Below are 53597 nucleotides of genomic sequence, written 5' to 3' on the forward strand. Positions count from 1 at the left end.
AAAAAAAAACTTTAACCCGCGGAGTGGCTCTTTTTTTCAAAATGGCCTGAGCGGTTTTTGGTCATTTTCTCAAAACCACCGGCCCGATTTCAACCAGACCTTCTGCGTTGGACTCCCCTCGGACCCCCAGATGATATATCTGAGTTTGGAGAAATTTAAATTTTCGGTCAAAAAAAAATTTTAACCCGCGGAGTGGCTCTTTTTTTCAAAATGGCCTGAGCGGTTTTTGGTCATTTTCTCAAAAACCACCGGCCCGATTTCAACCAAACCTTCTGCGTTGGACTCCCCTCGGACCCTCAGATGATATATCCGAGTTTGGAGAAATTTTAATTTTTGGTCAAAAAAAAAAAAAAAATTTGGTCAAAAAAAAAACTTTAACCCGCGGAGTGGCTCTTTTTTTCAAAATGGCCTGAGCGGTTTTTGGTCATTTTCTCCAAAACCACGGGCCCGATTTCAACCAAACCTTCTGCGTTGGACTCCCCTCGGACCCTCAGATGATATATCCGAGTTTGGAGAAATTTAAATTTTTGGTCAAAAAAAAAAAAAAATTTGGTCAAAAAAAAAAACTTTAACCCGCGGAGTGGCTCTTTTTTTCAAAATGGCCTGAGCGGTTTTTTGTCATTTTCTCAAAAACCACCGGCCCGATTTCAACCAGACCTTCTGCGTTGGACTCCCCTCGGACCCCCAGATGATATATCTGAGTTTGGAGAAATTTAAATTTTTGGTCAAAAAAAAAACTTTAACCCGCGGAGTGGCTCTTTTTTTCAAAATGGCCTGAGCGGTTTTTGGTCATTTTCTCCAAAACCACGGGCCCGATTTCAACCAGACCTTCTGCGTTGGACTCCCCTCGGACCCCCAGATGATATATCCGAGTTTGGAGAAATTTTAATTTTTGGTCAAAAAAAAAACTTTAACCCGCGGAGTGGCTCTTTTTTTCAAAATGGCCTGAGCGGTTTTTGGTCATTTTCTCCAAAACCACGGGCCCGATTTCAACCAAACCTTCTGCGTTGGACTCCCCTCGGACCCTCAGATGATATATCCAAGTTTGGAGAAATTTTAATTTTTGGTCAAAAAAAAAAAAAAATTGGTCAAAAAAAAACTTTAACCCGCGGAGTGGCTCTTTTTTTCAAAATGGCCTGAGCGTTTTTTGGTCATTTTCTCCAAAACCACGGGCCCGATTTCAACCAAACCTTCTGCGTTGGACTCCCCTCGGACCCTCAGATGATATATCCGAGTTTGGAGAAATTTTAATTTTTGGTCAAAAAAAAAAAAAAAATTGGTAAAAAAAAAAACTTTAACCCGCGGAGTGGCTCTTTTTTTCAAAATGGCCTGAGCGGTTTTTGGTCATTTTCTCAAAACCACCGGCCCGATTTCAACCAAACCTTCTGCGTTGGACTCCCCTCGGACCCCCAGCTGATATATCCGAGTTTGGAGAAATTTTAATTTTTGGTCAAAAAAAAAAAAATTTTGGTAAAAAAAAAAAAGTTAACCCGCGGAGTGGCTCTTTTTTTCAAAATGGCCTGAGCGGTTTTTGGTCATTTTCTCAAAAACCACCGGCCCGATTTCAACCAAACCTTCTGCGTTGGACTCCCCTCGGACCCCCAGATGATATATCTGAGTTTGGAGAAATTTAAATTTTTGGTAAAAAAAAAAAACTTTAACCCGCGGAGTGGCTCTTTTTTTCAAAATGGCCTGAGCGGTTTTTGGTCATTTTCTCCAAAACCACGGGCCCGATTTCAACAAAACCTTCTGCGTTGGACTCCCCTCGGACCCTCAGATGATATATCCGAGTTTGGAGAAATTTTAATTTTTGGTCAAAAAAAAAAAAAAAAATTGGTCAAAAAAAAAACTTTAACCCGCGGAGTGGCTCTTTTTTTCAAAATGGCCTGAGCGGTTTTTGGTCATTTTCTCCAAAACCACGGCCCGATTTCAACCAGACCTTCTGCGTTGGACTCCCCTCGGACCCCCAGATGATATATCCGAGTTTGGAGAAATTTTAATTTTTGGTCAAAAAAAAAACTTTAACCCGCGGAGTGGCTCTTTTTTTCAAAATGGCCTGAGCGGTTTTTGGTCATTTTCTCCAAAACCACGGGCCCGATTTCAACCAAACCTTCTGCGTTGGACTCCCCTCGGACCCTCAGATGATATATCCGAGTTTGGAGAAATTTTAATTTTTGGTCAAAAAAAAAACTTTAACCCGCGGAGTGGCTCTTTTTTTCAAAATGGCCTGAGCGGTTTTTGGTCATTTTCTCAAAAACCACCGGCCCGATTTCAACCAGACCTTCTGCGTTGGACTCCCCTCGGACCCCCAGATGATATATCCGAGTTTGGAGAAATTTTAATTTTTGGTCAAAAAAAAAACTTTAACCCGCGGAGTGGCTCTTTTTTTCAAAATGGCCAGAGCGGTTTTTGGTCATTTTCTCCAAAACCACCGGCCAGATTTCAACCAAACCTTCTGCGTTGGACTCCCCTCGGACCCTCAGATGATATATCCGAGTTTGGAGAAATTTTAATTTTTGGTCAAAAAAAAAAAAAAAATTGGTCAAAAAAAAACTTTAACCCGCGGAGTGGCTCTTTTTTTCAAAATGGCCTGAGCGTTTTTTGGTCATTTTCTCCAAAACCACGGGCCCGATTTCAACCAAACCTTCTGCGTTGGACTCCCCTCGGACCCTCAGATGATATATCCGAGTTTGGAGAAATTTTAATTTTTGGTCAAAAAAAAAAAAAAAAATTGGTCAAAAAAAAAACTTTATCCCGCGGAGTGGCTCTTTTTTTCAAAATGGCCTGAGCGGTTTTTGGTCATTTTCTCAAAAACCACCGGCCCGATTTCAACCAAACCTTCTGCGTTGGACTCCCCTCGGACCCCCAGATGATATATCTGAGTGTGGAGAAATTTAAATTTTTGGTAAAAAAAAAAACTTTAACCCGCGGAGTGGCTCTTTTTTTCAAAATGGCCTGAGCGGTTTTTGGTCATTTTCTCCAAAACCACGGGCCCGATTTCAACAAAACCTTCTGCGTTGGACTCCCCTCGGACCCTCAGATGATATATCCGAGTTTGGAGAAATTTTAATTTTTGGTCAAAAAAAAAAAAAAAATTGGTCAAAAAAAAAACTTTAACCCGCGGAGTGGCTCTTTTTTTCAAAATGGCCTGAGCGGTTTTTGGTCATTTTCTCCAAAACCACGGTCCCGATTTCAACCAAACCTTCTGCGTTGGACTCCCCTCGGACCCCCAGATGATATATCCGAGTTTGGAGAAATTTTAATTTTTGGTCAAAAAAAAAACTTTAACCCGCGGAGTGGCTCTTTTTTTCAAAATGGCCTGAGCGGTTTTTGGTCATTTTCTCCAAAACCACGGGCCCGATTTCAACCAAACCTTCTGCGTTGGACTCCCCTCGGACCCCCAGCTGATATATCCGAGTTTGGAGAAATTTTAATTTTTGGTCAAAAAAAAAAAAAAAACTTTGGTAAAAAAAAAAAAGTTAACCCGCGGAGTGGCTCTTTTTTTCAAAATGGCCTGAGCGGTTTTTGGTCATTTTCTCAAAAACCACCGGCCCGATTTCAACCAGACCTTCTGCGTTGGACTCCCCTCGGACCCCCAGATGATATATCCGAGTTTGGAGAAATTTAAATTTTTGGTCAAAAAAAAAACTTTAACCCGCGGAGTGGCTCTTTTTTTCAAAATGGCCTGAGCGGTTTTTGGTCATTTTCTCCAAAACCACGGGCCCGATTTCAACAAAACCTTCTGCGTTGGACTCCCCTCGGACCCTCAGATAATATATCCGAGTTTGGAGAAATTTTAATTTTTGGTCAAAAAAAAAAAAAAAAATTGGTCAAAAAAAAAACTTTAACCCGCGGAGTGGCTCTTTTTTTCAAAATGGCCTGAGCGGTTTTTGGTCATTTTCTCCAAAACCACGGGCCCGATTTCAACCAAACCTTCTGCGTTGGACTCCCCTCGGACCCTCAGATGATATATCCGAGTTTGGAGAAATTTAAATTTTTGGTCAAAAAAAAAAAAAATTTGGTCAAAAAAAAAACTTTAACCCGCGGAGTGGCTCTTTTTTTCAAAATGGCCTGAGCGGTTTTTGGTCATTTTCTCCAAAACCACCGGCCAGATTTCAACCAAACCTTCTGCGTTGGACTCCCCTCGGACCCCCAGCTGATATATCCGAGTTTGGAGAAATTTTAATTTTTGGTCAAAAAAAAAAAAAAAATTTGGTAAAAAAAAAAAAGTTAACCCGCGGAGTGGCTCTTTTTTTCAAAATGGCCTGAGCGGTTTTTGGTCATTTTCTCCAAAACCACGGGCCCGATTTCAACCAAACCTTCTACGTTGGACTCCCCTCGGACCCTCAGATGATATATCCGAGTTTGGAGAAATTTAAATTTTTGGTCAAAAAAAAAAAAAAATTTGGTCAAAAAAAAAAACTTTAACCCGCGGAGTGGCTCTTTTTTTCAAAATGGCCTGAGCGGTTTTTGGTCATTTTCTCAAAAACCACCGGCCCGATTTCAACCAAACCTTCTGCGTTGGACTCCCCTCGGACCCCCAGATGATATATCCGAGTTTGGAGAAATTTTAATTTTTGGTCAAAAAAAAAAAAAAAAGTTGTAAAAAAAAAAAAGTTAACCCGCGGAGTGGCTCTTTTTTTCAAAATGGCCTGTGCGGTTTTTGGTCATTTTCTCAAAATCCACCGGCCCGATTTCAACCAGACCTTCTGCGTTGGACTCCCCTCGGACCCCCAGATGATATATCCGAGTTTGGAGAAATTTTAATTTTTGGTCAAAAAAAAAACTTTAACCCGCGGAGTGGCTCTTTTTTTCAAAATGGCCTGAGCGGTTTTTGGTCATTTTCTCCAAAACCACGGGCCCGATTTCAACCAAACCTTCTGCGTTGGACTCCCCTCGGACCCTCAGATGATATATCCGAGTTTGGAGAAATTTTAATTTTTGGTCAAAAAAAAAAAAAAAATTTGGTCAAAAAAAAAACTTTAACCCGCGGAGTGGCTCTTTTTTTCAAAATGGCCTGAGCGGTTTTTGGTCATTTTCTCAAAAACCACGGGCCCGATTTCAACCAAACCTTCTGCGTTGGACTCCCCTCAGACCCTCAGATGATATATCCGAGTTTGGAGAAATTTTAATTTTTGGTCAAAAAAAAAAAAAAAAATTGGTTAAAAAAAAAAAGTTAACCCGCGGAATGGCTCTTTTTTTCAAAATGGCCTGAGCGGTTTTTGGTCATTTTCTCAAAAACCACCGGCCCGATTTCAACCAAACCTTCTGCGTTGGACTCCCCTCGGACCCCCAGATGATATATCCGAGTTTGGAGAAATTTTAATTTTTGGTCAAAAAAAAAACTTTAACCCGCGGAGTGGCTCTTTTTTTCAAAATGGCCTGAGCGGTTTTTGGTCATTTTCTCCAAAACCACGGGCCCGATTTCAACCAAACCTTCTGCGTTGGACTCCCCTCGGACCCTCAGATGATATATCCGAGTTTGGAGAAATTTTAATTTTTGGTCAAAAAAAAAAAAAAATTTGGTCAAAAAAAAAACTTTAACCCGCGGAGTGGCTCTTTTTTTTAAAATGGCCTGAGCGTTTTTTGGTCATTTTCTCCAAAACCACGGGCCCGATTTCAACCAAACCTTCTGCGTTGGACTCCCCTCGGACCCTCAGATGATATATCCGAGTTTGGAGAAATTTTAATTTTTGGTCAAAAAAAAAACTTTAACCCGCGGAGTGGCTCTTTTTTTCAAAATGGCCTGAGCGGTTTTTGGTCATTTTCTCCAAAACCACGGGCCCGATTTCAACCAGACCTTCTGCGTTGGACTCCCCTCGGACCCCCAGATGATATATCCGAGTTTGGAGAAATTTTAATTTTTGGTCAAAAAAAAAACTTTAACCCGCGGAGTGGCTCTTTTTTTCAAAATGGCCTGAGCGGTTTTTGGTCATTTTCTCCAAAACCACGGGCCCGATTTCAACCAAACCTTCTGCGTTGGACTCCCCTCGGACCCTCAGATGATATATCCGAGTTTGGAGAAATTTTAATTTTTGGTCAAAAAAAAAAAAAAAATTTGGTCAAAAAAAAAACTTTAACCCGCGGAGTGGCTCTTTTTTTCAAAATGGCCTGAGCGTTTTTTGGTCATTTTCTCCAAAACCACGGGCCCGATTTCAACCAAACCTTCTGCGTTGGACTCCCCTCGGACCCTCAGATGATATATCCGAGTTTGGAGAAATTTTAATTTTTGGTCAAAAAAAAAAAAAAAATTGGTCAAAAAAAAAACTTTAACCCGCGGAGTGGCTCTTTTTTTCAAAATGGCCTGAGCGTTTTTTGGTCATTTTCTCCAAAACCACGGGCCCGATTTCAACCAGACCTTCTGAGTTGGACTCCCCTCGGACCCCCAGATGATATATCCGAGTTTGGAGAAATTTTAATTTTTGGTCAAAAAAAAAACTTTAACCCGCGGAGTGGCTCTTTTTTTCAAAATGGCCTGAGCGGTTTTTGGTCATTTTCTCCAAAACCACGGGCCCGATTTCAACCAAACCTTCTGCGTTGGACTCCCCTCGGACCCTCAGATGATATATCCGAGTTTGGAGAAATTTTAATTTTTGGTCAAAAAAAAAAAAAAAATTTGGTCAAAAAAAAAACTTTAACCCGCGGAGTGGCTCTTTTTTTCAAAATGGCCTGAGCGGTTTTTGGTCATTTTCTCCAAAACCACCGGCCCGATTTCAACCAAACCTTCTGCGTTGGACTCCCCTCGGACCCCCAGATGATATATCCGAGTTTGGAGAAATTTAAATTTTTCGTCAAAAAAAAAACTTTAACCCGCGGAGTGGCTCTTTTTTTCAAAATGGCCTGAGCGGTTTTTGGTCATTTTCTCAAAAACCACGGGCCCGATTTCAACCAAACCTTCTGCGTTGGACTCCCCTCGGACCCTCAGATGATATATCCGAGTTTGGAGAAATTTAAATTTTTGGTCAAAAAAAAAAAAAAAAATTGGTTAAAAAAAAAAAGTTAACCCGCGGAATGGCTCTTTTTTTCAAAATGGCCTGAGCGGTTTTTGGTCATTTTCTCAAAAACCACCGGCCCGATTTCAACCAAACCTTCTGCGTTGGACTCCCCTCGGACCCCCAGATGATATATCCGAGTTTGGAGAAATTTTAATTTTTGGTCAAAAAAAAAAAAAAAAATTGTAAAAAAAAAAAAAGTTAACCCGCGGAGTGGCTCTTTTTTTCAAAATGGCCTGAGCGGTTTTTGGTCATTTTCTCAAAATCCACCGGCCCGATTTCAACCAGACCTTCTGCGTTGGACTCCCCTCGGACCCCCAGATGATATATCCGAGTTTGGAGAAATTTTAATTTTTGGTCAAAAAAAAAAACTTTAACCCGCGGAGTGGCTCTTTTTTTCAAAATGGCCTGAGCGGTTTTTGGTCATTTTCTCCAAAACCACGGGCCCGATTTCAACCAAACCTTCTGCGTTGGACTCCCCTCGGACCCTCAGATGATATATCCGAGTTTGGAGAAATTTAAATTTTTGGTCAAAAAAAAAAAAAAAATTTGGTCAAAAAAAAACTTTAACCCGCGGAGTGGCTCTTTTTTTCAAAATGGCCTGAGCGGTTTTTGGTCATTTTCTCAAAAACCACCGGCCCGATTTCAACCAGACCTTCTGCGTTGGACTCCCCTCGGACCCCCAGATGATATATCCGAGTTTGGAGAAATTTAAATTTTTCGTCAAAAAAAAAACTTTAACCCGCGGAGTGGCTCTTTTTTTCAAAATGGCCTGAGCGGTTTTTGGTCATTTTCTCAAAAACCACGGGCCCGATTTCAACCAAACCTTCTGCGTTGGACTCCCCTCGGACCCTCAGATGATATATCCGAGTTTGGAGAAATTTTAATTTTTGGTCAAAAAAAAAAAAAAAAATTGGTTAAAAAAAAAAAGTTAACCCGCGGAATGGCTCTTTTTTTCAAAATGGCCTGAGCGGTTTTTGGTCATTTTCTCAAAAACCACCGGCCCGATTTCAACCAAACCTTCTGCGTTGGACTCCCCTCGGACCCCCAGATGATATATCCGAGTTTGGAGAAATTTTAATTTTTGGTCAAAAAAAAAAAAAAAAATTGTAAAAAAAAAAAAAAGTTAACCCGCGGAGTGGCTCTTTTTTTCAAAATGGCCTGAGCGGTTTTTGGTCATTTTCTCAAAATCCACCGGCCCGATTTCAACCAGACCTTCTGCGTTGGACTCCCCTCGGACCCCCAGATGATATATCCGAGTTTGGAGAAATTTTAATTTTTGGTCAAAAAAAAAACTTTAACCCGCGGAGTGGCTCTTTTTTTCAAAATGGCCTGAGCGGTTTTTGGTCATTTTCTCCAAAACCACGGGCCCGATTTCAACCAAACCTTCTGCGTTGGACTCCCCTCGGACCCTCAGATGATATATCCGAGTTTGGAGAAATTTTAATTTTTGGTCAAAAAAAAAAAAAAAATTTGGTCAAAAAAAAAACTTTAACCCGCGGAGTGGCTCTTTTTTTTAAAATGGCCTGAGCGTTTTTTGGTCATTTTCTCCAAAACCACGGGCCCGATTTCAACCAAACCTTCTGCGTTGGACTCCCCTCGGACCCTCAGATGATATATCCGAGTTTGGAGAAATTTTAATTTTTGGTCAAAAAAAAAACTTTAACCCGCGGAGTGGCTCTTTTTTTCAAAATGGCCTGAGCGGTTTTTGGTCATTTTCTCCAAAACCACGGGCCCGATTTCAACCAAACCTTCTGCGTTGGACTCCCCTCGGACCCCCAGCTGATATATCCGAGTTTGGAGAAATTTTAATTTTTGGTAAAAAAAAAAAAAAAAATTTGGTAAAAAAAAAAAAGTTAACCCGCGGAGTGGCTCTTTTTTTCAAAATGGCCTGAGCGGTTTTTGGTCATTTTCTCAAAAACCACCGGCCCGATTTCAACCAGACCTTCTGCGTTGGACTCCCCTCGGACCCCCAGATGATATATCCGAGTTTGGAGAAATTTTAATTTTTGGTCAAAAAAAAAACTTTAACCCGCGGAGTGGCTCTTTTTTTCAAAATGGCCTGAGCGGTTTTTGGTCATTTTCTCCAAAACCACCGGCCCGATTTCAACCAAACCTTCTGCGTTGGACTCCCCTCGGACCCTCAGATGATATATCCGAGTTTGGAGAAATTTTAATTTTTGGTCAAAAAAAAAATAAAAATTTGGTCCAAAAAAAGAACTTTAACCCGCGGAGTGGCTCTTTTTTTCAAAATGGCCTGAGCGGTTTTTGGTCATTTTCTCCAAAACCACCGGCCCGATTTCAACCAAACCTTCTGCGTTGGACTCCCCTCGGACCCCCAGATGATATATCCGAGTTTGGAGAAATTTTAATTTTTGGTCAAAAAAAAAACTTAACCCGCGGAGTGGCTCTTTTTTTCAAAATGGCCTGAGCGGTTTTTGGTCATTTTCTCCAAAACCACGGGCCCGATTTCAACCAGACCTTCTGCGTTGGACTCCCCTCGGACCCCCAGATGATATATCCGAGTTTGGAGAAATTTTAATTTTTGGTCAAATAAAAAAAAATTTGGTAAAAAAAAAAAAACGTTAACCCGCGGAGTGGCTCTTTTTTTCAAAATGGCCTGAGCGGTTTTTGGTCATTTTCTCAAAAACCACCGGCCCGATTTCAACCAGACCTTCTGCGTTGGACTCCCCTCGGACCCCCAGATGATATATCCGAGTTTGGAGAAATTTTAATTTTTGGTCAAAAAAAAAACTTTAACCCGCGGAGTGGCTCTTTTTTTCAAAATGGCCTGAGCGGTTTTTGGTCATTTTCTCCAAAACCACGGGCCCGATTTCAACCAAACCTTCTGCGTTGGACTCCCCTCGGACCCCCAGATGATATATCCGAGTTTGGAGAAATTTTAATTTTTGGTCAAAAAAAAAATAAAAATTTGGTCCAAAAAAAGAACTTTAACCCGCGGAGTGGCTCTTTTTTTCAAAATGGCCTGAGCGGTTTTTGGTCATTTTCTCCAAAACCACCGGCCCGATTTCAACCAAACCTTCTGCGTTGGACTCCCCTCGGACCCCCAGATGATATATCCGAGTTTGGAGAAATTTTAATTTTTGGTCAAAAAAAAAACTTTACCCGCGGAGTGGCTCTTTTTTTCAAAATGGCCTGAGCGGTTTTTGGTCATTTTCTCCAAAACCACGGGCCCGATTTCAACCAGACCTTCTGCGTTGGACTCCCCTCGGACCCCCAGATGATATATCCGAGTTTGGAGAAATTTTAATTTTTGGTCAAAAAAAAAACTTTAACCCGCGGAGTGGCTCTTTTTTTCAAAATGGCCTGAGCGGTTTTTGGTCATTTTCTCCAAAACCACGGGCCCGATTTCAACCAAACCTTCTGCGTTGGACTCCCCTCGGACCCTCAGATGATATATCCGAGTTTGGAGAAATTTTAATTTTTGGTCAAAAAAAAAAAAAAAAATTGGTCAAAAAAAAACTTTAACCCGCGGAGTGGCTCTTTTTTTCAAAATTGCCTGAGCGTTTTTTGGTCATTTTCTCCAAAACCACGGGCCCGATTTCAACCAAACCTTCTGCGTTGGACTCCCCTCGGACCCTCAGATGATATATCCGAGTTTGGAGAAATTTTAATTTTTGGTCAAAAAAAAAAAAAAAAATTGGTTAAAAAAAAAAGTTAACCCGCGGAGTGGCTCTTTTTTTCAAAATGGCCTGAGCGGTTTTTGGTCATTTTCTCAAAAACCACCGGCCCGATTTCAACCAGACCTTCTGCGTTGGACTCCCCTCGGACCCCCAGATGATATATCCGAGTTTGGAGAAATTTTAATTTTTGGTCAAAAAAAAAACTTTAACCCGCGGAGTGGCTCTTTTTTTCAAAATGGCCTGAGCGGTTTTTGGTCATTTTCTCAAAACCACGGGCCCGATTTCAACCAAACCTTCTGCGTTGGACTCCCCTCGGACCCTCAGATGATATATCCGAGTTTGGAGAAATTTTAATTTTTGGTCAAAAAAAAAAAAAAAATTTGGTCCAAAAAAAGAACTTTAACCCGCGGAGTGGCTCTTTTTTTCAAAATGGCCTGAGCGGTTTTTGGTCATTTTCTCCAAAACCACCGGCCCGATTTCAACCAAACCTTCTGCGTTGGACTCCCCTCGGACCCCCAGATGATATATCCGAGTTTGGAGAAATTTTAATTTTTGGTCAAAAAAAAAACTTAACCCGCGGAGTGGCTCTTTTTTTCAAAATGGCCTGAGCGGTTTTTGGTCATTTTCTCCAAAACCACGGGCCCGATTTCAACCAAACCTTCTGCGTTGGACTCCCCTCGGACCCTCAGATGATATATCCGAGTTTGGAGAAATTTTAATTTTTGGTCAAAAAAAAAAAAAAATTTGGTCAAAAAAAAAACTTTAACCCGCGGAGTGGCTCTTTTTTTCAAAATGGCCTGAGCGGTTTTGGTCATTTTCTCCAAAACCACCGGCCCGATTTCAACCAAACCTTCTGCGTTGGACTCCCCTCGGACCCCCAGATGATATATCCGAGTTTGGATAAATTTTAGTTTTTGGTCAAAAAAAAAACTTTAACCCGCGGAGTGGCTCTTTTTTTCAAAATGGCCTGAGCGGTTTTTGGTCATTTTCTCCAAAACCACCGGCCCGATTTCAACCAAACCTTCTGCGTTGGACTCCCCTCGGACCCTCAGATGATATATCCGAGTTTGGAGAAATTTTAATTTTTGGTCCAAAAAAAAAAAAAATTTGGTCAAAAAAAAAAACTTTAACCCGCGGAGTGGCTCTTTTTTTCAAAATGGCCTGAGCGGTTTTTGGTCATTTTCTCCAAAACCACCGGCCCGATTTCAACCAAACCTTCTGCGTTGGACTCCCCTCGGACCCCCAGATGATATATCCGAGTTTGGAGAAATTTTAGTTTTTGGTCAAAAAAAAAACTTTAACCCGCGGAGTGGCTCTTTTTTTCAAAATGGCCTGAGCGGTTTTTGGTCATTTTCTCCAAAACCACGGGCCCGATTTCAACCAAACCTTCTGCGTTGGACTCCCCTCGGACCCTCAGATGATATCTCCGAGTTTGGAGAAATTTTAATTTTTGGTCAAAAAAAAAAAAAAAATTTGGTCAAAAAAAAAACTTTAACCCGCGGAGTGGCTCTTTTTTTCAAAATGGCCTGAGCGGTTTTTGGTCATTTTCTCCAAAACCACGGGCCCGATTTCAACCAAACCTTCTGCGTTGGACTCCCCTCGGACCCTCAGATGATATATCCGAGTTTGGAGAAATTTTAATTTTTGGTAAAAAAAAAAAAAAAAATTGGTCAAAAAAAAAAACTTTAACCCGCGGAGTGGCTCTTTTTTTCAAAATGGCCTGAGCGGTTTTTGGTCATTTTCTCCAAAACCACCGGCCCGATTTCAACCAAACCTTCTGCGTTGGACTCCCCTCGGACCCCCAGATGATATATCCGAGTTTGGAGAAATTTTAGTTTTTGGTCAAAAAAAAAACTTTAACCCGCGGAGTGGCTCTTTTTTTCAAAATGGCCTGAGCGGTTTTTGGTCATTTTCTCCAAAACCACGGGCCCGATTTCAACCAAACCTTCTGCGTTGGACTCCCCTCGGACCCTCAGATGATATATCCGAGTTTGGAGAAATTTTAATTTTTGGTCAAAAAAAAAAAAAAAATTTGGTCAAAAAAAAAAACTTTAACCCGCGGAGTGGCTCTTTTTTTCAAAATGGCCTGAGCGGTTTTTGGTCATTTTCTCCAAAACCACCGGCCCGATTTCAACCAAACCTTCTGCGTTGGACTCCCCTCGGACCCCCAGATGATATATCTGAGTTTGGAGAAATTTAAATTTTTGGTCAAAAAAAAAAAAAAAATTGGTCAAAAAAAAAACTTTAACCCGCGGAGTGGCTCTTTTTTTCAAAATGGCCTGAGCGGTTTTTGGTCATTTTCTCAAAAACCACCGGCCCGATTTCAACCAAACCTTCTGCGTTGGACTCCCCTCGGACCCCCAGCTGATATATCCGAGTTTGGAGAAATTTTAATTTTTGGTCAAAAAAAAAAAAAAATTTGGTAAAAAAAAAAAGAGTTAACCCGCGGAGTGGCTCTTTTTTTCAAAATGGCCTGAGCGGTTTTTGGTCATTTTCTCAAAAACCACCGGCCCGATTTCAACCAGACCTTCTGCGTTGGACTCCCCTCGGACCCCCAGATGATATATCCGAGTTTGGAGAAATTTAAATTTTTGGTCAAAAAAAAAATTTTAACCCGCGGAGTGGCTCTTTTTTTCAAAATGGCCTGAGCTGTTTTTGGTCATTTTCTCCAAAACCACGGGCCCGATTTCAACCAAACCTTCTGCGTTGGACTCCCCTCGGACCCTCAGAGGATATATCCGAGTTTGGAGAAATTGTAATTTTTGGTCAAAAAAAAAAAAAATGTTGGTCAAAAAAAAAACTTTAACCCGCGGAGTGGCTCTTTTTTTCAAAATGGCCTGAGCGGTTTTTGGTCATTTTCTCCAAAACCACGGGCCCGATTTCAACCAAACCTTTTGCGTTGGACTCCCCTCGGACCCTCAGATGTTATATCCAAGTTTGGAGAAATTTAAATTTTTGGTCAAAAAAAAAAAAATTTGGTAAAAAAAAAAAGCGTTAACCCACGGAGTGGCTCTTGTTTTCAAAATGGCCTGAGCGGTTTTTGGTCATTTTCTCAAAAACCACCGGCCCGATTTCAACCAAACCTTCTGCGTTGGACTCCCCTGGGACCCCCAGATGATATATCCGAGTTTGGAGAAATTTTAATTTTTGGTCAAAAAAAAAAAAAAAATTTGGTCAAAAAAAAAACTTTAACCCGCGGAGTGGCTCTTTTTTTCAAAATGGCCTGAGCTGTTTTTGGTCATTTTCTCCAAAACCACGGGCCCGATTTCAACCAAACCTTCTGCGTTGGACTCCCATCGGACCCTCAGATGATATATCCGAGTTTGGAGAAATTAAAAAATTTGGTCAAAAAAAAAACTTTAACCCGCGGAGTGGCTCTTTTTTTCAAAATGGCCTGAGCGGTTTTTGGTCATTTTCTCCAAAACCACCGGCCCGATTTCAACCAAACCTTCTGCGTTGGACTCCCCTCGGACCCCCAGATGATATATCCGAGTTTGGAGAAATTGTAATTTTTGGTCAAAAAAAAAACTTTAACCCGCGGAGTGGCCCTTTTTTTCAAAATGGCCTGAGCGGTTTTTGGTCATTTTCTCCAAAACCACGGGCCCGATTTCAACCAAACCTTTTGCGTTGGACTCCCCTCGGACCCTCAGATGTTATATCCGAGTTTGGAGAAATTTTAATTTTTGGTCAAAAAAAAAAAAAATTGGTCAAAAAAAAACTTTAACCCGCGGAGTGGCTCTTTTTTTCAAAATGGCCTGAGCGGTTTTTGGTCATTTTCTCCAAAACCAACGGCCCGATTTCAACCAAACCTTCTGTGTTGGACTCCCCTCGGACCCCCAGATGATATATCCGAGTTTGGAGAAATTTTAATTTTTGGTCAAAAAAAGAACTTTAACCCGCGGAGTGGCTCTTTTTTTCAAAATGGCCTGAGCGGTTTTTGGTCATTTTCTCCAAAACCACCGGCCCAATTTCAACCAAACCTTCTGCGTTGGACTCCCCTCGGAACCCTCAGATGATATATCCGAGTTTGGAGAAATTTTAATTTTTGGTCAAAAAAAAAAAAAAAATTGGTAAAAAAAAAAACTTTAACCCGCGGAGTGGCTCTTTTTTTCAAAATGGCCTGAGCTGTTTTTGGTCATTTTCTCCAAAACCACGGGCCCGATTTCAACCAAACCTTCTGCGTTGGACTCCCATCGGACCCTCAGATGATATATCCGAGTTTGGAGAAATTTTAATTTTTGGTCAAAAAAAAAAAAAAAATTTGGTCAAAAAAAAAACTTTAACCCGCGGAGTGGCTCTTTTTTTCAAAATGGCCTGAGCGGTTTTTGGTCATTTCCTCCAAAACCACCGGCCCGATTTCAACCAAACCTTCTGCGTTGGACTCCCCTCGGACCCCCAGATGATATATCCGAGTTTGGAGAAATTGTAATTTTTGGTCAAAAAAAAAACTTTAACCCGCGGAGTGGCCCTTTTTTTCAAAATGGCCTGAGCGGTTTTTGGTCATTTTCTCCAAAACCACGGGCCCGATTTCAACCAAACCTTTTGCGTTGGACTCCCCTCGGACCCTCAGATGTTATATCCGAGTTTGGAGAAATTTAAATTTTTGGTCAAAAAAAAAAAAATTTGGTTAAAAAAAAAAAAAACGTTAACCCGCGGAGTGGCTCTTTTTTTCAAAATGGCCTGAGCGGTTTTTGGTCATTTTCTCCAAAACCACCGGCCCGATTTCAACCAAACCTTCTGCGTTGGACTCCCCTCGGACCCCCAGATGATATATCCGAGTTTGGAGAAATTTTAATTTTTGGTAAAAAAAAAAAACTTTAACCCGCGGAGTGGCTCTTTCCCAGCAAACACAAACCGTAATTTCAACGTTGATTTCCGGTTGAAACCAGGTTGATATAAGGTTTGAACGTTTTTCAACCTCTTTTCAACCGTCTAAAAAGCGGTTACAACATCAACGTGGCGCAAAACACATATTTGTTTAATTTTGGTTGATAATCATTTCTGTTGTAGCTCTCAAAAGAGATTGTATTGATTAGATTGGCGTTTTTCGAGGGAGGCGAAATTACGTCTAAACAAAACGCAATTTCAACGCATTTAATGTTTCATAAAATATCATAAATATGGTCATATATGAGCTTTGTGTTGTTAATAGAAAGCTTCCAGTACATCGCAATGGTGATATTTTAATGAATTTATGTAAAATTAGAGGACGCCGTGTACTGCTGTAACGCGCATGCGCAAACACTTAGGCTGAGGACTCAACTTGACCGGCTGCTGCACTGAGCGAGCAGGAGTGCGGCGAACAAGTCGGTCCTACTCACGCTGCCTGAGTCGTCAAATACAGCATTTTTGGTAAGTGCATGTACTACAGTATTTCCTATGTTCCAACAAGAAATTATGACACCATTTGTTTCATTTTACGCTGCTAACGATGCGGACGAGGCCGCTCGTTCGGGCATGCTAACTTAACAGTAAGGTTAGCATGGTAGCTTGTAACGTTTTCATGCTGCGGCCTTGACAAAACTTTCTGCCCGACTACTTTAAGGCGTGTGTTTCTAATGTTGGTTCGCTATTGCATGTAATTCCACAATTGGACTGTCGATGTAGCCTTCTAAATTTAATATTCAGGCCATTTTACATCGAAAATACACAGCTGAAAGCGAGGGGGCTGCAAGCTAGGGAGGGAGTGAATGAGGATGAAATGGCCCAAAACTTTGTTGTTTGTCCTACTACAACAACATATAGGCCTAGAGAAAGTATGACCAGTGGGAAAAGGGCACACCCTACTGAAATGGGCTACTGTATGCAAGTAAAAGTAAAGGGGAAAAACAGGGAAACTGTGGTGTACTATGTGATTAAAGGTAATTTTTGCTAATAATAAAGTTTGTCTATATTACTGAGTGGTTGCACAGTGAAATCCTTGCATCTCTTAATTTCTACTCTTTCCCTAATATTTTAGATGCTGTCATGAGGTTGAATCCCAGCCCCACAGGCAAATGTCAACAGCGCCATGGCAGACCACCTGAAACAGGCTGCAGGGAGGACTAGTGGTGGTGGTGGATTCAGCCCTGCATTCCACAACCTTTGTTATTTAGAGAAGATATTTTTTTTTATTGTTTGCAGGGTTGGGGAGTAATGGAATAGTTAAATATTTAAAATACAGTATTTTAAATAGAAAATGAGTATTGTGTAACAATTTAAATTTGTGTTTCCTGACACTGTTACTGTCTCAAGTAAGATTACTTGAAGGACTTTAATGTGTTATTTGCTCAAGAAGACTTTTTCTGTAGGCTATATTTTGTGACTCTTTTTTCCCTCAAATATTGCTACTTTTTTCTAGAAAAATCCCCCATGTCTGATTGTTAGTGTTGTACTGTATTGTCATATTTCATAGATGTGTCTGTATATAACACTGTTGATTTTCAATATTTGAATAAATTGAAGTTTATTGTAGCCTTTGTCCTTACTGTAAACTGTTGACAAAGTAGATAGGCTGGTGGTTGAATTGGTATCCTATTAGTCAGCAACTATATATTACAGTGAGCATTTTTACGTTTAATAGGCGTTTAAAAAACGTCTATGTTCAAAACTAGTTCAAAATTGGTTGAAAAGTGAAAGTTTTTTCACCGGCTATATGTAGACGTTTAATGAACGTTCATATTTAGACCACATTTAAACGTCTTTTGCAATAGTGCTTTCAAATGAGAAATTTAGACAACATTTACTAGTTATGATCCACCATAACAATATACTGTGTATGCACACTAAATAAGGAGAAAAATTTAAATATAGCATTTCCTGGTGAAATATGGTTTATACGTGAAGGTTGAATAGACGTCCACAAATAGCCGTTGAAAAAACTTTCACTTTTGAACCAATTCTGAATGTCTTTTCAACGGTCGGCATAAACGTTTTTTAAACGTCTTTTCAACCAAAAAATGTTTGCTGGGAGTAGCCCATTTCAGTAGGGTGTGCCCTTTTCCCACTGGTCATACTTTCTCTAGGCCTATATGTTGTTGTAGTAGGACAAACAACAAAGTTTTGGGCCATTTCATCCTCATTCACTCCCTCCCTAGCTTGCAGCCCCCTCGCTTTCAGCTGTGTATTTTCGATGTAAAATGGCCTGAATATTAAATTTAGAAGGCTACATCGACAGTCCAATTGTGGAATTACATGCAATAGCGAACCAACATTAGAAACACACGCCTTAAAGTAGTCGGGCAGAAAGTTTTGTCAAGGCCGCAGCATGAAAACGTTACAAGCTACCATGCCTACCAACCTTACTGCTAAGTTAGCATGCCCGAACGAGCGGCCTCGTCTGCATCGTTAGCAGCGTAAAATGAAACAAATGGTGTCATAATTTCTTGTTGGAACATAGGAAATACTGTAGTACATGCACTTACCAAAAATGCTGTATTTGACGACTCAGGCAGCGTGAGTTGGACCGACTCGTTCGCCGCACTCCTGCTCGCTCAGTGCAGCAGCCGGTCAAGTTGAGTCCTCAGCCTAAGTGTTTGCGCATGCGCGTTACAGCAGTACACGGCGTCCTCTAATTTTACATAAATTCATTAAAATATCACCATTGCGATGTACTGGAAGCTTTCTAATAACAACACAAAGCTCATATATGACCATATTTATGATATTTTATGAAACATTAAATGCGTTGAAATTACGTTTTGTTTAGACGTAATTTCGCCTCCCTCGAAAAACGCCAATCTAATCAATACAATCTCTTTTGAGAGCTACAACAGAAATGATTATCAACCAAAATTAAACAAATATGTGTTTTGCGCCACGTTGATGTTGTAACCGCTTTTTAGACGGTTGAAAAGAGGTTGAAAAACGTTCAAACCTTATATCAACCTGGTTTCAACCGGAAATCAACGTTGAAATTACGGTTTGTGTTTGCTGGGATGTTACGTGTGAATGCTGAAAGCCATTGCTGAACCATGCTGAATAAGTTGACAAAGACATGCGGAATGACACACAAACATGTCCAAGGCAGGAATTGAACCCACAACTTCAGGACTGGTAACCTGACACACTAACCATATGGCCACAGAGGACCTGAGTTACAATGAGCAAAGACCCACTCCCATGAAAATCGTGTTTTTTGTGCTTTTCACATGTTCCTGTGGCATCTTTCTTGTGTTAGAGCACATATTAGCAGAAAAGGAAGTGCAAAATTGCATTTCTGAGTTTTTCTGCCTTCAAATTGCTGTGAACCAATGGCAGACGCAAACTGGCAGTTTCAGGGAGACTGGAGCTGACGTGTCACAGCTCCAGGGGAGGGCACTAGTGCTACAAGCTCCCGCCCCGCTCTGCAGCTGGCTCAGAGGTAAAACGCTTGGCAGCTAGGTGTAGCTGTCAAGGTATAACAGGTATAGCTCACCTGGTAGAGCAGCTTGCACCGTGAGCAAGGACTACATTCCAGTCTGGGATTGAATCCCAGTGTGGAGTTTTACGCTAAACGCGCTGAATCTGTAGGCTAATTGTACAATGTCCAGCTGTCAGCAAGCGGGGGGTGGGTTGCGAGGAGGTGGCTGGGCGGGTGCAGAGCAGCACAGTCTCCGCTGACCTCATGATCACTAAACCTTTACTCTGCTGCTGTTGTCATGTGTAATGTGATGATGTGCTGCAAACGGTGGCACTAGCAATTAATGAGTCTCTTAACAACCACCTGTAACCAATTGAAGGTGGGGGAGGAGAGCAGAATTCAACATAACATAACAAGATTACTCAGCCTGGATTTGAACCAGTGACCTTGGGGTTGGATGGCAGGAACCTAAGGCCGCGTTCAGACTGCAGGCAAATCTGATTCAAATCTGATTCCTTCTCATATCCGATTTTTAGGGCTGACTGTCCACACTGTTTTTAGCAAGTGTCCAAATCGCATTTGGCTCTGTTCAGACTGGGCCACATTATTGACCCATCTGACAGGTTGCTGTAGCAACGATGTCGGAGCGGAGGCTACACCGTATGTGACAGGCGATGCCTCGCGGACGCGGCGGCTGCAGCACCGGGCAGATCAGCTGCAGCCGCCGCGTCCGCGAGGCAGCCCGGTGCTGCAGCCGCACTACCCCACTAGTTTCAACCTCAGCCCGCCTGGTGTGTGTGTGTGAGTGTGTGTACGTGTACGTGTACCAGAGACTGGTGTGCATGGGTGTGTGTGTGTGTGTGCAGCCACAGAGACGGGAAACTCCAGCGCCGTCGCCGTCACTCCTGTCGCTGGCAACACGGTAGTTTGCATAAAAGAAAAGTAACAAGAAGGAAATTGATATTTAACTGGAGCTCACGGGACCGTACGGGACCTGTAACACAATGACAGCGCCGCGGAGAGTGACGTCACGGACAGTCAAAACCGATCTGAGTGTTTGGAGCTGTTCAGACTGAGACGCATCTGTCCAAATGCGATCTGAAACTACCTCCTGGAGGTGGTTTCGATCATGTGATTTGGGACTGTTCAGACTTCAAAAGAGCCATCCAGTTCCAATCTGGATGGGCTAAAAATCGGATTTTGGCTGGCAGTCTGAACGCGGCCTTAACCACTGGCCCATTCAAAGACTTCTGGAGAAGAAAGGTTGAGACTTTGATGAATGTGAGATTTTTCAATGATGTTTAAAAAAGAAAGAAACAAGTAGAAATGAGCCACAACAAGTAAGTAGAGGACTTTTTTGTGACTTGTGACTATTTTTTGATGAAATCAAACAAAGTATAATGCCCATTCCAGTGAATTACAAAGTTGAGCTCCTACTACTCTGCTGTGAAAGAAATTGCATTGGGGTAAATGGCAGAGAGAGTAAAGTAGTAGAGAGAGAAAATTATTTTTAATTATTCTCTGAGTGTCTGTGCATTTTTGACGGCATTGTGAGACAGAAGACAAGTGTGGCTACAAACTGTTTCCAAAATCATGAGTGTAGAGTGTCATTTGTAGCTTGCTGGCAGTTTCAGAAGAAAAGTTCAAGTCGCTTTTTTGGATCTCCTGCACTCTGATGATGTCACCCACTCTGACCCAACGCCATACACACTCATTGAAAAGTGTGAAATTTGTCAGAAATCCTCATGTGCTTTTAAAGGATTTAGCTCAAAAACGGTACAAGCTATGAAAAAGTTGTACACAGGTTGAATACATTAGAAGTTTGTCTACAACTCAGAATTTGAATGAAGTCTCTAGCAGAAAGTATGCTGAAGCTTTAGAGGCTGAAAGAAGTAAGAAGATTTGAAGAGTTTGAAGACTGTTCCAATGCATTCCCTATGGGGGAAAAAAAAATCAGAAATAGTTGAATATTGCAAAAAGTATGAATATTTGAAAAGAGAAAAGTCATTCCGATAATGTCCCGAATGCTTTCAGCATTCACACTAATTATAGGTGAAGTAATAATCAAGGCTCAACTATTGTGATGACAGTTTATTGCAGCAAAAAAACAGGAAAAAACTAATAAAGCAAACTTGTATAAAATTTAATGGGAAAATACACTTCTTTTAACAATTTTCAGACTCATTCTTTATAAATGACAACACTTTGAATATCTTCAAATAAATACATTTTTCTTTGTCTGAATCCTCATCGTAACAATTAACAATTTGGTTTATGGTTTTCCTGGTGGTCAGCAAGTTGCTATTTTCAAGAATGTAACCTCATTGTAGTCCAGCATCTATCAGTGGTGAACAAATAAAACATGTGTTCTGCAGAGGCCTAACATCAGGTGGTTCTCATGATAAAACATTAGAAATCCACGAGGGGCCTTCTGACCAGACTTGAGCAGATGAGCTAAAGAAAGGAGCACCAGGTCAACTACTGTAACATTCAGTGTCATTTTTAAACCCATTTAAACTGATGCTTTTTTTCCTTTCATTGTCACAAATGTCATCTTTCTTGTAACTTGATCTAAAAAGTGTTGTAGCAGAACAGGCATTTTACACCAGTAACTTCAGATTCTAGCAGAAACAGGGGGGGAAAGAGAAATGTCAGAACTAAACAAGCCAAATATTCATCCTCAAAAAGTCCTTTCAGTACTGCATGTAGAAACTTTGTTCTATAACACAGTCACAAAACAAAAAGGCACAAGGAAATCTCTTAACAAGTATGATGAACACATCAAAATAGAAGGTAGAGTGTACTTTCACACCGACAAGGATCACTAAAAAAAAAAGAAAAAAAATCATGATTTCTTTAAAGCTGACGATCTTCTATATCAGTTCCATACACAACCAAAAGAAACAATCCAATTAAAATGAGACAAAGAGCGAGGAGAAATTATCATGGTAATCAAATGGACATCCGTAACTTATTACATCACACTGCCCTTTTCTGTTTACTAACCTCTGAGCTGGTAAATAGTTATCGCTGTTACTAGCACCAATGTGTTCAAGACTGTGGTATTGAAGTACCACAAGTTAAATGATTTGAAATATTATTTGAATTATTTCTCTTTCCAAAGTGGGAAAAAAAGACCTACTGAACTTCTTTGTTAAGGCAGGAGGCTTATGCACATGTTATCATTACTGTGACTGCAACTGGGACTGTTGGTGAATTAAACCATGAACAGAGGAGTAGGGAGGGGAAATTATTTTAGATTTCATTATCCAAGGACCAGATGTCGCCTGCTAGTGAGTTGGCACAGCCCTGAATGGTCCAGGTAGCCAGGGCAAACTGGTTGTGGAACAGGTCGACGTCAGCCTCAGGGGCGTCGGTCCTGAGCGCATCGAGGTGGTCGGACAGAGCTGTGAGAGTGTGGGGGCCGGAGCCCAGCAGGATGTGGCGGAAGGGACTATCTCTGGGAGACACGTAGGGCGACAGGAAGTTCCTTTCCACCTGCAGAAACACGGGAGAGAAGGATGTTCACATAAATGCATTTAATTATGTCATGTCTTTTAGGGTGGTTATTTTACACTCTATGCACTGCTGAACAACCTTTAATATCAGTACCATCACTGCCTTCCACCACGTTCTGATCAGCAAATAACCTGTACTGGCCTCTGCACATGACTGTGTGTGAGTGTTGCATTTCTACAGAGTATCTCAACAATGATCCTGAACTGTAGAGATCTTACCGTCATGATGTGGTCATTGATGATGCGGCACTTCTCAATGTCCTCCAGGTCACTGTTCTGGACTTCTGTTGCCAGGGCACGAGAGGCACGGCCGTAGGAGCCATAGGCTGAGATCAACCACTGCACTGTCAGGGCCTTGGGCAACAGCTGAGGCTGAGCCTGGAAGCAGACACAGCATCAACACCGCTTAGTTAGTGAACTGGTTTAACTCAATTAAATAGAGGAGCATCTTCCAGGGACATCTGGTTATTTTTTAACAGCAATGGAACAAAATGATAATTAAATGGCAGAAAAATTGAAAATTGAAGGTAAACGTTATTTTCATTTGCCACTCACTCTCTGAACCCTCCTGACTTTCACATTGATTTGCGCCACACGAGTACGTATGAGCTTCTCGTATTTCCCCAGGTCCATCTGCAGCAGATGATCATGGACCAGCCTCAGAGCTATGTGACCTGCAAACTGGGCTGATGCTACAGCCAGCTTAGGAACATTGTTGGCTGTGGCGCTGTTCAGCTTCAGCTGGGTGTCCTGCAGTGTGCCAAAGTATTGGTAGTGCTAAAGGAGGAGAAGAACATTAGGATGAGTTAGGTCAATGAACAGGGTTGTCAAAACTCTTATTTAATTTTGGAACATCAGGACGACTTACTGAGTTACCAGCAGCAAATCTAAATGAGAGTGAGGGAATGCCGGAGAAGGCCAGGAAAGGATATGCAGCGTTGTCTGGTTTCAGAGGCTCCAAACTGGAAGATAAACATGAAAAAGAAGTCGTGACCATTTGCTAAAAATTAGTATGAGAAAAGTTTGGTAGTCATGGAGGTAATGAAACACTGAGACTGTAGAGGAGAATGTAAAAGACTTACATGTCCGATTCCCAGTTGCTCTTCCCAAACTGAGAGATAAGAGACTGAGTGTTGTCAAATTTCACCTGAGGACAAAACAATTGAACACATTAATTTTTCTGAAAAACTTGACTAAATGACATGAATGGATTGTATTGAATTGCTGAGTTCACCTCCTTCAGAGTGCTCTCAATCAGGCTGTGCATCAAGGGACTGGCTGCTACTTTAAATCCACTGCGACCTGGAGAAGAACATTGGAGTGAAGTGTCCTTATACACATTACAGTTCTAGATGTCAATATCAGTTACAGCCATTTTTCTAACTATTCATATAATGTGGACAAGATGTCAAAGATGTTTTTAAAAGAGAAGTAAATACCTGTTACAACACCATCCAGGTTGATGTAGGAGAAGGCTTTCATGTTCAGAGAAGTCAGATAACCCTAGAAATGCAACAAGTACAAAAAACAGTCAGTGACATTCAGTGTTGGGAACGTTACTTTTAAAAAGTAATTAGTTATAGTTACTAATTACTTCTCCCAAAAAGTAACTGAGTTAGTAACTCCACTACTTCACTATAATAGTAACTAGTTACCAGGGAAAGTAACTATTGCGTTACTTTTTCTTTCTTTTTTTTAAGTTTAAATATGTCGAAGAATTTGGATTTTTTTTCTCTCATTTTTAAATTGTATTTTATTGTTTTCATATATTTCACTGATCGCAATTATGGAATGCGAGTGTGTGTTTTATTGAAAGCGAGGCTGCCTATGAAATTAGGTTACAGTGGGTTTTTTAAGTGCTGTGGCTACAAGCAAATCTCATATTGTCTCTGTACAAAGACAACAAAGACCTTTTTAAATGTGAAAACAGCGGAGACCTATTCAAGATTTGCGTTTAATAACAGGCGAAATTAATTTATTCATGGCCACATTAAGTGAAATTATTAACTTTACCGATTATCCATCTGATTATCTGTCCTGCTGCGAGCGCACAACAGGGTATCTGCGGATCCTTAAAAAGTCTTAAATTCATGTATCTAAAATGAAGGCCTTAAAAAGTATTAAATTTATTAGAAAATTCTAAGATGGTCTTAAATATATAATACACAGCATCATAAAATATGTATGCACTTAAACTTTTTTTGAAATAACAGGGTATGCGCGCGGGGTCTTAAAAAGTCTAAAATGTGAAAATCTAAATTTTAGGTCTTAAAATGTCTTAAATTTGTTGAATTATTGTGTTCAAGTCTTAAATAATTTTAGACAGGTCTTACATTTTCTTATGCCCACCATGGGCGAGCATTTCACTCGCATTTGCCCCTAAAAAAAACAAACATGTGTGAACCGGAAAAATCACAAAAAGCACACGATTGGTCAAAAACTACAAATCCCACAATTATCTGGCCTCAACAATAACAGTAGTTAGTGTAAGTAAGGGAGAGTGGAGCTGTAGGTGAAAAGAGGAAACAACGCCACGTCTGGTCCTGATCTATGTTGTTCGTTCACACCGTCACCGTTTATTCGTTACGTCCGCGGTGTAAAAGGCCGTGGCGCAAAGACGTGACGCGATTAGGCGCGAGACGCGGTAGACGCGACTTTTTTTTTTTGCGACGCAATACACCCGATTCTTTTATGGCGACGGGACCTTCGCGTCTTCGTCCTTTTCATCGTGTTTGGTGGGAAGACCCACGAGTGGGAAGACCCACGAGGGGCTTCCCACCAAACACGAGGAACGTTTTTTTTTCGCTCGAGTTTATACGCGCGACCAAACGCGAGATACGCGAGAAATGCGATTTATCGGTCGTTTTGACTTTGTGTAAATTCGCGTCTTCACGAGCCCGCCCATTTTCACTACAACAACAACATTTCTGCTCTCACCAACCATGGTTGAGGTCACAACGCTGCTGAAGCTGCTCTGGAAGAGTTCCAGCTGATGAGCTACAGAGACTTTAGAGTCAAGAGGAGCAGTGCGTCGCTGTGTCGGACTGTTTGGATTTAATGAAGAAGCTGCACAGAGTCAGGTGAGCAGATGCTCAGGACAAACACTTCGCTCCGGGACATAATGTAGCTACACCTCACATGTTCTTGTCTTTTACCTCAGGGAGATGTGTCTGTTTCCACTTTCCCTCCGATCTCGGCAGCTTCCCTCTGCTAGTCTGTGTGTGTGAGGCTAAACTGCGTGCGTGTGTGGTTTGTGTACAAACTGAACACTGCCTCTGATTGGCTTAGCATGAAACTTTACTCTGCCTCAACCAATCATCATCACTTATGCGGTTGTCTCGTCCCTCCCTCCTCCCCCCTCCCCTCACCAAAGGAGAGGAGGAAAAAAAAACAACAGTTTAGCAGCTTCTGTGTCTGAGATGAGATGAGCCAAGTCGGAGGACAACGGCTTCACTGAGTAGTTTGTAACGCGCCTCATTTAATTGTCGGTAACGGTAACGGCGTTGTAACGGTGGAAATAGTAATTAGTTAGATTACTCGTTACTGAAAAAGATAACGCCGTTAGTAACGCCGTTTATTTTAACGCCGTTATTCCCATCACTGGTGACATTACTCATTGTTGTGCTGGTTTGATCAGTTCTACGGATTTATTGATTTTATTCATTTACTTGTAATAGAGTGGAAGCACCCTTCACTGTTTTGAATGTGTGTTAAAGGTGTGAAAGTACTTTGTATGAATGTCTCCTATGTATTGTTTTGTGTATGCAGTGGCTCTGAGCCCAAAACAAATTTCCCTTTGGGACAATAAAGTACAATCCAATCCAGTCCAAGACTTTCTTGTTCAACAGTTTCAAACATCATGCAGTTCTCACCTCCAGCCACTCGGTGGCGCCAACACTCCCATATTCTCCAGCGCTCCAGCTAGCAAACACAATCGTCCTCCTTGGCTTGAATCCATCTGTTCAAGTGGATAACACATGAGTATGAACAAAAAGAGCAGTGCCCTCACTAAACAGGGTCTGATATTAATGTCATGTCACTTCTGTCAAAATAATTTCTCATCAGAAACAGCAGCTGTCATCAAGACTGAGACTCACCATTCTTCACCATGTCTGAGATGGAACGAGCCAGCTCAACAAGCACGCTGGTGCCAACAGTTGATGTTGCAAAACCTGGACCCCAGGCATCCCTCTGAGCACCGATGACCACATACCGGTCTAAGATTTAACCATGAGACAATCAGAAAAGACAACCACAACACACTCACTGACATTCAACTGACCTGATCTCATGTCTGTCTTGTTAAAGTAGCATCTTACCTGCATCCACAAAGCCTTTGATGGCACCAAAGACATTGTGTATGCTCTTTTCAGTGAGGACGTTGTTGACCTCCACAGTGATCACATCTGTATCTTCTCCCAGTTTGTAGTAGCTTCCCCATTCTGCAGGTGCACTCTGACCCCCCAGCTGCCTGTTGGACACACATAATAAACATGTCAGCCTCTACTGAGTGACATATATGTCTATATCCCACTTTACGTCATCAGATAGTACAGTTTGTAGAGTGAATATTTCAAGTTTTCATCATCATTTCAGATGGTCCACAGTGTGTCTGGGTCTTACTGCATAATCTTAGTTGCCGTGGCTGTTGTGATGGTCTGAGCCAAGATTGTTGGTAGACCTGAAGACTGGACGGGAGGAAACTGAGTGTGGTTGAAGGAGGGGAAGCCTGGGGTGTAGGGATCCCCTGACCCCAAGTGGACCTGTGACAGACACAAGGAAGACTTATGAAGTTTGACCAGCACAACAGTTGACAACAAATGCTTTTGTTGTCACGGCACCAACACAACTGATCATGTCTAGAAATAAGTACGATCTCTAATCTCTGTTTCTAAACAGTCCACACTCACATGTCCATAGAGCTGAGTTGTCTCTCCGATAGAGTAATCTATGGGGTCTGCATAGATCAACACAGCAGAGGCGTTCATTTTGGCAGCATTGGCTACCTGTAAGCAAAAAGATACAAGCAAGGTTCAGAATTTCGTACTTTAGAGCAACTGAGGGGAAAAGCATATAAAATATACATATTTAAACGTCTTACTAAAACCACCCACCTTCTTAGCATAACTGAGCCTACCAGCTCTGACCAGCAGGACCTTGCCATTCAGGTTGACATTCTTGCCCTGCAGCGATGTGAAGTCCACTTGCTGCCCATAGTGCGCATACACAACAGCACCCTGGGCCGAAGAAAGAAAAAAAAAGAGAGAGAAATAAAATTAGGGAATTACCTTTCTTATGAAAAAAAAATCTCTGCTTTAATTTATCTTGTAGATTACCGTTACTGATCCATTGGCACTGTAGGAAAGAAATCCAGTTGGACGCTCCTCAATCCCGTTCTTGAAAACAACTCTGTTGGAGCCAGAAGCTGGAGGGTCCTGAACCCTAACAAAGTGCTCATCAGTCCAGGTGTCCATGCCGTACTCTTTAAACCTATTGTTCACCTTGTTCGCCAGCTCTTCATCACCAGGAGAACCAGCTCGGTGGTTGAGACTGGTAAACTCACTGATGACAGAGGAAACCAAACATGACAGGAAAAGGAAAATGACAGAGTTAAAACTATGATTTTTAGAAAAAGAAGTCATCACTGCCTGGCAGAAAAGTTTAGGCTTACCTAAAGACAGATTCAAATTTGGATTCACTGAGTTTTTCAGCCAAAAGTGCTTTGACATCATCCCAGTCCATTAGGGGGGCAGCACCTGTCTCGTGTTTAACAGCTTGTTCAAAAGGGATCACCGACACTACAGGGCTGGGAGCCGAGTCCTTCTTTTGATGGACCAGGTAGCCAGTCAAGTATCCTGAAAGAAGCAGTGGTTTAAAATGAGGGACAACCAGAGTCAACTGGGACCAAAACAAGCACACATCAGGAGACACAGGTACATAAAGCTATGTGTTGTCTGCTTGGTTGGGGAAAGACACCAAGTCTTCCAATTAAAACACTAAAACAGATTAATATCAATACAGAGTAGTGGTCTTATGATTACTCCATGTGGAACTCCACACATTATTTTAGTGATGCAGTCTTTGTTCAAATGCTTCTTCTTTATTCCTTGGCCCTCTTACCAATAATAAAGATGAGGATGGTTGCAGATACCATGAAGCAGAGCTTCATGGGTGCATGTCCACACCTTTGAGTCACATATGGTTTGCGGGAGTTGAAACTGAAATGGTCCCTCACTCCTTCTCCTTCATCTTCCTTGTCCATGTCAGGCAACAGTATCTTCTCCACCACACTACTGTCAAGCTTACTCTCCATGTTATGTAGCAAATTTGAATGTGAATGGTTCTGTGTGTTCCTCGTTAAACTGAAAGGAGAAAATTCCAATACAGTATGTTATTGTTGATGGACATAAAGCTGGACTCAATGAGCAATGGACAAGTTCATCCTGAAAGTGTTCCAACATTCAACAAAACAGTGTTTCGTACAGCGTTATAATAAGTTTCACCTAATAGAAAAGGTTTACAACATTGTAGCTAATGGCTTTACAAATATCAATATACAGTCTGTTAGTGTTTTAGCCTGTCTAATCAATAAGAAGACCAGGTTGTCAGGTTGTGAAATTTCCTCTTGGCCGTTTTAGAACCTCAGGACACGTAGCCTATATAGAAAAGAAGTTTGATCACATGTTTTTTTGTGAAGCAGTTCCTTGTTGAAAGTTAGTAGATGTAACTCTGGTTCTATAATGCTTGTGTAGCCTTTACCGGGCTACACTATTGGTTACCCTCTTGGACATTTACACTGACAATGCTGATCAGTTTCCAGTAATCAGGTTCAATTTCAGCCTTTTCTTGTACACAGTTTAGCAGTGGAACCAGCAATCCAATTCATCCAATTATTTCAGGAATTGCGAGTTCAAATGAATTAAAAAAAATATGTTTGTACAAATTTAGTGCTTCAGATCTCTGTCATTTTCTTAAAGTTTGTCTGACATGTAAGCAGACTACAGTTTTTTGCATTACATTCATAAGGTTAATTGAAAATTCAAGAGTTACTTACTAAATGTTCAGCTGACACAAGTGTCTGCTCTTTGCGGCTTTCGCTTCTGTCTGCTCTCTTCTTATGAAATAAAAAAGAAACCATAAAGTCAAAGTGAGGTCACTGTCAGTAAGGGGAAGTAGCGTACCAATGTAGGGTTTCTCAGGCAAAGACAATGATGTGAATATTCAAATCCCTGCCTGCACTGATATGTATTCCACTGCAGATATACATCATGTGGCCTTTAAGATATCTCTAATGAGAGCACCAGTATAAAAAAAAAATCAAAGTTGGTTGCCTCAGAGTTGAAAGAAACTCTAGGTTCCCAGCTTAACAAAGCCAGTTCAGCTTGGCACTGAGTCAGTTAGGGCAACATACTCATATGCCTAACCTGCTGGCAGGTTTTCTTCAACTAATTTCTCCTCTTCTTTATCTAAAGCCTGCAGACTAAAAGCAGTGGCAGATGGTGAGTGCTGTAGTGGAAGAAAAAACTGATAACGAAGCACCAACACAAGAGAATGGGAGAGGATTATTAGACCCTGATTGGATGTTTAATGACTATTTGTTTGAGTGTCTCCGTTTTTCTGCATTGTCAATTTACCTGAACAATATTCTCAGCCCTCACATCGCTCATATGACACATCGTGGACATGCGCTCAATAAAGAATTTGCTTTGAATTTGTTCTTCGTTTCGTTTCTCTTTTCCTTTTTCTTCCTTTCTTTTTTTGTTGTTATTGTTTTGCTTTGTTTGTTTGTTTATTTGTTTTGCTAATTTAAGTTTTTACATGACATCGGTGTTGCAAAGCAAGTGTCCAAAGCAACTGTGTCAGGCTGTGAGAAACAGGCCCGTGCAGAGTTCTTCGGAGGGGCAGGTGCTCAAAAGAAGAAAAAAAACACACACACACACACACACACACACACAAAAAAAACATCACAGACAGAAGGGCACTTTGGGCATCAAGGGGCAAAGAGGCAGTTCCTCCTGGCCCTTTGCCCCTTGATGTCAAAGAACAATTTCACAGAGCTGGTACCAGTCTAACTACAATGAATGTAGTAGTACTACTATGAAACCTAGAGACCTAAAAGACTAACAAATAGGGTTTCTAGCTCTATGATTATATGCATAGACTGCACGCAAGCACATCCCCCATCATGTTATAGAGGCAAATCTCTTATTAAACTTTTTATTTGAAGAAGAAATAGGTTATACATGTTGCTCTTAATTTTGTATACATGTCATGATAGAGATAGAGGCACATTTGAATACATCCAGTAGTCTAGGGAAAGCACATTTGGAAACTTGTATGTATAAAGGCATAGCTATTTGGGAGCTTTATAACAAAAGATTTTCCTTTCAAGGATCAATAAGCTTGCCTTATTCTGATTCTGATATCACATGTTAAATGCAACCAATGCTGTTTAAGTTGGTGGGGCAGGTAACTTTGCGACTGCTTAAATGAAATTATACCACATTATATTTTTTTATTTCATCTTTAGTTGCTGCCAAGTTGTTAGTTTGTACCTGTTCAATTGATACTGTAGATATGAACATATACATATAGAATATAAATGCTAGACAGAAGGGCGGTGTTTAGCTCAGTTGGTAGAGCACCCGCCACATGTGTTGAGACTAGTCCTCACTGTAGGCGACCCCGGTTCAAATCCTGCACCGAGCGGCCCTATCCTGCGTGTCATTCCCCCCCTCTCTGCCTCCCAGTTTACTGTCTCTATCAACTATCCTGTCCATTAATAGCAAAAAGCCCCCAAAAATATAGCTTTAAAAAATGAATAAATAAATAAATGCTAAATAAGTGGAACAGATAATAACTTTTTTTTTAAGTTAGTACTCACGTCTTGACTCAGTCAACAACTTTTCCGCCATGTGACCTTGCGTTCTTTTGCAGCTGCTGTGTTGCTTTTATGTTTTTTGAATATGTGCTCATATTCTGTGAAAGCATTCATCTATCTTCACTAGAAAAAAGTAGGAGGATCAAGGCTTTTTTTAGCTTGTTGACGTGAATCATGTTATCTGTTTTATATCGATAAGGGCTTTTTATCTCCTTGTGCACAAGATGGGTCAGATTAAGTCAGACTTAATTGAACTAACTACTATCACTTGTTCTGAAACTGAAAACTCTGACAGCTCAGGGTTTTAACTCAGAGTTAACCCTGCTTTTATGAAATGAGTCCAAGTACTCTACATTGGGAGGAAGCCTTCTGAGGACTGACAGGCAGGCCAGGGCGCATGATCAATTGGAGGCATAGTGACAGGACCCGTCAACTGTCACATCTCTCCAATTGATCATGCGCCCTGGCTACTTGGGTGACTGGCAAGCGCGCATGACTCTTACCCGGGAGGTGTGGGTTCAATCCCCGCCCGGGCCCTCTTCACCTTGCCACATTCTGGCGTTGTTGGCAGGATCCATGTAGCACTAGGTGTGGATCCATGGATTCCTAATGTGTGGCAGCCTGCGCGGAAGCACGAGGACGTGCTTGTGAAAAGAGGGGGAGAGATGTGACGTCCTTGCCCCTGCCCCCCCAAAAAGTCCTGTGGCGATGTGGAATGGCGGCAGGCACAGGCCAAGGATGTGGCTGGGAGTGCCTAGCCAAACCATGCCCACAGGCGGCAATGGAGTGACGGTCGTTGTGACTGCGGGATGGAGCAGCGCATCACCTCGGCAGCTTCCATTGCGACTGAGCAGCCCCACACTGCTCACCCCAGACAGAGGAAGGACCTGGAAAAGGTGGTTCAAAAATTGTCTCCGGACGGTCAACTGCAACCGTCGCGACATGGAATGTCCGCACACTGCTGGACTCGGCCTCAACACCTGACAGGCCCCACTGTAGGACAGTGGCCCTGGAGCTTGCCAGATATAACATCGACATCGCAGCACTCAGCGAGACCAGACTGCACGGAGAGGACTCCCTGGACTCCCTAGCACACAGCCCAGATACCATGCAGCAAGCCTTCAACACCATCTCCTCCCTGTACCAATCCTTCGGACTTCAGGTCAACACTCAAAAAACTGAAGTCATGACCCGACTCACTACCCGTTCATATGGTGTCCCACTCAAAACAGTCGACCACTTCACCTATCTCGGCTCCACTATCTTCACGCTGCACCCTCGACACCGAAATACACACCCGCATCAACAAAGCCTCATCAGCCTTCGGACGCCTGCGCAGTATTTGAAAACCGCAATGTGAAGGTCAGCACCAAGGTCGCCGTCTACAATGCAGTTTGTGTTTCAACCCTACTCTATAGGGCAGAAACATGGACACGGATGTCCCTTTCGCCAAGTGGTTAGCGTGCATGACTCTTACCCGGGAGTCTGGGTTCGAATCCTGGACAGCACCAACTCTATCTGTATGGATGCAGCCGTTGCCAAAAGACATCTACGGTGGATACATTCTGGCATTGTTGGCAGGATCCATGTAGCACTAGGGGTGGGTCCAAGGATTCCTAATGTGTGGCAGCCTGCGTGGAGCACGAGGACGTGCTTGTGAAAAGAGGGGGAGAGATGTGACAGTTGAGGGTCCTGTCACTAAGCTTCCAGTTGATCATGCGCCCTGGCAAAGTGGTTAGCGCGCATGACTCTTACCCAGGAGTCTGGGGTTTGAAGCCCGCCCGGGCCCTCTTCACCTTGCCACACAGACGATAAATCAAAAACCTGGAGGGCTTCCACATCCGCTGCCTTCAGAAGATCCTTGGCCTGTCGTTCCCTATACTGTATATCTGTATGGATGCAGCCGTTGCCAAAAGACACCTACGGTGGATAGGACACACCATCCGCATGCCTGACTCCCGCCAAGTCCGCTATGGCCAACTAAGTGATGCAAAGCAAGCCCCTGGCGGTCAAAAGAGACACTACAAGGACTACACAAAAGACCTACTAAAGCGCAGCACCATCAACCCCACGCAGCTTGAAACTCTGGCACTTGATCGACCAGCCTGGCAGACCGCCTGTGCCAGAGCAACCTCGTTCATACACAACAGCAACCAGCAGAGAAGGACCGAGAGACGTGCCCAGCGACACCAGAATCCCCCCAAGAATCAAGCGTCATCATTGTACACGATGGACAGCTACTGTGTGCGTGTATGTGATTTTTCTGGTAAAACAACAGTAAAGTTTCTCTTTTGTTTTTACTTTGGGACATTTATAACAATAAAAGCTGAAAACAAAACAAAAACAACAAAACTGAACTGAAAAGCAAAAATCATTAACAAATGTAAAGAAACAAATAATCAAAATTAACTGACATTAGCAGTGACTGTTGTCAGAGAGGAGGCTGACGGCCCCCAAACATTGCACAACACAGAGAGACAGAATGACTGGCCCTTAACAGCAGCTGACCGATTACCTGTGTTAAAAGGAAATAACATTGATAGTATGTTCAACAGACAGGGCAGACAAGTCAACAACCTCTGTGATTGGACATTTGTGGGGGGCAGGAGCAAAGCAGTCGCCACTGGTGGTAAATTATTACTAAATCTCAGTAAACAGGTGGCTCTGATATTTTTTGATGCCAGGTTTTGCTATTTAATTTGTTTACCATCACTTTAGGTATTAATTATTGACTGACAAAACAAGCCATATAATGTTGGTTTCCTGTCCCTATAATTGCTCTTTTGGGTGCATTTAGTAATTATACGTTTTAACCCGGTTCCAGGTTGCAAATGTGTATTTGATGCAAACCAAACAATCACTTCACTTCCTGTCAGTGCTTTGAAATCTCAAGTAACATGAACGATGCACTCATGCGTCTGACAAATCTTTTCCAGGTAGCTGTAGGTAACCGTTTGTACCAGACTGCACCTTCAGATCTACGGTAGCCTCTATCTCCTGCTGAACTAAGCAGTGGACTTGATGAGGATTTATTCTCTTGGAAACAAACCAAGGATTTAGAGTTCTGAAAGTTCAACAACATATTTTACATCAAGTGGTTGTTGTAGTTTCATTCAACCTCAGGCCAAGAATGTGAAGTCACCATAGTACTGTAGTCAGAACAGATTGGAGTTGTCTCTTCTATCTGTGTAATCACTACCTGACACTGTGGTGTGGTCTGGCTGGACACTGTGAGAAACATAATGTAATAATAATGTCATGTCAATGTAACAATGCTCCAACTGTGCAAAAGCAGTGGAGGAAATTTTTTCTCCCCCCCAAAAAAAGGTGGAGGTGGTTCTGGACTTTCACTGGTGCAGTCAACACCCTGGTTCCTGTTCAAATGAACACATTGTCATTTGTGAATATTGTTAACTACAGAACCTAGCCTACCTCTTTGTAAGTTGTTATCTGCCAGAGATGGGACCAAGTCATTAATAAATCTTTCTTTCCATTGAAGTTTCAAGCCAGATTGAATTTGAGGTTTGGACTGGAGGTTGGATGAATGAAGAATTGCGAGGGGCTTCATTTAGGTCCCTAAAAGGTCCCTAAATTCTGTTTAGTCACTCCAGTGTGATTCTAAATTATGATATTTGAATATGAGATCACATTGACTCTCTCTCTCTTTGAGAAAAGTAAATGATGGTGGTCTCACAGTGACCACAGCTGGAGTTTTAATAACCTGTTGACAACAACAGTGTATGTACACATGATGTCCACCTGTAGTATGGTGTCAATGATTGATGCTATTCCACAAAGGCAGGAGATTTGTTTTTAAATTCTTTATCTTCCACCAGATTTGTCACACCTGCTTTGACATGAGGTACTCTTGCAAATCAGTAGGTGCATGCACCACAGTGAAAAAAAGTTGGTAAAAACAAGTTTTATCCTTCTCACTCAAATTTGTGCAAATTGTGCAAATTTTTGCAGGTGTTGCGATGCAGTGAGTGGTTCATTGTGGTTCTCACTTCCTCTGTCACCAACACAAAAGCTATGAAACTCACTTGCAGATTCTTAAGTATTTGTCCATTTGGAGAACAATGTCAAAGAGGCTGTGAAACCTTCTTGTAACAAATGTAAAGAATAAGAACTAATCTAATCCACCTGAGATTTTGATAAACCTGGGAACTCAAAAACAGAATCTGAAATTGGTTAACCTCCTGTATGAAACATCTAAGACTGTATAGACTTGTTCTCATCATTACTGTTGCTGTGTACTCATTTAAATCTGCTTTAAGATCAAAACGGAAACTGAAGGCTACATTGAGCTGTGTGATCTTCATTGCCAAGAAGAGATTGCAACAGGTCCTCATAACATCACAGTACAGATTCTTATATCTTATTATGTTCTGACTTGTGACTCTTAAAAGAAGCTCACCATTTTGTCTCCATCACCTGGTCAAACACCGTCATGACAACCAGTCTCTTCTCTGCCCTGTGAGCACCGCCATCACTGTTGTATCATAAGAGGAATAAACCGGGGCATCGAGTGGTGCAGTAAGTTAAGCAGGCACCTGTAGAGGCTACAGTCCTAGCTGCAGGCGGCCCCAGTTCGAATCCCGCATCGGGCGGCCCTTTCCTGCATGTCATTCCCCGCTCTCTGCCTCCCAGTTTACTGTCTCTCTATCTAATAAAAAAAAGCCAAGAGGAATAAACTACACATCCAGCAGCTTGTGAAGAAATGAGGCTGTTCTGTAGTACAGTGTGAACGTTTCACACCGTTATTCTCTATTCAAGTACAACTGATGTGTTTGCTGTGAGTGGAGACTGTATGAGTTTTGTGAATGTGTCAAATTGATAATTGTAAGAATTATAGGTGAAGTAATAATCAAGGCTCAACTATTGTGATGACAGTTTATTGCAGCAAAAAACAGGAAAAAACAAATAAAGCAAACTTGTATAAAATCTAATGGGAAAATGCACTTCTTTTAACAATTTTCAGACTCATTCTTTATAAATGACAACACTTTGAATATCTTCAAATAAATACATTTTTCTTTGTCCGAATCCTCATCGTAACAATTAACAATTTGGTTTATGGTTTTCCTGGTGGTCAGCAAGTTGCTATTTTCAAGAATGTAACCTCATTGTAGTCCAGCATCTATCAGTGGTGAACAAATAAAACATGTGTTCTGCAGAGGCCTAACATCAGGTGGTTCTCATGATAAAACATTAGAAATCCACGAGGGGCCTTCTGACCAGACTTGAGCAGATGAGCTAAAGAAAGGAGCACCAGGTCAACTACTGTAACATTCAGTGTCATTTTTAAACCCATTTAAACTGATGCTTTTTTTCCTTTCATTGTCACAAATGTCATCTTTCTTGTAACTTGATCTAAAAAGTGTTGTAGCAGAACAGGCATTTTACACCAGTAACTTCAGATTCTAGCAGAAACAGGGGGAAAAGAGAAATGTCAGAACTAAACAAGCCAAATATTCATCCTCAAAAAGTCCTTTCAGTACTGCATGTAGAAACTTTGTTCTATAACACAGTCACAAAACAAAAAGGCACAAGGAAATCTCTTAACAAGTATGATGAACACATCAAAATAGAAGGTAGAGTGTACTTTCACACCGACAAGGATCACTAAAAAAAAAAAGAAAAAAAAACACACATTGCAGAGTTCTTCTGGAAAAACTGAACCACACCACTGTAACCACAGTGGTCCCATGTTTGTATCATGATTTCTTTAAAGCTGACGACCTTCTATATCAGTTCCATACACAACCAAAAGAAACAATCCAATTAAAATGAGACAAAGAGCTCAGTTAAGAAACCCAAAACAGATTGAAGACATCTGAACCTACTAACAGAGACAGACGGCAAAAGAAGAGCTGACGTCTAAACTCTTCACCATCTCTCAGATCTGTGAGCACAAGCTGTAGGCTGATATTTGTGCAAGAGGAAACTACAGAGGTGCATGAGCATGGAAACACAGAAGGGATCTAAAGATGCAGGCAACATGTGCATTGTGTAGCAATGAACTGTATATATACAAACATTATGGGAAACACTGTTCCCGATAATAAAAACATCCACCCCTACAGTGAAATATGGAGATCACTGCCTCCGATACAGACACACAGTGGTAGGCAAAAACTACCTTCTTCTTTCACATTATGGAAGACACTGCTCCCGATAATGTTGTCAGGACAAGAAGTGTACATGTACCAAGGAGCCAGTGCTGAGGATACATTCAGAGACAGTCAAGAAATATTGTCAAATGTCATACGTAAGCTTGTCTTGCTAAAGACCCATCCAGTGTCAGTTATGTAGAAAATCATTTTGACCTCAGAATTGAGTGGCTCTGTGCGCAGCACTGGCCATCGGTCCACATGTACACTACTTTTAGCAGATGCTGCTTTGTCATTTCGACAGTATAACTGTCATAATTATGGAAGGCACTGCTCCCGATAATTATACGTTTTTTTAGAAAAGGCGATAAAAAAACTATTTATAGTGAACCCTGCCACTGATAAATAAATAACACAATAAATAGATGTACGGTTTGTTGATTCAGTGCCACGTGGTTAGAGACCGTCTCCCTCCCCGGCCTCCCTAACTATCAACTTGAGATTATAATCTTTTTTTGTAAATTGTTGCATGTAAGTAGGACTTTTCTTGAGAGATTAACGCTGCTTGAGTGTTGGACAGTGCCAGTAACAACAGCCGATTGTCTCAACTCTACCTCTAGGTGTGTTCTGTGCTGTGTCATTAGAAATTCATCTTTAGTCCTTTTTCAACAACGTCTGAATCTCTGACAAAGAGTCGAGTATCAGATGTCAGCACAGTACGAAATTATAGCTACCAAAAGAAACCAGCTCAGGTTTCAACATGAGGCTACAGCAGCAGTGGAAATACCAGCAGTTGTGAATTGTAATTATTATGGTAAACAAAGGGACATCTTTAGCTTATTACATCACACTGCCCTTTTCTGTTTACTAACCTCTGAGCTGGTAAATAGTCATTGCTGTGTGACCTGATACTGCACTGAAAAGTATCACTTTGACTGTATCTCTTTCATGCAGAGGGTATCACCAATTTGAATAGTACTGCCACGTAACACAGGCATTTATACAGGTAGTTGTTACTAGCACCAATGTGTTCAAGACTGTGGTATTCAAGTACCACAAGTTAAATGATTTGAAATATTATTTGAATTATTTCTCTTTCCAAAGTGGGAAAAAAAGACCTACTGAACTTCTTTGTTAAGGCAGGAGGCTTATGCACATGTTATCATTACTGTGACTGCAACTGGGACTGTTGGTGAATTAAACCATGAACAGAGGAGTAGGGAGGGGAAATTATTTTAGATTTCATTATCCAAGGACCAGATGTCGCCTGCTAGTGAGTTGGCACAGCCCTGAATGGTCCAGGTAGCCAGGGCAAACTGGTTGTGGAACAGGTCGGCGTCAGCCTCAGGGGCGTCGGTCCTGAGCGCATCGAGATGGTCGGACAGAGCTGTGAGAGTGTGGGGGCCGGAGCCCAGCAGGATGTGGCGGAAGGGACTATCTCTGGGAGACACGTAGGGCGACAGGAAGTTCCTTTCCACCTGCAGAAACACGGGAGAGAAGGATGTTCACATAAATGCATTTAATTATGTCATGTCTTTTAGGGTGGTTATTTTACACTCTATGCACTGCTGAACAACCTTTAATATCAGCACCATCACTGCCTTCCACCACGTTCTGATCAGCAAATAACCTGTACTGGCCTCTGCACATGACTGTGTGTGAGTGTTGCATTTCTACAGAGTATCTCAACAATGATCCTGAACTGTAGAGATCTTACCGTCATGATGCGGTCATTGATGATGCGGCACTTCTCAATGTCCTCCAGGTCACTGTTCTGGACTTCTGTTGCCAGGGCACGAGAGGCACGGCCGTAGGAGCCATAGGCTGAGATCAACCACTGCACTGTCAGGGCCTTGGGCAACAGCTGAGGCTGAGCCTGGAAGCAGACACAGCATCAACACCGCTTAGTTAGTGAACTGGATTAACTCAATTAAATAGAGGAGCATCTTCCAGGGACATCTGGTTATTTTTTAACAGCAATGGAAAAAAATGATAATTAAATGGCAGAAAAATTGAAAATTGAAGGTAAACGTTATTTTCATTTGCCACTCACTCTCTGAACACTCTTGACTTTCACATTGATTTGCGCCACACGAGTACGTATGAGCTTCTCGTATTTCCCCAGGTCCATCTGCAGCAGATGATCATGGACCAGCCTCAGAGCTATGTGACCTGCAAACTGGGCTGATGCTACAGCCAGTTTAGGAACATTGTTGGCTGTGGCGCTGTTCAGCTTCAGCTGGGTGTCCTGCAGTGTGCCAAAGTATTGGTAGTGCTAAAGGAGGAGAAGAACATTAGGATGAATTAAGTCAATGAACAGGGTTGTCAAAACTCTTATTTAATTTTGGAACATCAGGACGACTTACTGAGTTACCAGCAGCAAATCTAAATGAGAGTGAGGGAATGCCGGAGAAGGCCAGGAAAGGATATGCAGCGTTGTCTGGTTTCAGAGGCTCCAAACTGGAAGATAAACATGAAAAAGAAGCCGTGACCATTTGCTGAACATGAGTATGAGAAAAGTTTGGTAGTCATGGAGGTAATGAAACACTGAGACTGTAGAGGAGAATGTAAAAGACTTACATATCCGATTCCCAGTTGCTCTTCCCAAACTGAGAGATAAGAGACTGAGTGTTGTCAAATTTCACCTGAGGACAAAACAATTGAATACATTAATTTTTCTGAAAAACTTGACTAAATGACATGAATGGATTGTATTGAATTGCTGAGTTCACCTCCTTCAGAGTGCTCTCAATCAGGCTGTGCATCAAGGGACTGGCTGCTACTTTAAATCCACTGCGACCTGGAGAAGAACATTGGAGTGAAGTGTCCTTATACACATTACAGTTCTAGATGTCAATATCAGTTACAGCCATTTTTCTAACTATTCATATAATGTGGACAAGATGTCAAAGATGTTTTTAAAAGAGAAGTAAATACCTGTTACAACACCATCCAGGTTGATGTAGGAGAAGGCTTTCATGTTCAGAGAAGTCAGATAACCCTAGAAATGCAACAAGTACAAAAAACAGTCAGTAACATTACTCATTGTTGTGCTGGTTTGATCAGTTCTACGGATTTATTGATTTTATTCATTTACTTGTAATAGAGTGGAAGCACCCTTCACTGTTTTGAATGTGTGTTAAAGGTGTGAAAGTACTTTGTATGAATGTCTCCTATGTATTGTTTTGTGTATGCAGTGGCTCTGAGCCCAAAACAAATTTCCCTTTGGGACAATAAAGTACAATCCAATCCAATCCAAGACTTTCTTGTTCAACAGTTTCAAACATCATGCAGTTCTCACCTCCAGCCACTCGGTGGCGCCAACACTCCCATATTCTCCAGCGCTCCAGCTAGCAAACACAATCGTCCTCCTTGGCTTGAATCCATCTGTTCAAGTGGATAACACATGAGTATGAACAAAAAGAGCAGTGCCCTCACTAAACAGGGTCTGATATTAATGTCATGTCACTTCTGTCAAAATCATTTCTCATCAGAAACAGCAGCTGTCATCAAGACTGAGACTCACCATTCTTCACCATGTCTGAGATGGAACGAGCCAGCTCAACAAGCACGCTGGTGCCAACAGTTGATGTTGCAAAACCTGGACCCCAGGCATCCCTCTGAGCACCGATGACCACATACCGGTCTAAGATTTAACCATGAGACAATCAGAAAAGACAACCACAACACACTCACTGACATTCAACTGACCTGATCTCATGTCTGTCTTGTTAAAGTAGCATCTTACCTGCATCCACAAAGCCTTTGATGGCACCAAAGACATTGTGTATGCTCTTTTCAGTGAGGACGTTGTTGACCTCCACAGTGATCACATCTGTATCTTCTCCCAGTTTGTAGTAGCTTCCCCATTCTGCAGGTGCACTCTGACCCCCCAGCTGCCTGTTGGACACACATAATAAACATGTCAGCCACTACTGAGACACATATGTCTATATCCCACTTTACGTCATCAGATAGTACAGTTTGTAGAGTGAATATTTCAAGTTTTCATCATCATTTCAGATGGTCCACAGTGTGTCTGGGTCTTACTGCATAATCTTAGTTGCCGTGGCTGTTGTGATGGTCTGAGCCAAGATTGTTGGTAGACCTGAAGACTGGACGGGAGGAAACTGAGTGTGGTTGAAGGAGGGGAAGCCTGGGGTGTAGGGATCCCCTGACCCCAAGTGGACCTGTGACAGACACAAGGAAGACTTATGAAGTTTGACCAGCACAACAGTTGACAACAAATGCTTTTGTTTGTTTGTTGTCACGGCACCAACACAACTGATCATGTCTAGAAATAAGTACGATCTCTAATCTCTGTTTCTAAACAGTCCACACTCACATGTCCATACAGCTGAGTTGTCTCTCCGATAGAGTAATCTGTGGGGTCTGCATAGATCAACACAGCAGAGGCCTTCATTTTGGCAGCATTGGCTACCTGTAAGCAAAAAGATACAAGCAAGGTTCAGAATTTCGTACTTTAGAGCAACTGAGGGGAAAAGCATATAAAATATACATATTTAAATGTATATTTTTTATATTACTAAAACCACCCACCTTCTTAGCATAACTGAGCCTACCAGCTCTGACCAGCAGGACCTTGCCAGTCAGGTTGACATTCTTGCCCTGCAGCGATGTGAAGTCCACTTGCTGCCCGTAGTGCGCATACACAACAGCACCCTGGGCCAAAGAAAGAAAAAAAAAAAGAGAGAAATAAAATTAGGGAATTACCTTTCTTATGAAAAAAAAATCTCTGCTTTAATTTATCTTGTAGATTACCGTTACTGATCCATTGGCACTGTAGGAAAGAAATCCAGTTGGACGCTCCTCAATCCCGTTCTTGAAAACAACTCTGTTGGAGCCAGAAGCTGGAGGGTCCTGAACCCTAACAAAGTGCTCATCAGTCCAGGTGTCCATGCCGTACTCTTTAAACCTGTTGTTCACCTTGTTCGCCAGCTCTTCATCACCAGGAGAACCAGCTCGGTGGTTGAGACTGGTAAACTCACTGATGACAGAGAAAACCAAACATGACAGGAAAAGGAAAATGGCAGAGTTAAAACTATGATTTTTAGAAAAAGAAGTCATCACTGCCTGGCAGAAAAATGTAGGCTTACCTAAAGACAGATTCAAATTTGGATTCACTGAGTTTTGTAGCCAAAAGTGCTTTGACATCATCCCAGTCCATTAGGGGGGCAGCACCTGTCTCGTGTTTAATAGCTTGTTCAAAAGGGACCACCGACACTACAGGGCTGGGAGCCGGTTCCTTCTTTTGATGGACCAGGTAGCCAATCAAGTATCCTGAAAGAAGCAGTGGTTTAAAATGAGGGACAACCAACTGAGACTAAAAAAAAGACTAAAACAAGCACACATCAGGAGACACGGGTACATAAAGCTATGTGTTGTCTGCTTGGTTGGGGAAAGACACCAAGTCTTCCAATTAAAACACCAATCAAAAACTCATAACACAGAAGAGTAGTGGTCCTAAGATTGATCCCTGTGGAACTCCACACATTTTATTAATGCAGTCTTCATATGAATGCACCTTCTTTATTTGTTGACCCCTCTTACCAATGATAAAGATGAGGAGGACTGCAGCTGCCATGAAGCAGAGGTTCTTGGGTGTTCGCCCAACCTTTTGAGTCACATACGGTTTGCGGGCCGAGTTGTGATTCAGATGTTCTCCCACTCCATTTCCACCAACTTCCTCATCCATGTCAGACGACAGCTTCATCTCCACATGGCTATTGTCGCCTTCCATGTTTTGTGTCAAGTTGAACCGTGTGTAGGAGTGTGGCTCCCCATTAAACTGTATAGGAAGAAAAACATTACAATGAACAGCATTAATGGAACAATACATAGGTGTTTGATGATTGAACCCATGATCGTAAGAGATAAAGCTGCACTCTATGTGCAGTGAGATTTTGTACAAATTGTTGTAGTACAGTTTGGATTTGCTTCACCAGACAGGAAATTGTTGTGTGGCTCTGAATGCTTGCCAAAGTTCATTTAAAGACTTAAATGTTCCAACATCAGCAACAAATCTGACAGGAAGTAGTTCATCACTTGTGTAACCATCACTGCATGGTGTTTATTTCAGCCATTCAGTCAACTTACTGTGACAGCTCACATAGAGGACTGACTGTGACAGTGGTTCACATTTACTGATTATTGCAATGATTTACTTTTTTTTTGGTGGTAACGATAACATTCCGCAATGGAGGGATCATTCCTACAAGCCGATCTTGTTTTTGAGTCAAGTAAAGTTACAATACTCACAATTTTTGATATGGTTGACCTTGCTTGGTCCATTGCTGCTTCTTAGGATTCTGAAAAAGGGAAACAAACGACCACGTTGGACTTTTATATAGTAGAAATGGTGGCTACAAATTAAAGACATCAAATCAGCAAGTCTACGAAGAATGAGTGTCTGCGCTCTAAGACTTCTAAAGGGTTTATTTCGGTGCCGTGTGGATACATTGTGTAACTGATTTGTGGGAATAATGGGGTGTCCAAAGAACACGTCCCACCTCTTGTCCAAACATGCATGGGGTTTCCTTTGCTGCTAACTAGAAAGGCAGCACTGTTTCTAGGCACAAAAGACCAGTGTCCTGCACAGGTCAGACTCCATGCCTCCATGTGATCCATCGCCAGAAGAATACAATAACAGCATAACTAGCTTCCCACAAGCTTCAGTTCAAACCACAAGCCAAACAAAGCAAGGTTTCAATTTAACAGAAGAGCTGAAGCTGAAATGCAACTCTTCTGTATATATTCTTAAGCACTGTAATACGTGTTATTCATGTAGAATAAAAGCAACATGTGACAGTTTCCAGGAGAGAGGCCTGTTCTGTAAGGTGCTAAAACTGTGGGGGGTAGGATGGGTCGAAACCATTATGCAGCATTGCAAAGCATGTAAGATCCTAACTGTCAAGAGCCATTTTGCATTCATATACAATGTACTGCTGCAAACTAAACATTCACTATTGCTATATCATTTAAATTAGGTCAACTGGTCTTCGATTGTTGGATTCTGTGAATCAAACATTACATACATATAAAGATGGAGCCTTCCATCCATTCATTGTGTTCAATTCACCACTATCTGTATTTGTGGACATTTTATAAAGGGTTATGAAAACAGATGAAATAGCACAATACCCCCAGGAATCAGGGGGAAGTGGAGCCAATAGAACCAGCAAGACAACAACTTTAAAAGAAAATGCCAATCTATATATTTTCTATATTAAAGCAGAAGTGAGTGATATATTTGTGTTAATATAAGTCTTAAATAGTTATATCTTCCGACAGCAATCACTTACATAGAGTGTTTGGACTGAAACACGGGTCTCTCAGTCCCTCTGCTCTGCTCTGAGCCGAAGAGAAAACATTTATCGTATCCTACAGTTTTTATCCAATGAGGAGAGAGAACGGCATGCAGGGCTGTGTGTGCAGCCAAGGAACGCCATGAATGTGGTGACGTAGCGACGAGGACTGTTATGGTGCGTTCAAGGAAACTCGTATTTTTCCGACCGTGAAGTGGTACCAGTTCGATCTGGTACGAGTTCACCGGTCGGAAGTTACGAGTGGCCGTTATAGTGACTTTCACCGGTAAAACAGGTCGGAAAAACACGAGTGGGTTGCCTGGAACGCTACAAAGTCGTAAGTTGTGACTTGAAGCTGTAATTTACGATTTCAAAAGCCTGCCTGGAACGCAGCATTAGCGAAAACGACCGGATCACTCACTTCTGCTTTAAGATTCATCTTGTTTTTTGTGGAGAGGGTATGGAAGTTGGTCATTTTAAACATCTGTATCGTGTTACGACTACGGGCACAGAGACAAAGTTGTTTTATAGAACAGCAGGGAGGAGATTTGACCACCTCCACTTCACCATGTTTCATGTTCGAAACTTTTGAGTCTATTTCTTGGTATTTTCGGTATGTCAACATAAGGAAACAGAGTATCTGGGCGGGGACGTGTTCATTGTTTGAATGAAGTTTGACCTATCTAGCTGGTCATACACAGCTTCTTCAATCGAACCACACTTGGCTGATAATAGTAGCCACCATCTTTCAATGCCCTGCGTGACAATCTTGGACAAGACAAGCAAAAATTACATACTGCACAATAATGTAACTGTGGAAAACAAATGAGCTTTCTTGAACTAAACAAATAATACCAGATATAAAAGGGTATTTTACTGCAAACATTTAAAAAAAAATAGCCTTCCTCATGAAAAATAAATAACCACTAGCTATAGCTACACTTGACATGTCTGCACAGGTCTCCTGATGGCCAGTGAGACTGTGCCGTATGGGTCTATTGTCAGTGCCTTTGTAAGAGAGCAGGCTAAGGAACTGAGCAAATCCATGTGCTAGATGCAGCGTGACAATTAAATAAGACTTTATCTATTTCAAACTTGCTGCACAACAACATGCATTTCCACTGTGTTCATACAAATGAATACAAACCAAATAAGCTGTATTCATTCAAAGTATTTGCAAATTACTATCATTTGCTACATCAGTGAAACACAGAAGAAACATTCCAGCTAGCAGTATCTCACACATCCAACCAACTTTCTTCATAAGGGATAAGCAAAGAACCCTTGTGGCCTCTCCTACCCTGTCTGACCTTCAGAAAAGAACCAAACAGACAAAACCCTTTTAAATAAACCATGTCTTATCAATCGATGTAGGAGATTACTCCACCAGCTTTAACAGCCACCTCTTGTGAGAAGTAGTATGCCCTCAAAAGTTAAGTCTGTTAAACTTTGAACTGAATAAGTCACTGAATTGCTGCTTTGTTGACAGTGGACGAGCAACACCCACATGTTTCAAAACATGATAAGATTTAGCTCACTATTTAATTTGTAAATAATCTATTAAATTTATTTTGTTGGTAAAGCTATTACTGAGAATAGGAAAAAATAAATAAGTACATAAATAAAGCTTGCATGGCATGCAGTGACTAAAGCATGGGGAATGAAACGGCAGAGAAGAATTCTGACTGACCCTGGGCCAGTCTACTAACACCACCGGAAGGGTACCCAACTGGACATTGCGTGAGGAGAAAGGAGACACAAACTCTCTGGCAGGCACAGGGGCTGCCCCAATTTCAATCACCAAAGCATGGCCTTGCTGAACTCCCAACATCATGTTCAAAAGGTTTTTTAATGAAGCAGAGGAGGGTGCAGGCATGGCGGAACCTGACCATTCAATACTGCGGTACAGAAAAACACACGGGCTATATTCCTAAACATTGTAAGTGCAGCTAACTTTAGAACTTGGCCCCAGGTCTGTGTTGACATCTATAACCTTAAGGGGTGATACAACCTTAATAAAACAGCACTGCACTGCTCTAAAGTTCACAAACTAAGACAACTAGTTTATGGACAAACATTAGCATCTTGAAATGTTCTTTTTCATAGCCTTCTTTGCAACATAACCTGAAAGGTGTTGATACAGATTTTTTTAAGTGTCATCAGGACAGGATTAGCTGCTCTGTAACGCTAATTGGGCAGAGCTATGTCTATAATCTTACATACCAAACATACCAGGCCTACTTCTAATACTTTAATCTCATTAGCTACTCTTTTAGTTGAGAAACCTATGGATATAAGCTATAAACAAAACAAAACACACACACAGTATATATATATATAAATAAAATAACTATATATAAGAACTACTGTATAACATACATACAGTACATAACTATACATACACATTAACAATTCAACTAATGGTTATCAACATGTGTTATGTCTCTGATGAGGTATATTCCCTTGTAAAAGTCTTTGAACCACTAGTTAGTAGTAAGAGGCATGGCTTGTATCTTTATTGAATAATTTCTAAAAGATGCGTGTGCAGTAGAGATAGTAAACGCTAACTTGAGTCACGCCCTTCTGGAAACAGCACCAGCAGGCATAGCCTGTTGGACAGCTATTCTTAAAAAATAAATAAAAAAGAGCAGGACAGAACTGTCCCCTTTGAGTTCATCTCAATACAATGCACTTGTAATTAAGAGTAAAAATAGTGAAGACATGGAACAACTTGTCATTCTACCCAACAATAGCACAGACCAAATTACCTGAACACACAAGCCAAAAACATAGCAAGAAGTCAAGCATGATAGATAAGGCAGTTCCACCTTAAAGACTGTTTGAAGGGTGAATTTCTCTCTGGTTTCAAGGGTCGAACAGGTTGCAAAAGTAGCTTCCTCATAAAGTTCTTAGTAACTGAAGAAATCCCTTTGAAAAGGGTAGCCATTGCCTCATAAATAGTTACTGAAGCTGTGGCAAGAAAACAATTACAACACTGCGAGTGTGAACTCAGTTGAGGGCCAAAGAGGGGGCAAAGAAGTTGGAGGTGAAAACTATTCTCTCGTAGCACTTATTTACCATATTATTAAACATGCACTATTATAGGATGTTGTGATGTGGTTTAAAATGCAGATATTAACAAAATATATTTTGCTTGAATAATATTACATGATAACTATTACAAGCTAATGCAACCTTGAATACATACCAAACAAACAATAACAGCTACTAAGTATTCTCTGTATCTAAGAAACTCCAGCATCAGCAAATGGCCAGGTCATTAAAACACCTGCACTTTACAGCAGTTGTTTGAGTATTTGTGTATATCCAGCTATGAAGAGACTGGACATAAACGCAAAACACTCAGTGGAATTTTCCCATCACATCTCATTTAAAAAAAATACAGTTTCTTTGGGTCAGAAGTTATGAGTTGTTCATTCCAGACATTGTATCAACTACTTACTGATAAAATCATTGTCTTCCTGTTGCAGTAATAGCTTTGTAGATGAGTTATGTCTTTCCCTGAAGTCATGAACCTGAATACAAACTGAAGTTCCCATCTGACTATTGATTGAACTATTAACTGGAAACATGTACAGTGCATGAGGAAATAAATATTTTTGAGCAGACTTCACAGCCATGCAATGACACCAAATAGATCATCATTTGAGAAACTGGAGGCTCACAAACACCATCCAATCCCTAATACATGGTCTCACAACATTTCAGGCTAAAAATATTTCAGTGCTTCAGAGCTTATAACCAGTCCTCTGAGCAGCACTGAACAAAACTCATCTACAAATTATCATCTACAGAGACAACCAAAAATGATCTAGATAATAGGCAGCTTACAGGCAACAAGCGGTTAAACCTTGCATCACCGGTTAGTGCGGCAGGTTGCATGAACATATGACAAAATAAAATGTACACATAGAGTGAAAAACAGACAATTACACAACTGTTCACTCACATTATAAATTAGCATAGAGTTTAATTTCAAATGTTTTGACCAAAATCCCTAGTGATCAGGACAGTTACCAAAAAAATGTATACTTTTTTTTTTGCTGTGCCTTCAGCCTTGTCCTTGTTGGAGAGGACCATAACAGATAAGGGATGAAGAAACAAGGACACACTGTCTGCTGATGGAAGAACGAGCAATGTGTGGGTGAGATAGGAAGAGCAGGGGAGGGAGAAAAGTAAAGTGTGGGATACAAAAAGGTGGTGAGAAAAGGAGGGGGGGGCAGGAGAAGCAGAGAAGGGTCAGGGGTGAGTCGGAGTCATTGTGCAGTGGCAAATCATGTGAGAGTCACACTGGGCTCCAAAGCTCCAAGTAGCTCATGGGAAAGTGAGCCAAAATTACAACAGTGAGCCAAGAAAATCCAATGAATTAGGCTTAAACAAGTAAGTTAAAACAATAGCACATTCTGAATTATGGACAATGGGTGTCAACACAGGATACTGTTGTAGTATGCCCAGTGTCAGACAAAGACCTTTTGTCACTCATTTTACAACCTTATATTCTACTTCCACATGTCCTGGTGGTAACTTTGTAAACAGTGGATGTCCCTTTATGCCCAAGGGCCCCAGCAGGTGGCACCACACACAGTCCATGACTTCCAGGTTGACACACACTCAATTGAGGTTAATCATATTTTGAATCTAACTTATGAGTATTATTATAATTATCACTAAAATCATGTAAAAACAGGTTATAGCAATTTTACTACATATGACAAGAACTGCAACTTGACTTTTTAATATTCTTCCCAGGGTCAAGAAAGGACAGCCTATGGTCAAGACTTGTCAGCTTCACCTGCTGTTAAGTGTCCGTCATGATGAAGGACAGCTCATCCACACCCAAACCAAGTACCTGTCATACCATATGTTACTATTATTGTGAGACATGTTGAGCATCAGATATCTTTTCAGTGCCTTCTAAATGTGGACCAGCAGCTCCGGACCGGATGATACAACCATGTATGTTGTTGTAAGGACCCTGTTAGCTTCTCTATGCAGCAGGCTGCTGCTGTGTGTCAAGGTCAGGGAGGTGTAACGTCCTACTGACACCGTTACCCCCATGAGGACGCAGGAGGACTCGCTGAACGTGACAACAGCCTCTCCTCGTTATGGCGCCCTGGTTGCAGCAGCAGCAGCAGCAGCAACGTGACAGCCAGCCAGCCCACTCCGCCGCCGTCAATGACTCTTATCTACAGTTCAAGGAAGCAGATAGACAGCGTGCTCGGCTTCTCTGGCGTTACGCCTTATCTGACATGGCAGCACGGAAACGAAGTTAGCATACATTTAAGCTGTAATAGGAGGTTATTAAAAAAAAAAAAACAAGGGAAAACCAGAATATGCGGTGCTGTAGCTGATTTATTAACATACTCTCCAAAGAAAAACGGGGGCTTCGTGTGGTTCCACAGAGCAGAGTTTGAACCGGAGTTAATTCAATTCAATAATATATAGGCTACCAGCCCTGCCGTGCAGCTTGAACCGGTGCCGCGAACCGCTTGTCACCAGATGTGACTCTCACCTTCTGTTCAACGCTGCTCAAACTGACTGAGGTCTTCTGTGACAGCCGCTGACACGAGTCCTCTCCTTGCTGCTTCCTTCCTATCTGCTCTCTCTCTTCCAGCCGGCGACGGTGCCCTTGACCATGCTGCTTTCCAGTTTTACTGAGCCCCCACTCGCTGCGTCATCCGACGTCACTTCCTTCGCGCCAACTGAACTCACGTCATCGCGAGATTTGATTTCCTATTCTTCCCTACTGATTCTTCCGGATAAGTGTGAAAGTGGGCTGTACACGTGCTCTTTTGAGGATGTGTATTTGGCTGTTTATTACCACGAATGTTGAAACAAAGTTTAATGGGGGAAAAAAATCAATTTGTATGTAATTATTGACTCGAGAAGATGTGATACTCAAGCACGAAATGAAATAAAAACACACATTATGGATCTGAAACAAGGTCACTAGTGGAAGTGTCTTACATTTTCATACAAGTGCAATCCTAAGTATTTGAGTATTTCTGCATGACAATTCCATGGAAAACAATTTGTTATATATGAAGATTCACATTTACAAAGTTATATGATGAGTTTACTTTGTGCAGACAATAAAGGAATTGCGTTCTGTAAACCTTACCTAAAAAATACCCTAATGCATAAATCAATCAAAGGCCTTTCTGCTTCGACCCCTGTCATTTGCTTAAATCTTTATTAAATAAGTATATAATAAAATAAAGTATGAGTATATAATGTCTATTATTAGGCTTTCTTTTATCTAAGTTGTAGCCTACCTCTGATTGCTCAGACAAAGGTAGGCTAGTGGCTGCAGTATTTCCATCATGAGAGTTAAATCACAAGTAAAAGTAATGAGCTGTTTATGCATTTTCTGTTGCATATCACTTAATTCATGTTAAAACAACCATACAAGTTGTTTGGACAATTGGCTGTGTGAGGCCCTTACCTCAAATAACCTAATTTGTGTCATAGACAAACTGGCAACTTTCGTCTGCTGCTCACCTTGAAATGAGAACAACCATAACACCAGTGTGCCCAGGACTGTTAACGTTTAGACCCCACCAATCCACAGAATAACATTTATTCCATGCAGCAGCTGTGAAAATATCAGCTCTAGGAAAGGAAAGGAAGTGTGGGTCTATTTAGATTGGTCATCCATGTGCTGACTAAGTGCGACACACTGATTTTTTTTCCAGTGAAGTTGTCTGAGACTATTTCTGCTCTGTTTCCTTGTTCAACATTCAACTGAAACAGCTGTTAATGTCTAAAAGTAAAATGGTACTGCTAATGTCTAAAAGTAAAATGGTAGGCTACTGTAGTGCAAGTTTTGGAAAACCTCAGACAGGGCAGACAAATCAACAACCTGTGATTGGACATTTGTGGTGGGCAGGAGAAAAGCAGTCGCCACTGGTGGTCAATTATTACTAAATCTTTGTAAACAGGTGGCTCTTTTTATTTTTTTGATTCTAGGTTTTGCAATGTCTTTTGTTTACCATCACTTTTAATAATTGATTATTGAGTAAGAACTGACTTAGTAAGGTTGTTTAACTGTCCCTCATTGCTCTTTTGGGTGTCTTTAGTAATTATATGTTCCAGGCGGCAAACATGTATTTTGTGCAAACCAGTCATTGGGTGGCCTGAGCTCAGGTTTTGATCATTTTCCCACAGTATAATTTTCCCACATTTTTTTATCACTTCATGTCAGTGCTTTGAAATTTCAAGCGACATGAACAATGAGCTCATGCAGCTGTGAAAACCAGGGTGTACAACTCCTTTAAATCTCCTCTCCTTTAGAACATGGATGTTCATACTCAGACTGCACCTTCAGAGCTACGATAGCCTCTATCTCCTGCTGAACACTGCAGTGGACTTGATGGGGATTTCTTCTCCTGGAAACAAACCAAGGATTTAGAGTTCTGAAAGTTCAACAACATATTTTACATCAAGTGGTTGTTGTAGTTTCATTCAACCTCAGGCCAAGAATGCGAAGTCACCATAGAGACTGTAGTCAGAACAGATTGGAGTTGTCTCTTCTATCTGTGTAATCACTGCCTGACACTGTGGTGTGGTCTGGCTGGCGCTGGACCTGTCAAGCAACATAATGTAATAATGCCCTGACCTGTGCTTGGTTGAATTGTTAACTCTAGGGCAAATGTGTCAGAGGTGAACAGCACAGCAAGCCCACAGATTTCCACAGTGTCTGTAGCTGCATTCATGTCACTGTAACAATACTCCAACTGTGCAAAAGCGGTGGAGGAAATGTTTTCTCAGAAAAGAAAATGCAGAGGCGGAGGTGGTTCTGGACTTTCACTGGAAGACTCTGGGTCTACATATTTTTTTTACTTTTCAGAGAAGGACATGCACCGGATCCGTGCAGATTCAGAATTAAACCAAAGTGCTGAAATGATTAACAAGGACCAGACACATCCAAGTTCCTTTCTCATGCACGCAACAATGTTTGAATAAATATCATTGAGCATACACCTTGATTGTAATCTGTGGTTGCAGCAGAAGTAGCAGATGTGTTTTTTTCTTAATAATAAGCTGGATAATTTATTACACTATATTGGTCTGTTGAGGACATCAGATGCATCTCTAACCATTGTAGTGGCATGACTCTGGGAATGGGTGTAGCCACAGCATTAAATCAATGAATCATTTTGTATCAAATTGTATTGACTTTGACCTTTCCAGTGGTGCCACCAGATCCATTTTACACTTGTTCATTTGAACAGCTTGACATCCACTATCTCAGTTTACATACACATTTTTTGCACGTGTTTTTTTCAACGTCTCCAGAGCAAAGATTCTGATGACTTTGACCAAAAACGTGTTACCAACCAAAAACCTTACATCGTCTGCCCAATCCTCTTTGGGTTAAGAGATAATTAAATCTTTGCATGCAAACAGGGTAAACCAACATGGTGAACATGTTAAATATTAACTTCCTAAACATCAGTATGTTGGCCTTATTGTTTGCAAGCATGTGCAAAAATGCAGCTGCAACAATCTGCTATGGTTGTGTAATCTTGTCCCTTCTTACACATTTGTCAATAATCACAAATTACACAGACACAAGGAAGTTAAATAGTTCATGGGAGAGGAAGTTATTTGTCTTCTTTTTCCTTGATAAAAATCAAGATCCCTGAGTGGAGGAGCTCAAGACTGCATGAGAAAGAAATATGTCTTCCGTTCCTCATAATGCCACTAAATCCCACTAAGAACTGTTTTAACTCTCAGGTGTGTTTGTTTCTGTGGTAAAAACGATTATGAGATCAGGCTTT

General features: G+C 41.4%; 2 protein-coding genes across 3 annotated transcripts; both read right to left on the reverse strand.

Moving 5' to 3' along the window:
* Nucleotides 1-21993: 21993 nt before the first annotated feature.
* Nucleotides 21994-33840, reverse strand: LOC311000490 (transferrin receptor protein 1-like). Of its 2 annotated transcripts, none has more exons than XM_083991217.1 (17): nucleotides 33770-33840; nucleotides 28595-28836; nucleotides 28146-28329; nucleotides 27811-28036; nucleotides 27589-27711; nucleotides 27385-27480; nucleotides 27098-27237; nucleotides 26794-26945; nucleotides 26572-26691; nucleotides 26347-26432; nucleotides 23914-23977; nucleotides 23709-23776; nucleotides 23557-23621; nucleotides 23343-23436; nucleotides 23030-23251; nucleotides 22694-22852; nucleotides 21994-22454 (listed from the first exon to the last, which is right to left on the reverse strand). In XM_083991217.1, exons 2-17 carry the CDS (start codon nucleotides 28785-28787, stop codon nucleotides 22212-22214), a joined length of 2235 nt encoding a protein of 744 aa, XP_083847343.1. In that variant the 5' UTR covers nucleotides 28788-28836; nucleotides 33770-33840; the 3' UTR covers nucleotides 21994-22211. The 2 variants fall into 2 exon arrangements, with proteins under 2 accessions (XP_083847343.1, XP_083847342.1); XM_083991216.1 differs by lacking the exon at nucleotides 33770-33840 and adding an exon at nucleotides 31359-31434.
* A 2394-nt stretch (nucleotides 33841-36234) lies between these two features.
* On the reverse strand, nucleotides 36235-50532 carry LOC311000488 (transferrin receptor protein 1-like). The gene is made up of 18 exons (XM_083991214.1): nucleotides 50327-50532; nucleotides 43748-43797; nucleotides 43040-43277; nucleotides 42586-42769; nucleotides 42251-42476; nucleotides 42029-42151; nucleotides 41814-41909; nucleotides 41519-41658; nucleotides 41217-41368; nucleotides 40995-41114; nucleotides 40770-40855; nucleotides 40406-40469; nucleotides 40201-40268; nucleotides 40049-40113; nucleotides 39835-39928; nucleotides 39522-39743; nucleotides 39186-39344; nucleotides 36235-38946 (listed from the first exon to the last, which is right to left on the reverse strand). The coding sequence occupies exons 2-18, from the start codon at nucleotides 43778-43780 to the stop codon at nucleotides 38704-38706; spliced, it is 2313 nt and encodes a 770-aa protein (XP_083847340.1). The 5' UTR covers nucleotides 43781-43797; nucleotides 50327-50532; the 3' UTR covers nucleotides 36235-38703.
* Nucleotides 50533-53597: the final 3065 nt, after the last annotated feature.

The sequence above is a fragment of the Trachurus trachurus genome (genome assembly GCF_905171665.1).
Source record: "Trachurus trachurus genome assembly, chromosome: 17".
Taxonomy (NCBI): Eukaryota; Metazoa; Chordata; class Actinopteri; order Carangiformes; family Carangidae; genus Trachurus; species Trachurus trachurus.

Bases quoted from the DNA above. Each gene is read 5' to 3' on its own strand.
- LOC311000490 (XM_083991217.1), bottom strand. From the start codon at position 28,787: ATGGAGAGTAAGCTTGACAGTAGTGTGGTGGAGAAGATACTGTTGCCT. The intron at 28,037-28,145 runs GTAAGCCTAAAC...CTCTGTCATCAG, and splicing joins AAATTTGAATCTGTCTTTAG to TGAGTTTACCAGTCTCAACC. The intron at 23,622-23,708 runs GTGAACTCAGCA...TTTTGTCCTCAG, and splicing joins TTGAGAGCACTCTGAAGGAG to GTGAAATTTGACAACACTCA.
- LOC311000488 (XM_083991214.1), bottom strand. From the start codon at position 43,780: ATGGACCAAGCAAGGTCAACCATATCAAAAATT. The intron at 43,278-43,747 runs GTGAGTATTGTA...CTTCCTATACAG, and splicing joins GGTCAACCATATCAAAAATT to TTTAATGGGGAGCCACACTC. The intron at 40,114-40,200 runs GTGAACTCAGCA...TTTTGTCCTCAG, and splicing joins TTGAGAGCACTCTGAAGGAG to GTGAAATTTGACAACACTCA.